Below are 72,089 nucleotides of genomic sequence, written 5' to 3'. Positions count from 1 at the left end.
GGGAGCACTATAGAACTATGGTCAAGGAATGTTCCAACAATAATATAACGAAAAAAACATGATTCAACAAACCTTCTATCGTGGGATTAACACGACCAACCAATGTGTAGTGAATCAACTAGCCGGTGGGAACTTTATGACTACGCCTTATGCAGAGGCATGTGAAATTTTGGATGAGATGGCAGAAACGTCGTCGGCTTGACAATCCCGGGCCAGTGCTCCACAAGGTGACCCGAATATGATCCACATTCATAAAGAATTGCAAGAACATGGGCAAGCCATTGCCGAATTGACAACTACCATGACTCAACTAGAAAAGGCCCAACTAAATCAAGTGAAAACTCCTAAGCAAGTCAATGTTATGAAAGGAGTGAACATGATGGTGAACAAGAGGAGAAGGGTCCACAAGTACAAAATCGAGTGGAGAACTATATGCAAGAAGATGGTAGTTTTGAGTAAGATGATTTCTATAATGAACAAGAAGAGGAAGTGCAATATGTGAATAATTTTCAAGGGCAGAGAAACAACTTTCAAGGCCTAAGCCAACAATAATGGAGACCACAAAACAATCAAGGCAATTGGAATTCTAGCAATCAAGGAAATTGGAAGGGAGACAACAATAAAGGGAATTGGCATAACATTAACAATCAAGGAAATTAGAGTGAAAACAACCAAGAAAATTGGGGAGATAACAATCAAGGCAACCGGGGTTCGGGTTTTCAAAGGTCCCCAATATACCAACAACCAAGCAACCCACCTCCTTATCCTTCCAATAGTTCGAGTTCTTCAAACAATTAGATGGGGCGTATTGAAAATATGTTCAAGAAAATGATGGAAAAGAATGCTGATTCGGATGCCCAACTTGCCTTATACAACACATCAATCCGCAACCTCAAAGTTCAAATGGGGAAAATCTCTCAAGCTTTAAATTCTCATCCTAAGGGGGCACAACCAAGTGACACGGTGGTAAACCTAAAGTGTGGTAACAACACGGGGCATGCAATGATGGTTATCAGAAGAAGTGGAAGAGGCAGGAATGCACCTACCTCAAGTGGAAGGCAACTTGTTGATGATGATCAAGTGATGCAATAATAAGAGATTCCGAACAATGTGGTGCAACCTAATGATGAAGTTCAGATTGATATTGATGATAGTGTGGAAGAGACTCAAGAGGAGGTGAACCCGTCTAGGGAACACATTATTGACATACCGGAGCCAGTAGTGCAAAAGGATAAGGCACCATTGCCTAAGCCTCCACCTCCATACCTTTAAAGACTTTCCAAGTTAAATGGTGAGAATCATTCAATAAGTTCATTCAAATAATGAAAAGTCTCTCAATCAATGTGCCATTAGTTAAAGCCTTGGAACAAATGCCCGGCTATGCAAAATCTATGAAGGATCTTGTAACAAAGAAGCGGTCAATGAATTTTGAAACCATCAAAGTCACTCATCAAGTGAGTGCAATTGTGCATTCAATGGCTCCTAAGTTGGAGGATCCCGGTGCTTTCACGATTCCTTGTACAATTGGAAGTGTCGAGTTTGCTAAAGTTCTTTGTGATCTTAGGGCAATATCAATTTGATGCCCTATTCGGTTTTCAGGACTTTGGGAATGGGGAAGCCAAGACCCACCTCTGTGAGATTGCAAATAGCCGATCGTACTATGACGAGGCCTTTGGGAGTGATTGAAGATGTTTTAGTTCGTGTTGATAAATTCATTCTTCTTGCGGATTTTGTCATTCTAGATTGTGAGGTTGATTATGAAGTGCCGATTCAGGGTTGGATCCAAAAAATTCCTCAGGTTCATGGTGTCCAACCGGGGGATCGAGATCAATCCCGATAAACTCAGAGCTATAGAAGATATCATTGTGGTAGACAGTGTTAAGGCCATTCAGAGGCTAACCGGGCGTATAGCCACTATGGGTAAGTTCATATCGAGGTCCTCATACAAAAGTCATCGATTCTTCTCACTATTAAAGAAGAAGAATAACTTTTCTTGGACCAAGGAGTGCCAACAAGCTTTGGAAGAACTCAAACGGTACCTTTTGAGTCCACCCTTGCTCCATACTCTGAAGCAGGATGAGCAGTTGTACCTTTACTTGGCGGTATCTGAGGTGGCGGTAAGTGGAGTCCTAGTCCAGGAAGAGAAAGGTACACAATTTCCTATTTACTATATTAGTCGAACTCTAGGCAAGGCCGAAACAAGGTATCCTCACCTGGAAAAATTAGCGCTCGCTTTGCTAAGCACCTCCAGAAAGTTAAAACCATACTTTCAATGCCACCCCATATGTGTTGTGACATCTTACCCACTGATTAACATTATGCACAAGCCTGAGATCTCGAGCAGGTTGGCCAAATAGACAGTTGAAATTAGCGGGTACGATATCGAGTATCGGCCTCGAACCGCCATCAAATCATAAATTTTGGCAGACTTCGCAACTGACTTTACGCCGGCCTTAATACACGAAATTGAAAGGGAATTATTGTTGACCTCAGGGGTTACCTCAAGAGTTTGGACACTCTTTACGGATGGTGCTTCAAACGCAAAGGGGTCTGGGCTCGACATCATGCTGAAACCACCTATGGGTAACATAGTTAGGCAATCTATTAGAACTATGAAATTGACTAACAACGAGTTCGAGTATGAGGCCATGATTGCAGGTATCGAATTGGCTAAAAGCCTTGGGGCCGTTGCGATCGAAGCTAGGTGTGATTCCCTCCTTATGGTAAATCAAGTCAATGGGACGTTCAAAGTAAAAGAGGAACGGATGCGAAGGTACCTAGATAAGTTGCAAGTAACATTGCATCAATTCAATGAATGGACCTTGCAACATGTGCCCCGAGATCAAAATAGTGAGGCAGATGCCCTGGCTAACTTGGGATCATCGGTTGATGAGGATGAATTCAGTTCAGGAACAATCGTACAGCTCATGAAGTCGGTGGTGGAAAAAGGCCACGCCGAAGTAAACTTGATAAGTTTGAGTTGGGATTGGAGGAACAAATACATAAATTATTTAAAGACCGGGAAGTTGCCCTCAGATCCTAAAGAATCGAGAGCTCTGCGCACGAAGGCGACCAAGGTTAGCCTGTCCGAAAGGACTCTATTTAGAATAACATTTGACGGCGTGCTCGCCATATGCTTAGGGCCAGGAGATACCAAATATGTCTTAAGAGAAGTTCACGAAGGCACCTATGGAAACCATTCGTGGGAAGAATCTTTGGTTCAGAAATTAATCAGAGCCGGCTATTACTGGATCGATAATGAGAAAGATGCAAAGGACTTTGTACGAAGATCCGACGGATGTTAGAGACATGCACTGATGTCCTATCAACTCGGAGAGCTACTCCATTCGGTCTTGTCCCCATGGTCGTTCATGAAATAGGGAATGGACATTGTCGGTCCCCTGCCGTGGGCACCTGGTAAGGCTCAATTCATACTATTTATGATTGATTATTTTTATAAATGGGTCGAAGCTCAAGCGTTCGAGAAAGTCCAGAAAAAAGAAGTCATTGACTTCATTTGGGACCACATAATATGTTGTTTTGGGATACCGGCCGAGATCGTGTGTGATAATGGGAAGCAATTCATCGTCAACAAGGTAAGCAAGTTTTTTGAAGACCACAAGATTAAAAAGATAATATCAACACCCTATCACCCTAGTGGGAATGGATAAGCAGAATCTACGACCAAAATCATACTCCAGAACCTGAAAAAGAGGTTGACCGATGCCAAAGGGAAATGGAAGGAAATTCTTCCCGAAGTCTTGTGGGCATACCGTACAACTTCGTAGTCTAGTACCGGGGCTATCCCATTTTCATTGGTCTACGATGTCGAAGCATTAATATTGGTCGAAGTGGGAGAACCGACCTCAGGTTCCGATATGCGACTGAAGAATATAGTGAGGCCATGAGCACGAGCCTGGAACTATTGGATGAAAGGCGTGAGGCCGCCCTAGTCCGGTCGGCCATCCAGAAACAGCGGATAGAAAGATATTACAACCGAAGAGCCAACCTCCGACACTTCAAGATCAGGGACTTGGTGTTAATAAAAGTAACATTGCGTACCCGAAATCCGAATGAGGGGAAGGTGGGACCAAATTGGAAAGGACCATATCGAGTCGTCGAAATTACCAACAAAGACTCATACAAACTCGAAGCAGGAAACGGTGCACAGCTACCGAACAATTGGAATGTGATGCACTTAAAGCGGTACTACTGCTAAGGTATGATCTCATTTGGTTTTTTATAATATTATGGAGCGGACTAACACTTGCAGGCAACGGCCAAGGGAAAATGTGACTATTAGGTCTAAAAACAGGCATTGCACTCTTTTTCCCTTGAACCAATTTTGTCCCAAATGGATTTTTCGGCAAGGTTTTTAATGAGGCAACGGTAAATCGTACTAACTTAGATTTGAATCCAGTCTTAAATCGGCGTCAAGGGGCACATCAACAGTATCCGAGCCCTCTCAAGATCAACCTCGAATAATGGGGGACATCACCCTCAGGTTAAGGGTTTTAGCAAGGAAATAAGGAAACTTTGTACTTGAAAAGCTTAGGCTCGGTGGTTAGGATTTATTGTAAGGGCCAAACAGTCAAGTGAATCGTGCCCACATAGACCACCTTAGCCATGATACAAGCGTTTACACGCTTTCGATCATGTACTTTGCACACAGAAATGAAAGAAAGTTTCCACCTTGCTATTACGCATTCTTACGTCTTAAAACATAGATCTTAAGGGCGCATGGGCTACCCTTATTCAGGGACTAGCGAGCCCAAGGGAGCTACCCCTACTCGGGGACTATCGTCCGAAAAAAGTTCAGGCAACTCGGGCTACCAAATCCTGGAGGCACAAAACCTATTAGGTAGTGCCTAAACACAAAAGGCTACGGCCACCCTAAAATAACGGCTCGAAGACGTCCAACGCTTGTAATCAGAATATAATGACCTTCATAAAAATTCAAAATATGCTAAAAGGTTTACCCTCGTCAAAAGCATCATTTGAAATCAGTTAATCATCTCGGGAAAACTTTCGGTCACACCGAGTTTTCAAAGCCTCGAGCAAATAAAGTTGCATCGAAGTCAGGCTCTGTTTGGACATCAAAAAAATGAATGACTTATTACTATATTTGATTCTATGCTAAGGCATTAAAAATATTTACATGAATAGAAATTATGAAAAGATGCTAAAAGAGTAGAGACTCGAAATTTCTAGAAAGGGAAATTTTATATATTTCGAAATATATTTACAAAGGCCCAAAAAAACGGCCTCAAAATAAACAAAAAACATACACAAGACAAAAACGAAAAAAGTACTAAGGCATTCATGCCTGATCTTCAGCGGGGCCTGACTCGTCGCTAGAACCGTCGGAGCCTTTGGACCCCTCAGAACCCTCGGATCCTTCGGCACCTTCAGGCTTGGAAAGTTTCTTCGCCTCGCCCTCAAGCTTTATTGCTTCCTCGATCTTGGCCGACATGTCGAAGCCTTAGGCGTGAATCTCTTCGAGGGTCTCCCTTCAAGACAGTCGCCTCATATATTCGGCATTGGTCTTCAGGCGGGCCTTGGCTTCTTCGACATCGGCCTTATATTGGGCTACCATCTCCTCGGAATCGCCATAGGTTGTCTCCAACTTGGACTTCATTACCTCATACTCCCTACCGAGGATGTCCCGCTCTCTAACATACGAGCTCAGCTATGCTCGGAGTTCATCATTTAGCTGGACTATTTGTCAGCTTTCTCCTTCATCACCCGAAGTTAAACCTCTATCGATGCCAGCTTTGCTTGGGCGATTTCCTTCTCCGAAGCCAGCAGATCCATTTTGCTCTTCCACCTGTCGGCCATGGCTTGGATATCATTCACCTCAGTTCGGAGTTGGCCAATCTGGACGATCTTCTGTTGGACCTGCGAGGTTTTGTTGTTAGCCACTACAACTAGTTCCTCGTTTCTAACTTCAAAGACCTTTACCTTTTCGACCAGGTCATCATGTTTCCGCCTCAGGGTTAAAGCTTCCTTCTGAGCCCTATCCAGATCGGCCTAAATGTCCATGACGGCCCTGTCTTGTTGCTCGCTGAGGAGCTTGTATATGTCCTTCTTTCGAACCTGCTTTTTGAGCTCGAGCTTGAGCTGATTGACCTCGACACGGTACCGGAAGAAGCTCTTGTGGTGAATTACTGAGGCCTGCAAGAAAACAAAAGTCGTGAGAAATATCAAAATCTAAGTAAAATACCTGAAGACGTAATAATGCCTCACCCAGTTTAGCGCCGCATTGAAAAGACACGGCACATTCACTTCGTTCATTTTTGCCTGGTCCTCCTCGGTCACCAGGCATAGGAGGTAGCTGGATGCGCCTACGGGAGCAGATAGAACTCGGGCATCCTCTGAGACAGTAAGAATAACCGCTCTCTTGCGCCAGAGTACACACTCAGAGCGGGAAACGAATTAATCAATTTTGGGCTCGAACTCCGCCTGTCAGCTTCCGAAGATATATCCTTCTTCGGGACTTCCAGGTCGCCCAGCCCGGAAATATCTTCCAAAGTGGATGAGTCCACACCCTCGAAGAAAGAATGAAGAGGGCAATTCGCGCCATGAACCACTTCATTAGACTTTGCTTTTCCTGATTAGGCCTCCTAAAACATGGACTCGGAGTAGGAGGGAATCTCCATAACGTCTATTACATTGGGCGCTTCCTTCGGAGTAGAGCCGATATCTCGGGGGGTCCCACTCTCCATCTCCATATAGGCCTCTCAAATCTGAGGGAGGTCGGCCTCATAAATCTCCCCCTCGGTTGTCGCCTGCTCCCCGGGTGGGGTCGACCCATGGGTGACAAAAATGTCATATTTTTCCAAATCATCCCTGAGCCGGAGACGTGAGCTGAAATATGGCACACAGGAGCTGGTACTCTTCTAGGGCTTAGAGCCACCCTCTTCTTTGGCTTCACCTCGGGACTTGGGGAGCCTAAAGATTTTCTTTTCCTCTTCTTCCTTTCCACCGCGGCAATGGAGAAGGATACGTCCCCGTCCCCTTCCAAAGGCCTAAGCTCAGTGGTCTTAGGCAAACCTATAAAAGAAAGAAGAAAGGTCAGTATGATGTGAGAATACGGTAATAGCTATTCGAAGGAGAACCTTACCATGAGAACGGGCCTCCCATCGACCCTTCGAAAGCTTGCGCCATGAGTGCTCGAAGTACGACATCTGCTTGAAGATGCTTTCAATCCACTCCTTGAGCCAGGGGACTGAATTTGGAACCCGAGCCACAGTTGCACAACCACAAATACGAATGATGAGAGAGGAAATAAAGAAAAGTTGACATTTAAGGAAAGGTTACACTTACGAGATGCATTCCGCTTCACGGGGAATGGCATGAACTCAGAGGGGATCAGGTCTTCAGTCTTCACCCGAATGAAGCGCCCATGTCAGCCTCGATCTCGATCTTCATCAATACTCGAAAAGGGGGCCTTGTTAGCCCGACGAGTAAGCTTGATTAATCCCTCTCGAAAAATTCGAGGATTGTATAGACGGAGCATGTGATCGAGGGTAAACCGACGAGACTCAGTGTTATTCACAAAATAGAGGAGGAGGATAACGATCCTCCAGAGAGACGGGTAGATTTGCCCGAGGCACACTTCATACCTCTTACAAAAGGCCAAAATCATCGGGTCCATAGGGCCCAGTGTGAACGGGTAAGTGTAAACACTTAGGTATCCCTCCACGTGGGTAGTAATATTTCTTTGGGCCCAAGGACTACTACGTCCTTGCCTTCCCATTTGCCGTCCTCTCGGACCACGGGAAAGACATCTTCGGTAATGGAGCATGTATATCTACATGCTCATTCGCCCTGGTCCTGTTTGATGAGGGCTTCTCGACTTTGAAGTCGTCCGTGATTGAGTAACCCCCGGGTACAAAGCTCTTCAGGGGAGGCTCAGCGGCAGCCTCGGGGGCAGATGTCTTAGTGACAGACACATCGGGAGCTGTCACCTGGGGAATAGCCGCCGAGGAAGCAGCCACCTCGGCATTTGTGGTCGGGTGGGAAGATAAGGAGGCAGCCTGTTGGGGAACTGATTGGAAGTTTTAGCCATTGATATCTGATAAAATTTGAAAATTGGAAGAAAGAATATGAAGGTTTGGAAGAACAAGTTTGAAGGTTGAACAGCAGGGTATGAAGATTTGAAGGAAATCTGGGTAAGAACGTGAGAACAATTATGAAGATTTGAAGGTCAAAGATGAAGGTATGAAGGTTTGAAATAAGATTGATGATAACTAGAAAATTCGAAGGTGGAAGCTTGATCGAAAAGTGGAAAAAGAACAAAGGGTGGAAGCTTTTATATGGGAGGTATGCGACGCTTCACATTAGGAGGCAACCAGCCGATGGTTGACACGCGTCCGAAGTCAGAACGACATGACTGATGGGACGTTTTAACTTCTTCGTCGTTTCGGTTGTAACGTACGAAAGAAGGAACCGGAGAACATATGTCGTTTCTCATCGTTTCGGCAAACCTACTCTCTAAGAAACGAGGGGACTATCTATATACTAGTGAGCACCCTGATTTCCCAGTGGGGGGCAAACGAAGTAAGGACATAACTACATGAAATCGGGATCGAAGCTAAGAACCTCTCGTACTAAGGTCCGAACGAAGCACTTACCACTGGGGACATCGAGATCACCCCCTCCCTCGAATCCGATTCGGGCTCCAAGACCTCGGAAGGCATAACCAAATGGTTGTACACGACTAACGAAGGGCCGTGATACTCGCGCCCAACCGAATATCATGGCGTGGATCTCGCCTCGTATCGTAGCGGATCAGTGATTAACGAACAAGAAGATTTTTACCTTTTTTAGATGAGAGAGAGAGAGAGAGAGAGAGAGAGAGAGAGAGAGAGAGAGAGAGAGAGAGGGGGAGGGGGATTGTTTGGTTGGGCTCCAGTAGAGCTTCGCCGGAGAAGATGACCAGTTGGACGGCGGCCTTACCGAGGGAGAAGAGAGAGGGGGAAATGAGAGAGAGTTGAGGAAGAAGGTTCAGGGATTAGTTGTATAGTGTACTTTGCTATAAAATATAAAAGTGATTATAAATAATAATATTTTTAAATTATTTTGCCTTTATAATAAATAAGGTGCATTATTTAGCTATAGCATGTAAAATTTATAAGAAAAAAAGGTCATTTCCACTTGTCAAATGGGCCAAATTTATAAAGAGAAGACTGTCAAAGTCTAGTTAAAATAGCACGGGTTAGCCAGTTTTCGGACCGGTCATTCAAAAGTATCTGCTTTACAAGTTATGTACATCTTCATGAAGGAATGTAATTGAACAAAATAACCGATTGAGTTGTTTAAGTGGGTGAGTTAAATGAGCGACAAGGGTAGGATGGGTAACTATAGGTGTATTGGTTATTACCAAATAAATACCCTATTATTAAAGGTAAATTTGTATATGAAATGTAAATAAGTGATAATCTCTATAGTATGAGTAAATAAGTTTATAATATAACAGCTAAGTAAGAATTCTTTCTGCAATTTGGTGAAGATAAATAACTAATCTGTCCAAAATTAAACCCGATATGATCAAAATTTTAGCCTGTTTGGATAAACAATTAAAATTTGATTATTTTGATAAGTACATTTTGTGAGACATACTTTTTAAAAAAGTACTTTTAGAGAATAGTAGTTTCTTTTTGGTTAAACAATTTTAAAAGTTTTTTTGCTAATATTAGAGTTGTAATTTATAGTCTTTTTTCCCCTGCTTTTTTTTTTAGGCAAAAGGTATTTTTTAAGTTCTTTTTTTCTAATGTTAAGTTGTTTGACCAAAGTTTTTAGAAGAAAAAAAGTGGTTTTAATTAGAAGCAAAAGCAGTTTTTGAGAAGCAGAAGTTTCTCCCGGAAAATATTTTTTTTAAAAGTAATTTTGATAAAATACATTTAAAAGTATTTTTTAATAGTTTAGCTAAATATTAATTATTATTCAAAAAGTATTTTTCAAATTAATTAGTCAAATAAAACTGTTTCTCACTAAAACTACTATTTTGAATGGCACTTTTAAGAAAAGTACTTTTTAAAAAATTTAGAAGTTTGACCAAATATACTATTATACTAGGCTAAAATTAAGTACTTTTGGAGAAAACCTTTTTGTTTTTTTTGTTTCATACGCGTTTGAGTTGTGTAAATCATATGCTCGAAGAACGTCTTATACATACTTTAAAGTTTAAACATTAATTTATTTACTATATATATGTCCTACGACATCTTCTTTTAATTATTGCACTATTACAATATATTGTTCTTCCATGACTTATAACACTATATACATATTAACTTACCTTAATGATCAAATAAACTTTAAACAATTTTTTCTTTAGAATTTAAATATATTTTATAATTTATTATTTTAAAAATATTTCAAAATTGATTTTTATTTAAATCATATATAATAATATTATATTTTAAAAAAAATTACTTATATATATATATATATATATATATATATATATATATATATATATATATATATATATATATATATATATATGTGTGTGTGTGTGTGAGAGAGAGAGAGAGAGAGAGAGAGAGAGAGAGAGAGAATCAATAAAATTACAAAAGGAATAATTTTGAACTTATAATTTGTGTGTGTGTGTGTGAGAGAATCAATAAAATTACAAAAGGAATAATTTTGAACTTATAATTTGTGTGTGTGTGTGTGTGAATCAATAAAATTACAAAAGGAATAATTTTGAACTTATAATTTTAAAAGCGCATTGGGCTTATGGTAAGAAACTAAAGTTAAACACGTTAAACGTAGCTCCCGTTTGGCCATAGGTTTTGCCAAAATATTTTTGGCAAATACTTGTTTGGTTATAGATTTTATCCATATTTTGGCAAATTTCCAAATCCCAAAACCAACTTAAGATTTGTGTTTGGCCCAAAATATTACCGTTTGGTTTTTAAAAAAAAATAAAAATTATCCCAAACTTTTATATTTTATAAAAAAAAAAAATCACTTTATGTTGTTATGACCCAACTAATTCATATCTACCGACTTTTCCGTCATTAAACTCACGCGCGTTTACCCTTCTCTATAAACAAAAGAAAACCTTCGCCAAAGTTGTTGTGCCAATCTGTGGCAATGCACCCGCAAAGATAAAATTTGAATATAATTTGCTAAAATCTGCTAATGTTTGTATAAATTTTCTTCAGATTTGTTTCGCTTGTTTTGTATGAATTTTCTTCCGATTTATTTCACTTGTTTTGTATGAATTTTCTTCAGAGTTGTTGGGTATTTTTGATAGTTTTTAAAACTTATAGGTATAAGTCACATTTCATGTTTTTTCAAAAAGAAAGTGAAGTATGTTTTGAAAAATTATGTCCAAACAGATTTTCATCCTTAAACCAAATTTCATCCAAATCAGATTTTTTAAAACAAATTTGGGAATCTATAGTCAAACACTAGTATAAACTCTAGATTCATCTCTTCATAATAGTGCACCAATTATCTTGAAATTCTGGATCCGCGTCTGAATGATCACGCCACTCTGCCTTTTATATCGTCTGATTGGAGGCCAATTCCTTGTTAATTGTCAAGCATATTGGTGTTTATACCTTCTTTTAAAATCGATAGAAAGCAAAGGTACGTTACCAAACCACCACATATAGAAAAGAGGCGCCAAAGCTTCTCCTCATTTAATCTAAAATTAAGTATTGCAAATAAAATGAGGTTTCCTTTAAAATCAAACAGATGTCTCAAATACAGGTTAAGTACTAAATTTAGAGCCAAGAAAAAGTAAATTATAGTTTAAAAGCACTGGGCCTGGGTCCTCTAAAACAACTCATTTTCTATAGAATAATATGTGGTGCCAAAGTTGATGGCATAAATGAAATATCTAGGTTTCTTTGACTTGAAAGATCAGTAAGGGAAACATAGGCCCAACTTCAAATATTTAGGGGTTGTTTGGTTCACTTATTAGTTATGCGGAAAATATAATGCAAGATTGTTTATGCGGAGATTAATGATAAATGGATTTGCATAGGGTGATTAACAATGAAAGACTTGTTATACATGAATTAGTTATATTAAAATAATATTTTTATCTTTAAATATTTAATTTTCCCGTTGCTAATACGCGTATTTTTATTCCATATTCTATCCCCCATAAAATAATATAGTAGTATAAATTATTGCATAACTTAGTCTGACTATTATTTAATATACCAACCAAATATTGCATTAATTATGCAGTGATTATGTTTTTCTTATGTATTAAACGAAATATTATATTATTTTATGCGAGATTTTATTCTGAGATTAATTAGTTCAATATCACAAGCAAACCACCCTAATATATAAACTTTTGTTATAAAATAAAAGCAACTTAGTAAAACATGAACAAGACATGTTGTTATGAAATAAAAGCAATTTAGTAAAACATGAACAAGAAATGGAGATAGAGAGAAGGAAGAGATTTTCTTCTTCAATTGTGTGTATTTTCCTATCTATTATAAGGCCTTTATATAGGCATGAAAAGTGAAGAAAAATATGTCATTGAATATGTCATTAAGCATAGAAATATGTCATTGAATATGTCATTAAGCATTTGAGATGATCATGGAGGAAGAGTAGACATCCACTATAATTTGATTTTTCTTATAACACTCCCCCTTGGATGTCCAAAGATAATGTACCTCGTTAAAATCTTATTAGAAAAAAAAATCCTATGGGAAAAAAAATCCTAGTGAGGGAAAAAGAGTACACATATTTAGAAATACGCCTTTTGGTTGCCTCGTTAAAAACCTTGCAAGGAAAACCCAATGGGACAAAACCTTGTAAGGAAAAAAGAGTACAACGCGTATTAACTCCCCCTGATGAGAGCATCAATTCACATTTTTGAGCCTTCGCATCCCAATCTTGTACACTAGTTTCTTGAAGGTTGACGTCGGTAGAGATTTGGTGAACAAATCAGCCATATTATCACCTGAACGGATCTGTTGCACATTGATATCACCATTCTTTTGAAGATCATGTGTAAAAAATAATTTTGATAAAATGTACTTTGTCCTATCCCATTTTATGAATCCTCCCTTTAACTGGGATATGCATGCTGCATTGTCTTCATACAAAATTATGGGTGGTTTGTCACACTTCAAACCATATTTATTTCGAATAAGGTGTATTATAGACCTCAACCATACACATTCTCGACTTGCTTTATGAATAGCAATTATCTCATCATGATTAGATGAAGTAGTCACGATTGATTGCTTAGTCGATCTCCAAGATATGGCAGTGCTTCCATATGTAAACACATAGCCTATTTGAGATCGAACCTTTTGTGGGTCATATAAATACCCAGCATCGGCATAACCAACAAGATCGGGACTGCAATCATTTCTATAAAATAATCTCATACCGATAATCCCTTTTAGATACCGCAATATGTGTTTGATTCCATTCCAATGTCTCCTTGTAGGAGCAGAGCTATATCTTGTTAAGACATTAACTGAAAAAGTTATGTCAGACCTTGTAATGTTAGAAAGATACATTAGTGCACCAATTGCACTAATATATGGTACGTCGGGACCAAGAAGCTCTTCATTATTTTCATGAGGTCGGAATGGATGTACTTTATCCATATAAAATTGCTTTAAAGTCATTTTAGTGTATGTTGATTGATGGACAAAAATTCTATCTTTCATATACTCAATTTGTAGACCAAGACAAAATTTTGTCTTTCCAAGATTTTATTACAAATTCTTTCTTTAGATAGTCTACTACTTTAGGAAGCTCTACTGCTTTAGGAAGCTCTCTAGGAGTTCCAATGATATTTAAATCATCAACATACTCGGTGATTATAACAAATTTAGATCCAGATCCTTTTATAAAGATACAAGGACAAATTGAATCATTCTTGTACCCTTCTTTCAACAGGTACTCACTCAGGCGATTATACCACATGTGCCCTAATTGTTTCAATCCGTATAAGAATTTTTGAAGCTTTATTTAATAAATTACTTGGAAATCTTAATATGCTTCAGAACAATTTAAATCCTTCAATGATTTCCATTATACGCATATCACGTTTTTCTTGTATTGCTAGATTAAAACCTGAAATGGCGACATCCACCACAGGAGAACATGTCTCTATATAATCAATGCCAGGATATTTGCAAATCTTCTTGTGACACAAGTCGTCTTTATGTCTATCGACTTGACCTTCTTCTTTTTTTCGCACAAGAACACATTTATACCTCAACTGGCTTTATACTTTCAGGTGTTGGGACTATCCGTCCAACTTCATATTTTTCATGTGAAATCAATTTTCACTGCGTATTTTTCATTTGGCCAATTATTTATCTGTCCAAATTTCATGACAGATTTGAGCTCAAGATCCTCATCAATATTAATAATATTGAGCGCTACATTATATTAACAATATCGTCGACGATCATTTTATATCGGTTCTACTATTATTCAATAAAGACATAACTTATTGAGATCTCTTTATCTTATTATTTTCAGGTACCTGAGCCTCTCCCATGAGGTCTTATGAAGTGTTATGTCGTGGTGCTCTTCTAGAGCACTTGCCTCCTTATTATGACCATCTTGAACATTTGCTCCTCTCCTTCTTCAAGGAGTTTTATCTTTGGAACCGATTAGTCTATTATGCTTTATGCATACCATGGACTCTATTCATTATGGACTTTATTTTATTTGGAGCATTAGCAGCTGAATATGACATTTAGCTTTGGGTCAGCAAATACGCCCGGCAATATTTTGCAAATGAATTATCACTTGAACTTCAAGTTCACATTTTCTCGTACGAGGATCTCGATGTACTCATAATAATTCATTACATGCATTACTTTTTCAGCTGCCCATTTTCTCCCCCTATTGTTGGGATCACCAACACATATCCCTAGCCTTATTTGGGGATCCATCTTTGTGCACTGTGGTGGAACAATTAAATCATATAGCACATTCATATTTCTAGATGAAAATTATTTGGTTCCTGACCCTGAACCGATTGTGATAGGGAGAACTTATCATAACTTGGCTAGATGCTTACAAGTGCTGTTGTATATTAAATAATACATCAAATACCAAATTTTATTTTGGCAATTTTGTTCTCATAACCAATGGTTTAGATATAATTGGAGGCATACAATTTCTACTAAACCAACTTGGATTTAAACCAGTATTATCAAGATAAATCATCATAATTTATATTCTGGAATTGTGCTCTAATAATTTGAGCAATCAATCTTGCAAAAGCCAAACTACAAGTTGATAAAAAATGCGCATGTGACCATAAAATAGATGTATCTATGAAAATCATATAATAGTAAACGGTCCACATGGAAGGTGACTGGGCCTATATATTTATCACCTTTTATTCGTTCCAGAAATCAAGGGATTCAATCCCTAACCTTAACTGGTATATCATGAGAATAAGCAGCACAAGAGAATTCTTGAAGAATCTTATATTTTTTCAATATATGCCAATGTAATTCTCAATTAATTTTTTTCGCATCATAATTGAACCGAGATGGTCAACCGGTCATGCCAACTAATATTTATTTCAGTAAACCTCTAGTTTACTTGTGGCTTGTGATTGCATCATCATGCTTATACTTGTGTAGTACAAATAAAAGAAAAGTCAGGTAACCTTTCATATTTACCCGGTATGATTATAGTAATATAAAGATATTCAATCTTCTTTTCATTTATAGTCTCAATATGCCAACCACTTTGGCTAATATATTTGTAAATCAAAATATTTCTTTTGAGACTTACTACAATATTAATGTTATGAACAATTTCATTCATCCGGGTAGTAACAAATTAGTTCTTTCAGAACTCTTAACTATTTTTGTACTACAAGATCTTTTGCCATACCATCCATATAATAAATGTCTCCTTCACAAAGAGAATCATATCATAATAATTGTAATGTTCAAAATCATCACAAGCAAAATAATTTTTTTTTATTTTAATTTTGCTTTTAATAACTTTCATAAGGCATGACAAAATATATTTTGGCGTATCATATGCATGCGACCAATGATATATTTATGTAACTACACAATAATATTCATTATCTTTCTTTGTCTCAAACCTCCCTTAGAGGTGAGTTGTAGTATTTATCCAACTATGCACAAGTACATTATTATGCATAATCTTTATCATATATATATTTTCACATTCACTTTCAGGAATGAGTATGCAATCTCAATATTTATCACAAGTCACATTCTCTTCAAAGAATTTCTCCCTTTTTATAATTACCATAGTGATAACTATTATTATTTTGGCCTTTCGCACGACCACATTCATTGGTCAACTACTTGTCTTTATTTAGACTTATCATGCACTGCTATCACATTCACTTCAAGAATGGAGCAAATCAAGTGGGACAAGCTTTATGCTTTTTCATGAAAATTACATTATTTTTTCTTTAGTTATTATTATTATCAATATGGTGCATTAGGATTCAAACCCAATGCCTTACCCATATAAAGGCATGCTAGGCCATAATGCGTTGGAACTTGAATCCATCATCTTTTCATCAACATAGTGCGTTGGGACATGAACCCATTGTCTTACCCTCAAACTTTGGCATAATGGGCCAAAATTCACTAGGACTCGCACTCGAGCCTTTAAAATATTATTACTTCATAATTATAAGCATAAGTAAATTAACTTTCAAGAAGACATATATAACTATTTCAATCTTGAAACAATTCCTCTACAACAAAAATGCTAGTTAGGATATATGCCATTTTGTTTTCAAATGATACAATCACTTTTACATTTTAATAAATTAATTAGGGGAAAGGTGCAGATAACCTATAACCACTTATATTTCAAAGACTATAAGAACTTCACCAAAAAAATCCAATACGGAGAAATGAGCCTTATGTTTCCAGCAAAAATATTTAAGGCTTAATGCATAACTGTGACTATTATAAATTATAACTATATTGAGTTTATATTGATTGTATATTCGAATGCTAAATTTGCAAGGTACTGTAAAATTGCCTACATATTTGATAATTTTGCTTTCAATGAAATACATCATGTGATGGTAAAAATATTATTACTAAATTACCTTAATAATTATCTATCATAGTATGTAAAAGGTCAGAACATATATATACGTTAGAATATTATCTTTGTCCTATAAGAGATGTAGCAAATAAAGACATACCTTTCCAGTTCTTTATTTCACTGGATACAATTGAAAAAAATATTTTTACTAAACACTGTACATAAAGTTAATGCAAAAATATGAAAATATGAATGGGTTTAGATGGATGTAAAACTTATCTTTGTATTATCATCCAAGACATTTTTCATTGTACTTGATCTCATTGCCTGCTTATAACTTACATAGTCTTGACATAGAAGATTATGAAATGAGCAATTCGTGCTGATAACGTGTTATAAAATAAAAGCAACTTAGTAAAACATGAACAAGACATGTTGTTATGAAATAAAAGCAATTTAGTAAAACATGAACAAGAAATGGAGATAGAGAGAAGGAAGAGATTTCCTTCTTCAATTGTGTGTATTTTCCTATCTATTATAAGGCCTTTATATAGGCATGAAAAGTGAAGAAAAATATGTCATTGAATATGTCATTAAGCATAGAAATATGTCATTGAATATGTCATTAAGCATTTGAGATGATCATGGAGAAAGAGTAGACATCCACCATAATTTGATTTTTCTTATAACAACTTTATTATTATTGTGACATATATCTACCACATTGTCAGCACATATATATGTCTGCCTCTCTTTGGTTGATACCTAGAAACTGAAAATGAATATTAGAAAAAGGCACCAAAAAGGAAGAAGAAAAAGAAAACTTTATCCTCAAATTTCCACCTTTTTGGCATCTGTAAGGAATTAAGGATAGATCCTTTTTCCTCTGAAAGAGAAAGGTACCTTGGCTCTTTTCTTCCAAATAATTCTAGTCTATCTGCACAAAATATGAGGGACCTACCATGTCCTATGTTATTCTTCCTATAATATTATTAATATCTAATTTATAGTCATTTTTCTCTTTTTTCCTAGTAGCTGTTTTTGCATTTGTTGGCCCCTCATACTCTACCTAACATAATGTTTATCCTAACAAGTATCATAATTTGTGGCTGAAGTTCAAATACTTGGTAGTGGTGATTTTGAAAACGGATTTTGTTTTGGCGAGTCTTGTACACTTGTGTCAACAGCAGCCAATAAATATTTACACTCGTTTATACCAAATTAAGAAATTAAACTAACAGCTACAAATTAAAGTGAGAACACATATTACTTAACTATAGTTAAATAAAATGTCTGTATAAAAAATACGAGTTTTGTATTAATTTGATATAAACGCTAGGTAGCAGGGGCGAAGCTACACTCTTGTGAGGGTGGTTTTCGTCGGAAAATTACATTGTACATGTTTTCGTCGGAATATAGATAAATTATTAGGTTTTAGAGGTATATAATATATATTGAGCACATGTGTTTATCAAAGTTTTTTAACTTTTTTCAAGTTTAAATGCCCTTGAAAAACTTTCTGGTTTCGTGCTGCCAAGTGGGAATAAGTTTTTTGATGCAGCTTGTCATGGAATGGAGGGGAAGTCTTGTAATTTGTAATTTTTGTGGAAACCCTTTATTGAGAATGATAATCTATCATTCACTTACCTTGAGCCGAGAGTTTGTTGGAAACAATCTCTCTACCTTCACAAGGTAGGGGTAAGATTTGCGTACATTCTACCCTTCCCAGACCCCACTTTGCACTCGGTTTGACTTTGCACTCGGTTTGTCGTTGTTGTTGGTAATATGTTATTAACCTACCATTAAGAAACTGCAGTGAAATTTGTATAATGGGATGTCAAAGACTGAAAACATTTCCTTTTGACCTTTGATGCTCTTTACTGTCAGTTTTAAGTACTGAAACAGACCATAATATTAAAGGAGTCTGTAATAGGTTCATAAATAGTTTATTTCCTTAGCCAAAAAAAAGTTAATCTTCACATGAACTACAAAGTCCATAATGATAGGATAAACCTATCACAAAAGTAATGCAAAAACCACAATAAAACTATCAATATCAGAAGTCAGTAAAAACTTCATATATAATATCTCAAAGCAAAAAATATTCCAGATTTACGACTGCAGAATCTTCAGCTGCATCTTATTTTCTCTATCTATTAAAACTCTACAGGTTTATGTACAAAGTACACATACTGCAAAACTATAAATGCTTATATTTTGAACAACTAACTTATGCTGCTACCAAAAACTAGCTGCTGCACTAACATCAGTAATACTGCTTCTGCTTCCTTGGGAACGAGTTAACGCAAATTTGAGTCTCATTGTGTGCTCTCACGGAAATTAAGCGATCTAGATAAGGCTGCTGGATTAGCTTGCAGTACGAAAGAAGCATCAGATTCACGGTTTCTATGATCAGCTTTTGTATTAAAGGCTTTGAAGAGCCTAGCCCCACGAACCGAATCAATCTTCTCATTCTTGATACCTAGTGTTGACCATATAGAGCTTTTCGCCGCTTCATTTGGATCATCAATCCTTAATGTCTTAGGAATCAGTACACATCTCTCTCCTTCTCTCCCTGATTGTGATGTACTAAGCTTGCTTCCATCCCGAGAATGTTTCCCTAATGTCGGTGAAGTAGGACCGGTGTTATGGACCGATTGATCAGAAGATAGCCACGGTACGTTCCAAGGGCTTGCTACGGTGCAGCCCCAGTAAGGTTGTGCTGGATAGAATGATACTGGAAATCCAGAATAAGGCCACGGAGCGCCTAGAAAGTAGGGTACTTGAGGATGAAATGCCTGAAAATTTTTCCAGGTTAAATCATGTGTACTAGAATTTTTTTCTTTCTCAGTTATAACTGAGGATGTACTACAAACTCCATTTGACTGATCATTTCCAATTTCTTTCTCAGCTATGTTTAATACAGAAACCATGGAATCACAAAGAGGTTTATCTGATCCAAATGTTAGGACAGTCTCGTTCGCGCTTAAAGCAGGAAGATGCATTCCATAATTTGAAGTGGAAGAACTTTTGTTCTTGCGACGGCCAGAACCAACAGGCACATTCCTCATTGTTCCACCAGCAGTCCAATATCTCTGGCAATTCTTGCAAAAATAACGGGGCTGGTTTACGTTGTAATTGTTATAATAACAGAACTTTGTTTCCATGCTATTACATCGCGGACATGGAACTAATTTATCAGGCTTCTTGAGTGTCTTTTCCTCACTCGAATCTTCTTCCTCAATAGATTTTGGCGATAGTGTTTCTTTATCCGCATCCTGTATCTTAAGTTCATCACTTATACCGGATGATGTTTCTGGTTCAACCAACGAGTCTGCAGTTGGATCGACAAGTTCATTATCTTGTTTGCTTTGTGTAAATTCTCCTTTTGAAATGATCTGGTCGGATGAAAAGAAAAAAAAAGGTTAATTTTGAGCTCTCTCACAACAATCAAAACTATTCGTTACCGATAAGATGATAAATTATTGTCTTAGCATAAGTAATAAGGATTTGGCATGATATAGATGTATTGGAATTAATCAAAATCCAATAACAGGCCATTAAAACTCTCAATATGTTACTGTAGAAATTTCTTTAAACTAACCTTCATTTTATTTTTCCCTTTTGGTAAAGAAGATCTAAAAGTGAAATACTAGAAATTTTGCAGAAGCAATCTAAAGGCAATTAAACAAAATTGACTGGATTACCCCAGCAAGGGAAAATATATCACAACAACTAGGTGTCTACGTCTTGACCTCAAACAAGTTGAGGTCGACTATATAAACTCTTTGCGACCATGTTTCTCAGTTTAAATTCATCTCAGACCAGCAGGAGAAAATATAAGAAAAATAAAATAAGAGCTTTTTTTTTATTATTAAGATGACTAAATAGAACAAGAGACTCACAGAAAACAGATCAAACAGCAAGAAACTGACCAAAAGTTCAGTCTCTTGGTCAGATTGAAAAGACACAGCTTTATGGTATCTAAATTGAAAAAACAAAAAACAAAACCCAAAAAAACGAGAGCACCAAATGAGATTTCCCTGAAGCTCAAAACCTCAGTCTGACTCCCAAATAGTACCAAACTAATTCCCAAAACATAAAATTCCAATAGACAAAATGATGACAAAGCTAGTTTTTACATTTCCATTTTAGGCTATGATATCAAGAAAGATCGATAACTAACAACAAATACAATAGTGTGTACGCAGAACTTACGCCTATCTTGGGAAAGCTAGAAACAGACCATTTCTGATAAACCCTCGCCATAAGGAAAGATGTTATATCAAGAAAGATTGAAAATTTTCAAAAGAAAAAACACCAACATACTAAAAAAAGTGACCCCAATTCCATTTTCATTAAACTCATCATATATTTGGAAACAATATGGTGAAAGCATACTCAAATATAGACTTTGTGACATATAGAAAAACTCAAAATCTTTTTACCTTATCTTCATTTGAAGCAGTTGAAGTTGAATACGACGAGCTTTTTCGATTCCATAGACCTCTTTCCTGTGTCAAACCAATCGTTTGACCAAACAGCTTAATCTCAGGGTCTCGAACTTCTGACATTCCAATTACTTAGAATTCTTCTGTTCTGTTCTGCTTTTACACAAAAGGAAATTACACTCCTTTTCCGTTTCCTGTTCTTGGTTTTTCTGTACTATGGTTAATTTTTTCTAAAATTTGGAGGTTGAAAGATGGTAAGATGGGAACAAATATTTATCTTCTTGTTTTGTTTCTGTGATGGTTTGTGTCTTATAGTTTGGACTTTGGACTACATACAGAGGAAGAAGAGAAGAAGAAGGGGTTTTAGAGTTGGGGGGTGGGGGTGACACGTCAGTAAAGGGAAAGGATTTAGAGCCACAAGTTTTTGTGGCAACGGGGAAATCTTGATTTGCTTTGTTTGAGGGGGGAGAGCGGTTTTGTTCTTTCCAAGTGTGTGGTTTGTTTGCTGTTTTTTTGATTCCGTACCCAACCAAAACAATAAAGTTGCCTTAAAAGAAAAAGAAAAGAAAAAAAAAAAAAGGTGAGTGCTTTTTGTACTATATTTTCCATTTCCTTTTTGTCCATGTCAGCAGCACTTTCCCAATTTGACTATGCTTTTCTTCTCAATAGATATGCCCTAACCCTATTTCTGTTTTATTTAGAGCCCGTTTGGACGTAAGAATTTTTTCACTTTTTTTCGAGGCTATAAAATTTTTAATTTTCACTTAAAAATAAATTTTGGATTTTTTCAAAAATTTAAAAATTTTTAAAAAGCTGATTTTCAAAATTTTCACTCAAATCACTCACAGAAATTCAAAAAATAATCCAAAATTATATTCATGTCCAAACACAACTCTAATTTTTAAATACCATTTTTACTTGAAAAAAAAATTCACCTTTTGTTGGAATTTTACAATTCTTATGTCCAAACGCCCACTTAGTCCTTCCCCACTCTATAAATACAATTTGAGGCGGATTCGAAATTGAATATTATGAATTTTAGTTCGGGATTCTACAAAAATAAATATTTATAGTTAGTTAGTGAATTGAGAATGTGACTAGATAAGTGCAAATTTGAGGATTGGTGGAGTAGTACAAGGAGGGGAAGGGGGACTTACACATGGTGTTTATTGACCTAGAAAAAACATACGACAAAGTTCCTGGGGAGGTTTTAAGGAGATGCTTAGAGGCTAGAGATATACCTATGGTATACATTAGACAATTAAGGACATGTAGATGGAGACAAGACCCGGGTTAGGACAGTGGGTGGAGAGTCAGAGCACTCCCTAGTATTGATGGGTTACATCAGGGATCATCCCTTAGCCCGTTTTTATTTGCTTTAGTGATGGATGTATTGACGCGACATATCCAAGGGTAGGTGCCATGATGTATGTTATTTGTTGATGATATAATATTGATTGACGAGATATGTGGTCGGGTTAACGGTAGATTAGATGTTTGGAGACAGACACTGAAGTTTAAAGGGTTCGGGCTGAGCAGGACTAAGATGGAATACATGGAGTGCAAGTTCAGTGAAGTAACTCAGGAGGAAAATGTAGAAGTGAGGATTGATACACAAGTCATTCCTAAGAAAGGTAGTTTTAAATATTTTAGGTGCATAATCCAATAAAATGAAGAGATTGATGATGATGTCTCACACCGTATTGGAATGGCGTGGATGAAATAAAATCTCGCATCGATATTTTGTGTGATAAGAATGTGCCACAAATACTTAAAGGTAAGTTTTATAGAATGGTTTTTCGACCATTCATGTTGTACGGGGCAAAATATTGGCCAGTTAAAAACTCTCATGCTCAAAAGATGCAAGTTGCAGAGATGAGGATGCTGAGATGGATGTGTGGGCATATAGGAAGGACATGATTAAGAAAGAAGTTATTCGAGATAAGGTGGGGGTGGCTCCCATAGTTGACAAGATGAGAGAAGCAAGACTAAGGTAGTTCGGGCATATGAAGAGGGGATGCACAGATGCCTAGTGAACAAGTGTGAGAAGCTGGCGATTGTGGGTCTAAGGAGGGGTAGGGGAAGACCGAAGAAGTATTCGGGAGAAGTGATTAGACAGGACATGTATCTTCAGCTTACTGAGGACATGACCATAGATAGGAGGATCTAGAGGCCGAGGATTGGGGTAGAAGGTTAGTAGTTTGCCGAGTTTGTGACACTATCTCTGCAACATCATTTTATTTCCGTAGTATTGTATCTATTGAGTGAAGGGTAGTTTAGTGTACTAAGTGAGGGGTAATTTTGTAATTTTACACTGCTCCTCCACTAACTAACGTGAAATAGTTATATTAGTTAAGTACTGTGTATTCCAAAAAGACAGTTAACACATAAATGATATTTCTCTTCATTCTCTCTACTTTCTCTCTCTACGTCCTTCTTCAATCTGTTGATTCTTCAGTTGCATGTGTAAGAATCTAAGCTCGTATGGATAGATATCAGATTCTATCATGATATCAGAGCGATCGATCGAGATTTAGGACCAAAATTCCAGTGTTTCAATAGAAAGCCATTGCTGAAGCTGAGCGGCCATGGGATAAGCAGAAATTCCTCGAATTGATCATAATCATCCTTTGTACTTGAGAGAATCAGACACACCCGGTGTGACATTGATCAACATAAAACTTACAGGTCCAGAAAATTATGGTCTGTGGAGTCGAGCTATGCGAACGACACTGTTGGTAAAAAAAACAAATTAGGGTTCATAAAAGGAACTTGTGTAAAAGGTTCATTTAAAAGCGAATTAGCAAATCAATGGGAAAGATGCAATGCTATGGTGCTGTCGTGTATAGGAAAAATAGTGGCGGTGGAACTGCAACCTAGCATCATTTATGCATCAAATGGAGCAAAAGTTTGGAGCGAGTTTAAGGAATGATTTGACAAATCAAATTTAACTCAAACATATCAGCGGTGGAAAATGATAGGATCATTAAATCAAGGTACAGATTCAGTCATTGGTTACTACTCCAAAATGAAGGATCTTTGGGATGAAATGGACTTGTTAGTGGCAGGACCTGCGTGTGATTGTGAGGAAACAAGGCCTTTCATTGAACAGTTCAAAAATCTGAGACTTTTACAGTTTCTGGTTGGCCTAAATGAAAGTTATAGCCATGTGAGGAGCCGGGTGTTACTCAAAACACATATGTTGACAGTCAATCAGTCATATGCCTTGGTCATACAAGAAGAGAGCCAAAGAACTCTTGGAACATGAGAATCTAACAGTGAGGCTTTGACCATGGTAACTGGATAAAATCAGACATTCACTTAGGGATTCAAGGCAATAAAACCAGGGTTGATTTTTGAATTTTGCGGCTACAAAGGTCACTTAAAGGAAAAATTTTATAAGATCATAGGGTACTCCCCGGATTTCAAGAGTAAGAAGAAAGTGAAGATACAAGGTGTCAAATCCTATGCTAATGATGTTGTTGCTGAGACAGGGAATTTATCAGATACTCATCCTACACAGGGGAACTTCTTCACAAAGGATCAATACAAGCAGCTGCTAAACCTTCTGAACAAACAAGGCACAGGTGATTGTCACTCACTTATGGCAGGTATAACTGCATTGTTATCAAATGCCTTTGATTGTGAATGGATATGAGATTCAGGTGCTTCATATCATATTACTTTTTATAAGGAGATTATGCATGATATTAAGGATTGTATCTTACATAATAATAGTGGAGTGCAAGTACCAACAGGGAATAAGTGCAAAGTATCCCATACAGGAAGTGTCTCTATACTGGGCAATCAAGTTTTAAAGGATGTTTTACATATTTCTGACTTTAAGTTCAACTTATTGTCTGTTTCAAAACTGACCAAGGAACTGAGTTGTATTGCAATGTTCTTCCCTAACTTCTGTGTACTGCATGGTCTTTACAATGGGAAGGTGATGGGGATTGGTAAGGAATCATACGGATTGTACCTTCTGTAGAAGAGATCAATACCTGCAGCAGCAATGGTTAACAATAGTTCAAATAACTCAGCTCTATGGAATATGAGACTAGGACACCCTTCAATAAAAGTAATGCAACATATCCACCAGTTGAGAAACTTAATGGACAGTAGAGTACAACATAGTTATGATATATGCCCCTTGGCTAAGCAGAGAAGGCTAAAGTTTCCATCTAGTAGTAATAATGTTGTTAGTATTTTCCAGCTTATTCATGTAGATGTATGGGGACCTCATAGAATACCTACATATGACAGGAAACACTACTTTGTTACAGTGGTAGATGATTACAGTAGATTCACTTGGGTATGTTTGTTGCAATCAAAGAGTGAAGTAATTGTTGTATTGAAGAGCTTCTTTTCAATGGTTAAAAATCAATTTTGTGTGACTATTAAAACACTGGGATCTGACAATGACACTGAATTCTTTAACTCTGGCTGCAATGAACTATTTTCTTCATTAGGAATTATTTACCAGAGTAGTTGTCCCTACACACCTCAACAGAATGGGGTAGTAGAAAGGAAGCATAGATACATTCTGGAAGTAGCTAGAGCTTTGAAGTTCCAAAGTTCAATTCCTAACAGGTTTTGGGGAGAATATGTAAAAACTGATGTGTATTTGCTTAACAAATGACCTACTTCTGTTTTGAAAGGAAAGTCACCTCATGAACTCATATACAATAAACCACCTGATATAAATCACCTTAGGGTATTTGGTTGTCTATGTTATGCTAGTAACCTCCCAAAAGGAGATAAATTTAGTCCAAGAGCAAACAAAAGTGTATTAGTGGGATACTCAACAACTCAGAAGGGCTACATGCTTTATAATCTAGAAAGGAAAGTCTTTCTGGTCAGCAGGGATGTTAGCTTTAGGGAGGATGTATTTCCATTCAAGAATGCTGAACTGGATTCTGCTTAGTTATTTCTCAAACACTCAGAGCTGGTAGTACAATCAGTTCAGCCTAATATTGAAAATGAATCAACAAGTCAACTAGATGATGATAATGATGCTCAGCATCAAGTGACACATGCTGAATTTTTGCCTAAAGCTCATGAGAATCATATTGCTATATCACCTGATGCAGTTTCAAAAGAAACATTGACACCAACAGCAGACACTCCACAAGATACTTTAAATGACACGGCAATGTCACCACAGTCACCAGAAACTTCCATTCAACAACCACCAGTTCAGGAGATAGCCCATGATATCAGAAAAGGGGGAAGAATATCTAAACCTCCCATTTAGCTAAAGGATTATGTGACAACAAAGAGTACTGCTGGTCAGTGCCTTTATCCTTTGTCCAAAAGGGTATACTATGGGAATCTAACAATAAGATACCAGTCCTATTTGAAGGCCTTTTCAGCTTGTATTAAGCCTAGCTCTTTTAAGGAGGCAGTTCAGGATGACAGATGGGTTGAAGCCATGCATCAAGAGATACAAGCACTTGAAGATAATGGCACTTGGGAACTGGTTGATTTACCTATAGGCAAGCAATCCATTGGATCTAAATGGGTCTACAAAGTCAAATACAAAGCAAATGGAGAAGTAGAAAGATTCAAGGCTCGTTTGGTTGCCAAAGGATATAATCAAAAGGAAGGGCTTGATTATCATGATACTTTCTCACTTGTGGCCAAAATGGTCACAGTGAGACTTGTTATCACTATAGCCGCTTCCAAAGGTTGGCCTTTGTATCAAATGGATGTCAATAATGCCTTTCTACAAAGTAATTTATATGAAGAAGTTTATATGAGTTTGCCCCAAGGGTTTACCAAACAGGGGGAGAACAAAGTGTGTATACTTCTGAAGTCTTTATATGGGCTCAAACAAGCCTCCAGACAATAGAATATTAAGCTTACTAAAGCTTTGATAGAGAGTGGATACAATCAAAGTGTATTTGATCACTCTTTATTTACTAAAAAACAAGGAGATGGTTTAGTTGTCATCATCATCTATGTGGATGATTTGCTGATTACAGGCAGTCATCCAACACTAATAGAAGATGCAAAAATAACCCTGCACAATTGATTTAAGGTTAAGGACCTTGGAGAGTTGAGATACTTTCTTGGAATTGAAGTGTTGAGATCCAAAAGAGGGACATTGCTTAACCAAAGAAAGTATGCCTTGGAGATTATTTCTCAAATTGGCTTGAGTGGATGTAAACCTGCTAAGACACCTTTGGAACTCAATCAAAAATTGACCATTGTTTATTATGATGCTCATGTAGGAAAAACTGATGATTTAGAGCTTGAAGATGTCACAGCATACCAGCAATTAATTAGGAAGCTCCTGTATCTCACCATCACTAGACCAGACATTAGCTTTGCAGTTCAGAGTTTAAGCTAGTTCATGCAGAGACCTAAACAATCACACTTGGAGGCAGCCTTTAGAGTGGTTAAATACCTCAAAGGTTCTCCTGGTTTAGGTGTGTTATTGCCTGCTGGTCCTATCACCAATTTGTCTGCCTATTGTGACTCAGATTGGGCCTCCTGCCCTAATACAAAGAGGTCAATCGTTGGATATGTTGTCAAATTAGGGGAGGCACTCATTTCATGGAAGTCTAAGAAACAACATATTGTAAGTAGAAGCTCCGCAGAAGCTGAATATAATAGCATGGCAGCAGCAATAACTGAAGTTACTTGGGTTGTTGGTCTATTACAGGAGTTGGGACTCACTATATCCCAACCTATGTCCATGTTCTGCGATAATAAAGCAGCAATCCAAATTGCTAGCAATCCCATTTTTCATGAGCGCACCAAACACATTGAGCTTGATTGTCACTTTGTGCGCGAAAAAATCAAGTCTGGGCTTATTCTTCCTCATCATGTTTCCTCCACTCAACAGCTTGCAAACCTACTGACCAAAGGCTTACCTACTGCTCAGCATCAACTTCTCTTATCCAAGCTTGGCGTGTTTCATGTCTTTCACCCATTAGCTTGAGGGGGAGCATTGAGTGAAGGGTAGTTTAGTGTACTAAGTGAGGGGTAATTTTGTAATTTCACACTGCTCCTCCACTAACTAACGTGAAGTGGTTATATTAGTTAAGTATTGTGTATTCCAAAAGACACTTAACACATAAATGATATTTCTCTTCCTTCTCTCTACTTTCTCTCTCTACGACCTTCTTCAATCTGTTGATTCTTCAGTTACATGTGTAAGAATCTGAGCTCCTGTGGATAGATCTCAGATTTTATCAGTATCATCTGACATCTACTAATACCTGTTGTTACCCTTGCTTGGTTGGCTTATTGCTTTATTTTTATTTTTAATTTTTATTATTGTTATTGTTCTTATTTTTAGTAGTCTTAACATGGCTCATTCACTTTTATTTTTCTTTCTCTAACCTATTGATATATGCTTTTCTTGAGCCGAGGGTCTTCCAAAAATATTCTCTTTACCTCCATAAGGTAGGGTTAAGGTCAACGTACACACTACCTTTCACAGATCCTATACTGTGAGAATATACTGGGTATATTGTTGTTGTTGTTGTTGTAAGTGTAAATTGGAGGATTGAGCGAGAATTCAAATTCAAAGTAGACTTTGTAGAAAAGCGGATAAAAAAGTATTCCTCCAGTCCCTTTTTACTTTTGACATATCCATTGAAAAAACTATTGTATTCGAGAGTGCTAATCTAACTAAATTACTCTTATACAACAATAACATACCAAGAGTAATCTCACATAGTGGGATCTAGAAAGAGTAATGTGTATGCAGACCTTAATCTTACCCTTGTGGATGTAGAGAAGTTGTTTCCAATAGAGTATTAAAAGGTGAGGGCGTAACGTAGGGAAGTTTACTTAATACGGGGCGAGGTGAAAGCCGTACGCCCCACAGATCTTATTTTTTTAATTTATGATTTAATAATATAGCATTATAACACAAACAATATAAAAAAAAAATACATTAAACTTCAATAAAACTAAAAAGAATTAAAGAAAGTCATATAAAATAAAATATCTAGCATGTTTTACTAGTATAATAATGCAATACTGTTAGTTATTACGAAATATAAATTAACTACAACGTCTAATCTTTCAAACGATTAAAAATCATAATTTCATAAAAAATATTATCAACATATTTTACCTCATTAAAAGTAAATACTCAATAAATTTTACTAACACTATAATTTAAAATAGTACTCCTCATGGGTAAATATAAAATTATTTTTAAATATTAAAATAATAAATGTATGATAATTTTGAGAGACATAGAACTAAGACATGAAGATCTATCAAGTAAAGATATAAATTTTTGTTATCTATTTTCAGATGACATATTCAAATGATAGTCACTCTCGCGATGCTCTCAATTAGTAAGTACTCCTTCTGTTTCAATTTAGATGACACACTTTCTTTATTAGTCTGTTTCAAAAAGAAGGACACATTTATACAGTTGGAAATAATTCAACTTTAAGCTCTTGATTTTACCCTTAATGAGAAGCTTTTATAACCACACAAATGTCATGGTCCCATAAAGCTTTTACCCCTTAAGCTTTTAAGATCACAAGTTTTAAAAGTATTCTTTTTTTTTCTTCTTAAACTCAGTGCCGAGTCAAACTACCTCATCTAAATTGAAATGGAGGGAGTATAGAATATTATGGTTAGTATTTGCGTTATTCACAATTTTCATAATTTTAAAGATAAAATGAACTTTAATCATTTATTTGTTAAAGATTTTGAGAGCGAACAGTGCTAATTAGTGAATTCAACACATATTTGCATAAGAAATATTGGGCGAGTCTCGAGCGTTGAGCATTAAGTGTGTTTAGGGCGCACAATCAGGTGCTTGAGGCATATAAACCTCACATAACTAAGCCCCACACATGATGCGCGTTTTAATAGTGCCTCGCCCTGGGGCGAGCCCCGGGGCGAGTTCCAAAAAAGCTTATTAAAACACTAATTTTTAATAGACTCTCGGCTCAAGAAAAACATAATCACAAGCAATCACAAAAAAGTAATATGATAAGGTAGAAGCCATGAAAAGAAGTAAATTACTCCTATATCTTCCTTAAATTAACGACTGTATGCCTTTCTAGAATAGTAAGAGTTGATTTCTTTCTTTATTTTATCAAATGACTGAAATTTTAGAATTAATTTTTCAGATAAAGTGCCAAATAAAAATAATCAAAATAAAAAAGTTGTTGAAGCGATCAAGTCGATACTAAAAATTAACTTCATATTCCATGTGAACCGGCAATTTCTATTGAATAAACCAGAAAACAAAAAGACAAACTTTCTGGAAAATGTAGTTGAGTATATAATGGAACTACTATATACTGTATATGATTTAATAGGATACTTGATAAAGAGCTTAGACAAGTTGCTTTATATGTTTAGACACTTTGTCTGACTAAAAATGTCGTACTATCTTTGCGTTTTAAGTCATGAAGAAAAAACATTTGACAGTAACTCTTCAAGTTCGTCCAAACTTTGATAGGTTGAAATTGAATTACTGGAATACAAAAAAGAAATTAGACTACAGAAATAATTAAAATTAGTAATGATAATAGATGTTTGGATAATATTTGATTAAACAAAAAAAAAATATTTGAATTTTGAAATTAAAAAAGACTCCGTGTTGTATTGGGACATAAGCTTTACTAGATTTTTTAGGCCTTTTTTTATTGTAAAAATTGAAAAAGTATGAATGAAAATTATTGTTTCTCTTGAAAGAAATACTTCTCAATTCAATATTTCAATATTCTACCAGTAATTCATTTCATATACAAAAGTTACCTATTCGTGAAAGAAATTTTACCTCCTATAACAAATGTATACACTCTATTTATTATAAATTAAAATTATTTTAAAATATTATTTTCTATATCTACCTTTTATATTTTATAGCAAAATAAGTATTTATGGTATATACTATCATTGATGCATGAAATAGGCTATTTATGTTTTTCCACTCTCTTTCTTTCAATTAACACAAGATTCTCTCTCAGATTTTTTCTCTCCCTTTCAATTGACAAGAGGGGTTGCTCAGATGGTAAGCAACCTCCACTTCCAACTAAGAGGTTGTGAGTTCGAGTCACCCCAAGAGCAAGGTGTGGAGTTCTTGGAGGGAAGGATGTCGAGGGTCTATTGGAAACAGCATCTCTACCTCATGGTAGGGGTAAGGTCTGCATATACACTACCCTCCCCAGACCCCAAGCCTCTCTACCTCATGGTAGGGGTAAGGTCTCCGTACACACTACCCTCCCCATACCTCACTAGTGGGATTATACTGGGTTGTTGTTGTTGTTCCCTCTCTTCCTTCTCTCTCTTTCTTTCAATTAACACACGATTCTCTCTCAAAATCCCAACAAAATTTTCTTCTTTCTCTCTCTCTCTCTTCGAGCAAAATACCTGCTTAGTTTATACGTCGGATATTGTAATGGATTTGTACTGCTTAGTTTCTACGCCAGATATTTACAATGGATTTGTACTGCAATATTAGAAGGAAAGAGACTGCGGCTTTCTTCTATGCCGGATATTGCAATGGATTCCTGTACACGAAAACTGTAATATTTTTTACGCCGGAGAAGATTTGAGGGCCGGATTTTTTGTTCGTCTCCATTTTTAGTTTTAATACAATGTTTACAATATTTTGCTTGGCCAGAAAACACTATCTCCAGCGAACTTTCTTCTCTTTTTTGCTATTTAATCACATATAATGATACAAAACACATTGTATTCTGTACAAATTCACTCAAATACATTGTATTTTTGTATAAATACATTATCTTTTGTCTGTATTATATATTTCAAAGGTTTGTATTTTTTTAATACAATACACTTCTATTCATGCATGAATACAAGATATAAATATTGAAATACACTGAATACAAACATTAAAATAGAACAGAATATAAAGAGTGAATACATTTAATTTTAAAATATAATGAAATACAGTAAAATATACTAAATACAAATAGAAATACAGTGAATACAACCAATAAAATATAGTGAATACAGCAGTAATAACATATATTAGGAATAACTAAAATACTGTTAATACAAATTTATTTGAATACACTAAATATAAAATAACGAATACAGTAAATACAAACATTGAATCTAATGAATGCAACAGTAAAAATATATATTGAAACACACTAAATACAAAAGTTATATACAAGTGAAAAATCATTCTAATTAATTGGGTTGACAATGAGGCATGTTAGAATTGATTTTGTTGAGTTATATTAGGAGTGTATCACACTAATTGATATTATTTCTGTTATTAGACAGCTGGACATACCTATTTTTAAGGTGATTGTCGTTACTGTATTCATGAATACATGGCACGAATACACGTGAATACATACGCGTACAGCTGGACTGCCCTGATTTTAGGCGCTTTTTGCTGTTGTATTCATGAATACATCAGCGCGAATATACTACCATAACAATTAAATAGTAACTATAGAAAGTAATTATGTATATGGTAGTTATAGAAAATTAATAGTAACTAAACAATAGTGATTTCTGAAAATTCCTCATTTTTGAATACTGATGTTCGTTTCTAAAAAAAGAATTTTTAAATATCATGAGCAGATAAATATTCACAATTACTACTACATTTCAGTATTTATAATACTGAAAAGTTATTTAATTAGGTGAAATATGTAAACTTTTCAACACGAGGGGCAAGCCAATCAGAAAATTATAGCACGTGATAGTAGATTCACGTGGAGAAAAGCCAGCCAACAGATAGAATGTTGTGGGACCCATTTATCTTAAAAGTAAAGTGCAAATCCAGCTCACAGTGACTGACACGTGTAGCACAGACAACCATCTATCTTGTAGTCCCCGTTCTCCGGAAGAATCTAATGTTTTCGTGGTTGTCGTTTGCCGATTAGACAGCTGTTTAGATTTTCTTTTTCGTTTAACGATAAGAATTGGAATCCTCGTATCTTTTTCTTTTATCCAGTGCTCGCTTTTCATTTTCTTAACTATTCTTTTTCCCCTTTTTTTTTTATATTATTCCTAATGATAAATTTTATATCCGTATAAATATTATTGCATGTTTTAAAATATTATAAATTTTATAAGTCTTATAGCTATAAATATATTATAATATGTTTAAGACTATTAATTTTTTTAATTCCGTACCCAAATATCAAATAGGTTCACAATATATAGAATGAAACGGAAGGAGAAATAGTTAACTGGGAAGTTGAGAGGCAAAACTAATTAATATATTGTTAGGATTTTTTTTTAAATTAAAAGAAGTGATAATACAATTTGAGACTTGATGAGGCCTTCAAGTTTTGACATTATACCTATAAATGCATTTTCCTTTCAATTTTATATGTACTATGTCCAATATTAGTCGTAATATGTCTATTTGTGATGTTTGCTCAAATTAGTAGGTTATATTTAACTTTTAGGTTCACACCTTGGTTTCGGAATACTCTTTTTAGCTACTCGTATTTTCTTTGAGACATCTGCAGAAATTGTGCAAACATTTGCTTATAGTAAAATGAATTGCGTTCAATCGGCTAAAGCACCAAAGCAAATGAAAATAACCCTTAAAATTGTGAGAATTGATATGGAAATTTTAGTCTAAAATTTTAAGAGCTAAACGGATAGCAGCCGAGATGGAACATTTAGTGTTAAAGAAGAAATTGAAGTGCTAAATTTGATGGTAACAGAGATTCGTTTTGGAACATTTACCGTTGTTTTGTTATATATCCAGATTAGTACTACAAGCTTGAAGGTAGTGAATTCGATCAATTAATATAAAACAACGGAACTAATTAATAACTAGGTAACAAGAGGGAAAGAGAAGTTGAGTTAGTGCATATACATAGATGCCCTAAAATGTGGATCACAAATTAAAGTTCAGAAAGTGGGGTAAAGTCAAAAGAAAACTTTGCAAGCAAAGAGTTGAATGGAGAAAGAAATTAAAAAAACTAGGTTGATGATTTGTGGACAACACGTTAGAGATAAACCTTTTTGGCCTACAAGTACAGTAGCCCATCATCCATCATGTCTAATGAAATGAGTAACAGATAACACAAAACTTATAAGCAAACTTTATTTGCTTGCAGGGAACTACTGCTCATAGCAAGAAGCGACGAATCTAGAATTTGAGTTTTATATGTTACTACAACGACCTCAAGTTCATATTACAATAATATATGAATTTATAGTCAATTATCTAAAAATATCTAGTAAATTTCTTACAGTAATATATATGCAAGATCTGAATATAAGCTACTGAATTTACGTGAGCACGTAAGTAATATCGTGAATCCCCCCTGAGCTAGAGCAATGGGATGGGATAACTGATTAATCCAGTCACATTATTTTCTTGTTTTCTTCTTTTACTTGTGTTCCGTTTGCTTCCGACTGAAAGCTTAGAGCTATCATACATGTTATGCTCTCTTTTCTATCCTGACGAAATTATTATTGGTACGATTGTATGGGGTAAAATATGTTCATATTTAATAATCACATGAGAAAACGACACGTGGAATCGAAGACAGAAGATAGCCAAACCTGAATGCAATGATTTCGCTTGTCATCGGAGAGAATGATACTCATAAAGACAAAATAAATATCAATGTCCGGTAGCATTAAATGAAGAATATTCTATAGCATTAATTGCATGATCCGTTACAGAGAATATGACATTCATTGTCCACCGTTACACTTTCTTCAATGGCCCTCATAATTGTCATTAAAAATGAGCTTAATCCTAGGATCTTGTTCCCTATGTGCAACTATAAATAGTGAGTTCTATCAGCATTGTAAGAGGACAAATTTTCTGACAAGCATATACTATACTTTATCAAAAACTCAAATAACATTTTACTTTCTTGCTTACTTGCACTGTTCTTATTGCTCCCGGTAGCTCTATGCCCGAACTAAGATAGTTCACGTGCATTTTAAAGCTAAGTCTTATATTTTTGTCTAGTTCATCTATTATTTTTTGATCAAATTAATTCACTTGTCTATAAACCACGTATAAATTTAATTGTACCGTTCTACGGGTAAACAGTTTGGCACCCACCGTGGGGCATAGACAGTCGTGTAATTGAATTGATCCCTGCATCTATTACTAACTTGTTTGATTCTTTGTCCTTAGCAAAAATTATTAAAAATGACAGACAATGGTATTAACAACACACACAACGTTGAGGCCCAAGGAAATCAGCCTCAGCACAAAGATTCTATCAGCGATACCCGCAACGAGGGGAACGAGGCCACGCCGATCCACGACAGCCGATATCCGCGATATGTTCGGGAGGCGACTCCTGATGATGCTAAAGAAGAGCACGTCGTCGAAGTAGTCAGGGTCTTGCAGGAGCAACATGAAGCCATTATAGGCAATCTCACATGAAAGGATAAGATCATGATGGAGCTGAAGCAGGCATTGTCGGGTGCTTCCAACAACGCGAATGGACGAGGTCCAGTTCTTCACGGTGCTCCCGCAAATCAAACAACAAAGAGGGTCGACAACAATACCCCGAGGGAAGAGGTCGGCTCCAATAGGGCCGGGGGGAGCGAATCCGATCACAACGAGAGTGATCCCTTTAAAATCGAACTCATGCGGTTTATGAGGGAAGTAAACCCCTGAATGGATCAAATTCTGGGTGCGCCACCAGTGCTGAAAGGGTCGGACTCCAAAAAGTATACGCAATTGCTATACAAACCAAGCGCGATACCAAAATTGATCCTGAAGCGGTTTAAAATGCCAGACGTACCGAAGTACGATGTGACTTCAGATCCTCAAGAGCATATCACCACCTATATAATGGCGGTGAAGGGGCTCGATTTAGCTCCCCACGAGATTGAGTCTGTTTTGTTGAAGAAATTCGGGGAGACTCTTATGAAGGGAGCCTTGACGTGGTATTTGCTTTTGCCCAAGCATTCCATAGACTCCTTTGAGATGATCGCAGACTCTTTCATCAAGGCCCATGCCGGGGCCAGAAAGGTACAGGCCCGAAAGGCCGATATATGCAGGATTGCGCAAGGAGAGTCTGAGTTGCTGCGGGAGTTTGTAACCAGATTTTAGAAGGAAATGTTGTTGCTACCGAGCATACCGGATAAATGGGCGGGTAAGCATTCACCAAAGGTTTGAATCCGAGAAGCTCCGACACTTCCCGGAAGTTGAAAGAAAGTTTGTTCGAGTTCCAAGCATTAACTTGGATGGATGTTCACAATCGGTACGAATCGAAGATAAGAATTGAAGATGACCAACTTGGTTTTCCGGCGTCGGTCAAGGGTCAGGACCGGGAGAAGAATAAGGAGAAATCGAAAGATGATTTTAACATAGATCGACGATCGTTAAGGAGTCAATTTTTGCCCTTTGAACTGGCCGAAGGACGTGGCAGAGGTTTTCGATTGGCGGATAGATTCGCTACAGATAAGAGAACTGATCGCAACTGAAATAACAGGTCGTTACAAGACAAGGAAACACCAAGCTCTCGAGATTCTTCCTACCCCAGGCTTTCCGAATACAACTTCAACGTTAGTGTAGTGGAGCTGGTTTCGGCCATGTGATGGTAGGCTATAATTGCGTATTTTAGTTTCTTATCTCACTCTAATTTACTTCACTTTAATTGAGTTTGAGCATTAATCGCTAGTGTTTTACACTAATTGTGTGTTTTATGCCGTGTAGGAGTGATCCCGAGCTATGTAGATGTTATAAAATGAATTCAAGCTATTCTGGAGCTTTGAAGTCTGAGTAAAAGATCAAGGATTAAGTTGGGATCGTGTTTGGGGATCAACGGACAATCATGCACTTAATGAAAGAAATGGAGAATCGAGCAGGACGCCACCCAGGTGCGCGAGCGTGCACTGGGCGCGCAAGTGAGGCGGAATACCTTCCAAAGTGCGCGGCCATATGCGCGAGCACACTCCCAGGTGCGCGGCCGCGCACGTCCTATTCCGGAAAGAGTCCTATTTCGCGTATGAGAAGGTGTGTTCGTTTGGGCCCGATCCTACTTGGTATATATACATGAAAAAATGGTATATTTGGGACTTTTGACACATCTAAGACCTAAGGAAGCTATGGAGAAGTGGTAGAAGCAAGAGCACAAGGATTTCGTCATTCAATCCTCACTCAAGACAAAAGTTTGGATCATTGTATGTTTTCCTTTAACTTAAACTTATTTGTGATGAATTACTCGTTATCTATAGACTAGTTCTCTTTAGGGATTGATGGATTTGGTATATTGGGAATTGTTTGCGGATATTAACTCTAGTTTTTATGTATTGGTTCGCTTTGGGTGTTTTAATTATTGCATATACTTTTACATGTTCATGTAATCGAAAGAGGCATAACTTGTGATATTTTTGCACTATCTTGTTGGTTAAATTCATTAATTCTTGATAGTAATCGAAAGAGGCTAGTTGAATTATTGTTTAGACCTAGTTAGGAGGATAATCGGAAAAGGTTCTCCTAAAGACCAATCCAATACGAATTCTTGCATATCTCCACCGAGCATAAATTGGTTCATATTGTGAGGTTGAGACTTAATCGAGAGAGGAGTTTCTACTGAACGTTTAAACTAATAATTGAGTGAATTCGAGAGACTCACTTGAGCAATATGAGTGAATTAACTAGATTTAATCCCAGACAATTATCTTTCACCTATCCAATCAACCCCTATTTTCTCCCATTGATATCTTCTTTGCTTACTCTTGTTGTGATTGTCATTATCCAATAGTTTAGACTTTTAGTTAATTTTAGTTTTAAATCACACAAATCTAAATTGTCGATCATCTTAGATAGCAATTAAACTAGAAGTTACGAAAATACTGTTTAAATCCAATCCTTGTGGATACGATATTTTTTCTATACTATATTCGACTAGCGAGCATATTTAAGTATATTTTGCGCTCGTCACCATGGGGAACATTAAAGAAACATGGTTCCCAAAGCCGATGAGATCCGATCCCAGCAAAAGGATCCTAACTTATGGTGCGAATACCACGAGACGAACGGTCATCGGACTGGGGACTGCCGACATCTGCGTAAAAAGGTGGCAACATTGCTGAAAAATGGCCATCTCAGGGAATTTCTGAGTGAGCGGGATAAAATTAACTACGGTGGAAATATTGCTGAAATTCCCAACTCCTAAGGGAATTAAACAAATAGGAGGTGACCAACCAACAACAAGGGAGTTGAATGCAATCTCAGTCTCTAGTAGCAAAGGAAAGGAGCATGCAGCAAAACAATTACAGGAACTGGCGCCTGTTCCTGAGCCGAGCAAAGTCAACCAGGGGGAAGAGTCATCGGAATCCTGTCAGGTGCCAAGGTATTTCCAGGTACCAAAAGAGACTGACACAACAAAGTCCACAGCGGAAGAATTTGAGCAAGTCGCATTATTCGAAAAGTTCTTGGAGAGGAAGTTCCACTTGGGGACAAGATTGCACCCCAAACTCAGGTATGTATTTATTGAATTCCTTAATTTTAATGTCGATTATTTTGCGTGGGCGCATGCGGATATGACAGGTATCCTGCCAGAAGTGGCCGCGCACAAGCTAAACTTGGATCCCAGCATCCCTCCGGCAAGATAGAAAAAATGTCCTATTACCGAGGTCAGGAACAAATTTGTCAAAGAAGAGGTAACTCGCTTGCTTGATATCGGTTCAATCCAAGAGGTAAAGTATCCTGATTGGCTAGCTAATGTAGTAGTAGTTCCAAATAAGAATAATAAATTTTGCATGTGCGTAGACTATAAGAACTTAAATAAGGCGTGCCCAAAAGACTCATTCCCATTGCCAAACATTGATCAAATGATTGATGCAACGGTCAGGCACGAGTTAATGAGTTTCCTCGATGCCTACTACGGGTAAAACCAAATCAAAATGAACCTGGAGGATCAGGAAAAAACTTTGTTTATCACAAATTTTGGCACATATTGTTACAATGTGATGCCCTTCATGCTAAAGAACGTCAGAGCCACTTATCAACGGCTCGTGAACAAGATGTTTGAAAAGCAAATAGGGAAAACCATGGAAGTTTATATAGATGATATGATTGCTAAGTCTTTGAATGCAGGTGATCATCTTAAACACTTGCAAGAAACTTTTGACATCCTAAGGAAACATAACATGAAGCTTAACCCCGAGAAGTGTGCGTTCAGGGTCAGCTCCGGTAAGTTCCTGGGATTCCTTGTGTCACAAAGGGGGATCGAGGTTAAACCCGATAAAATCAAAGCCATCAAAGACATCCCAGACCAGCTATCAAGCGTAAAATAGGTTCAAAGGCTAACAGGGAGATTGGCCACTTTGAGCAGATTAATTTCCCATTCTTCGGAGAAATGCCATTATTTCTTCTCGCTGCTAAAAAAGAAGAACAACTTTTAAAGGACCCCGGAATGTCAACAATCTTAAAGGCATTTGAAAAGGTATTTGTAAAGTCCTCCGTTACTATCAAAACCAGAGGAAGGAGAAAAACTGTTGATCTACTTAGCAGTCTCGGAGGTAGCGGTAAGTGTCATTTTAGTCCGTACGGATGAAGGTATGCAATCTCCTATTTATTACATTAGTAAAATTTTAACGGGAGCAAAAAGTCGCTACCCATATCTGGAAAAGTTGGCCTTAGTCCTCGTAGTAGCCGCTCGAAAACTAAGGCCTTATTTTCAATTTCACCCGATAACTATGGTGACCACTTTTCCCCCGCGGAATATTCTTCATAAACCTGAACTCTCAGGTAGGCTGACCAAGTGGGCCGTTGAAATGAGCGAATTTGACATATAATATAAACCTAGGACTGCAATTAAGCTACAGGTTTTGGCAAACTTTGTGGCCGATTTAAGTCGAGGACTTTTATCTCTGGCTACCAAAGAAGCAGTAATGGTGTCGGAATCGAAATCAGGAGTTTGGACCTTGTTCACGGATGGAACTTCCAATGTGAAAGGGGCCGGGCTCAGCATAGTATTAACTACGCCTTCGGGAGAAACCCTAAGGTAGCCCATAAGAACTATTCCATTGTTTAACAATGAAGCGGAGTATGAAGCTTTAATTGCAGGGCTCGAATTGACTCGGGGACTGAACTCCGAGGTCAGAGAAATCAAGTACGACTCCCAATTAGTTGTAAATCTAGTCTATGAGATCTTCAAAGCCAAGGAGGAATGCATGCAACAATATGTAATGAAGGTTCAGGCTGTGCTCGTTCGGTTCCGGGAATGGTCAATGATAAGTGTAGATTTTGTCCACTTATTAGTACCTTTTTGCTTTTATTTTACTCTAAAAGTATTGATTTATGTTCTCAAAACAATGAAAGTGTGCAAATTGCAGGAATATTGGAAGTTTGGGCTCCCATGATGAAATCCGACTCAAAAAGGAGTGTTCTGACACACAAGGCAACAAGGGGTGCAGGACATAAGAAGTGCGATCCGCAGAAGGATTTCTACGACCGCAGAAAAAAGTGCGGACCGCAGAACAAGTAAAGAAGCCACGCAGATCTTTAGATGATGTGAGCACCTAATTTTTGACTATATTTGAATTTTTACCACCTTATTTTTAGAAATTTAATATATATTTTTTAGATTTGTTACATTTTTTTTATATAGGTAGAATTAAAAATAATTTAAAAGGTCAAATTATTACTATTAGTATTATTTTTATTTTTTATCTTTATTTTAAAATAAAATAAATTAAAAAAACAAAAAATTAATTATTTTTTAATTTTTGGATGGGAAAAAAATAATAGGAAAATTAAAAGTATGGAATAAAAAATTAAAAGTAAAAGTAGGTGGAAATTAGTTTTTTTAAAAAGTAAAATAAAGTGAAAAATTTAAAAAATAAAAGTAAAAGAATGTGAAAATTTAAAAAAAAATAAAAAGTAAAAGAAAGTTAGAATTAAAAAATAAAAGTAAATGTAGATCTTTTTGGTGGATTAGTTTTATAGAATATTTAGTTCCATGAATTAGTAAGGCATGAAACTTTCACTATCATTATTTGTTTAATATAATTTTTGAGAAGTAAAAATTCATGTTAGAGTAAATCAAGGTGAAAAAGGCAGTAATGTATAAAAGAAATTGGGCCATATGAACGCTGATGTGCCATGAAATAATTTTGATGTTAAGGAAGAATGGGCCATGGAATTTTCTGACTTTAAAATTAGAAAGATCGGGCCTTTAAAAATTTTTGGGTCGGATGGTTTAAGTACTATGGCCCATGGTAATAAAATTCATAAGTTAGCTCATATTTCTTCCATAATGAATAATTGTAAATACTTTTCATAACTTAGTAAAGTAATTCATTTTGTAAATAATTCTAGTAATTAAATTCCATACTTCTAGTTCTACACAAATACATTTCATAACTTTTGACTTTACAGCAATTTTTAAATTAGTTTAGGAAAAATAATTCATGAACACAGTAGTATATTTCAAGTGCGCTCTATATTAATCAAATCATCGTAGTTATGTACATGTTCACGTGACATAATAATGATTTTCACAAACAAATCAAAGTATGCGTTTGCGCGACTTTGGCCAAAACCAATCTTCATAATTAATAAAACGTGATAAATTTTGTACACGTATGCGTGACATGATTTTAGCGCCCCAAATAAAACGGATTCACGCACATGTAATCCGTCTCAAAGATAAAGCCATAAAATGCCATAATTAAAAGTGGTAAAAGGTAAACATACATAGGTTCTAAAAATAGGTAATTAAATAATTAATTAAGCTAGGTATGATTAAAGCGACCGTGCTAAAACCACAAAATCCGAAAATGCCTAACACCTTCTCCCGGGTTAACAAAATTTTTTACCCGGTCCTCTGTGTTCGCAGACCATAAATAAGAGTCAATTTCCTCGATTTGGGATTTTAAAATAAACCGGTGACTTGGGACACCATAGATTATCCTAAGTGGAGACTCTAAATTAAATAAATAATCTCATTTCAATTAATGTCACTTTAATTGGAAAAACTCCCCTATCCCTCGGGTAAAAATGAGGTGTGACAGCTCTGGCGACTCTTCTGGGAAAAAGAACCCAGAACTTCTGGTTCAGGGTTCAGAATTCGAGCTTGTAATGTGATCTATACTTGGCTTTTTTGATTGTTAATATTACTGTGTTTGTGGGCCTAATGTGCTAATTGTCGCTCATTTACCGCTTTGATATTATTTGAACTATAACTGCCTTGTTACGCCTCCCTTCTGAGTCTTCTGAATTTATGGTGCACACGTGCGCGTGGCCCACTTTTCTGTTAGAGGTCATACCAAATAGAATGAGGCTGGATCAGTAACTAGGCCGGGTAGACTTTCGTGCTCCCGCTACATTGCCACCACCTCGGCTCGAGCTATCCGCTTATGTAAGCTAGGTCTAAAACATCCCCCCCCTATGATTTTAAACCTAGAATAACATAGCCTCATGTCAGATCCCTAGTAGGAACGTTTGTTTGCATCATGTGCATTTGACTTTGGGGACTCAACACAGGGGTTGAGTTCGTCTAGGACAAGTGTACCCGATAATTACAAGACCATCCTGATGCATCTTATGTGCTACATGTATATTATGTTTGATTCAGTTTGTGCATGTTAACCGGCTTCTAAAACATAAAAATAAGAATTGAGAGAAAATCAGAAGGAAGAAAATAGGAGAGAGAAAATTTATCCGATTTTTAAAAAATCTCAGTATTTGACCCGCTATCTCCTTCCCTGTTCATTATTGGAGCTGAGGTACTGTCCAGGTCCTTAAACAATATTACTACTCACAACAACTTTACCCCATTCTCCATGGACCATAGAGGGCCTATCATTATTCACCTTGCTTATGTCGATGATATAATGATATTCACTGGAGGTGATAAGCACTCGATAAAACTCATTAAGAGTCAGATAAAAAGGTATAAAAAACCATCAGGTCAAAAAATGAACAACGACAAGAGTTTCTTTGTTACTGCTCCGAACACCTCTGGTAGCAGAATTAATAGAATCATAAGAAATTCTGGTTATATGGACAAGCCCTTCCCCTTCAATTATCTCGGATGTCCAATCTACAATGGCAGGAAGAAAATTAGCATCTTTGATGGCATGCTAGCCAAAATTGTGAAAAGACTCAATGGTTAGCAGGGGAAGATTCTTTCCTACGGAGGGAAGATAACCTTAATCAAACATGTCCTCCAATCCTTGACTACCTACATTTTATCTATTATGAACCCTCCCAAAGGCATCATCAAGCTTATGGAAAAATACTTTAACAATTTCTTCTGGGGGTCTTCTGAAGGAAAAAACAACTATCACTGGTCCTCATGGAACAATCTCTGCCTACATAAAGATGGGGGGTGTGTGGGGGTGTGGGGGTCAGGAGAATGGAAGATATCACTGAACCGCTCTCTGTGAAAAGATGGTGGAGATTCAGGACTCAACCATCCCTCTTGGCCACTTTCCTTAATGCTAAATATTGCAAAAGAGCTCACTTGGTTACCAAAGTTCCTACCCCATCTGACTCTCACATTTGGAGAGATTTGACGAAGGCAAGGACCAAAGCTGAGCCAAATATCATTTGGAAAATTCAAGCAGGCAACTCTAGTTTCTGGTGGGATAACTGGACGGACAAAGTTGCTTTGGCCAAGGTAGTTCAGGGCCCGGCTAAATCTCCCAAGCTACTCGTTAAAAATTTCATCCATGAAGGTACCTGGGACACCAACAAATTTGCAGCCACTATCCCTCCTCACTTGTTGGATACTGTTACTAAGGTGGATATTGGCAACAGAAATCTTAAGGACTTTCCAATATGGAATTTAGCTGAAGATGGTCAGTTCAATAATAAATCGGCTTGGCACTTAGTGCGAATGAAAAAGCAGAAGAATAACTTCATTTGTAAGATTTGGCAAAAGTCTATACCTTTTAAAATCTCCTTCCTATCCTGGAGGTTACTCAAAAGGCGACTACCATTTGATGATATTATTGGTAAATTTGGCACTAACATTGTTTCTAGATGTTCTTGTTGTTGTTTGCCGCAAGTGGAGACTATGGAACATGTATTCAATGGAAGCGAGGCATCAAAAATAACATGGAATATAATTGGCAATCCACTGGGAATAAGGTATCAAATAGAGCTGGTGGTGGGCACCTTTAAGAGATGGTGGGAAACAAGCTCAAAGAATAGGGTCCATAACTTAATCCTTCAAATAGCTCCTTTAACAATATGCTTGGAACTATGGAAATAATAGACATCGTGCAAATATGGTAATTAGAAGAAGTTCCAACCCAACATGATGGTGCATCAAGCTATCTGGAATATCAAAGGTGCCATTTCAAAGATTATACTAAGCTGGGACAACCACCTCACTTGGCCAGGTTTCTGCCAAAGAATTGAAAAGTTGAAACCAATGCAAAGATGAAGTCAAGTGTTGTGGTCGATACCAAATCAGGGATGTATCAAAGTTAATAACGATGGTAGTTACATCAGAGAAAACAACAAAGCAGGTATAGGAGGCATCGTAAGGAATAGCAACAATGATCTTATTATGGCCTTCTCGAAGGCTATCCGGTGTGATAACAATAATACTGCGGAGGCTCTAGCTGCTGAGTTTGGAATGAAATGGTGCAAGCTACAAGGCTACACTAATTTTTATCCTCAAACTCGATTCTATGGTGATTGCAAACATGTTGATAAATAGGGACACCAACAATCTGAAAAATCAAACAAACGATTGATAGAATGCTGCAGACTATTCAACGGGACAATGTAATAGTTAGGCATTGTTACAGAGAAGGCAACCAAGTTGCAGACTGTCTTGCAAAACTTGCCTCTACCTCGGGTAATAGCATGACTATCAACTCATATCAACAACTTCCTATATGTGCTAAAGGCTATTTCCTCTTGGATAAGTGGCAAATACCAAGTATCAGAACCAAATTCGACAAAGCTAATTTTTTTGTCAGCTAGAGTTGTATCCTTCGATCTTCCCAGAGGGAGAACCCCCTTCTGTATATTTCTCCTCTAGTTCCTTTTTTTTTTTTTTTTCTGTTGTTTGTTTTGGGTGATGGAATCACCAAGTTGTATTTGATGAGGTTAGGCCTAGCCCCCCTCACTGATCCTTATTGAATACAATTGTGCCCAGTAAAAAACAAAATTGTCAGATGGGAGTTTCGGTAGCCGGTCTTGCTATCTTTTCTGCGTCCATATTATTCAGGGTGTAATCCGGACGTTTTACTTTTATTATCTTACTTTCTATTGTAAACCCTTCTATCTTTTTTTTTTAAAAAAAAAATCAAATCAAATGAAATTAATATTTCATTGAATAACTCTTTTCTTAATCTTGTCACCTTTCTTATTCTCTTTTCAGTTCTGTTAATGTAGATTTTAATGACATGACATGCTTGCGGACTTCATGCCTAGGTCCTAAAATATTGTCAGACCTCGAAATAATGAATCAAGAAGCATAATGTATTGAAGATAAGGCTTGTGAGAAAATAAATAAAGAATTGGAACAGTAGGCCTAGGCCAAGTCTGAATGAAATCAGAAGAAGTTGAAATTTCCTCTTTTCGGATCATTATTGAAGCCGAGATTGAGGATAAAGATTGGGTCAAGAATCGATTGGAACAATTGACACTGATTGATAAAAAGCGATTGGCCGCAGTTTGTCACGGGTAGTGTTTTAAAAGGCGTGGGCGTAAGGCGGGGCATTATACATATGCCCCAGCGGGGCGTAAGCCCCGAGGCGCGGGGCGTAAGCCCCATAGGTATTTAATTTTTAATATTTTATAAAATAATATAATGATAATTAATATTTATAAACAGGTAAAATTACATAAAAATTGAAGAAAACTATATATGTGTGCTCCATCCCCAAAAAAATTAATCAGAACAATCTATTATACGTTACTTACAAGCACAAATAATTTGAGTCTAAAAGAATAAAGTTTTCTATATGGAGGAACAAAAAGGATGATTAACCTGCAATTTGAACTTTGAATTTGCTGCTATGAAGAAAAATGTAGTTCTCTTTGTATTTGTAAAAAAAATTAAATATTCGTTGCGTTTGGTAGATATTAGCAGACTAGCGGATAAGATAAAAAATTAGAAAAACCATGAATTAGGGTTTAAATCAATAAAAAAGGTCTTTACTTTTAAATTTAATACTTTTGAGTTCCTTTTTAAACCTTTTGAGTAATTACCACACTGACTTTTGAGAATTTGGGTATTATATGAAGGACTAATTCAACAAATTTTATTTTAATTTGAAAAAGTCTCTGGGGCTTACTCCTTACTAAAAGAATGCGCCCCGAACACCCGGGCGTATGCCCCGAATGCCCGGGCGTACGCCCCAAATTGCGGGGCGTACGCCTCTTGAGACTTTTGCCCCACACTATCGCCCCGGGGCATTTTTGGTATGCCTCGCCCCGGGGCTCGCCCCAGAAATGCCTTTTAAAATAGAGGTCATGGGCAGCTGTACCAACAAAGAATGGCTAGTGCCTACAACAAAAAGTACGGCCCAGAAAATTTGAAGTGGGGTAACTCGTTATGAGATGTATCCTCCCGCATCATGAAGAAGCTAAAGGAAATTGGCTCCAAATTGATGCAACCAAAAAGGTACTATGTTTGACCCTTCACGCACCTTTAATGCTATTTGATTGGGATGACGAAGGCTTTCATTCTCGCTACCCAAACACCATTAACCCTTTTTGCCAACTCTTTGAGCCGGTTACCTTTCTTTGATTACCCTCTTTGGAACCTAAGGATTTATTGAAAAGAAAAAAAACAAGAGAGAAAAAAAAAAGAAGAAAAAAAAGGAAAAGGAAAGAGAAAGAAAACAAAATAAACAGAAAGACAAAAGAAAAAAAAACAGATCATGTTACCTTGAACTACGTTTGACTTGATTCCGAATGGATGCGTAGGAAGCCTCTCTTTAGGGTTCAGTCACACCAAAACAAAAATCCACATTCCCCCAAAAGTTGAAACTGGGGCAGATGTTATAATGGTTCGGCGATGGTTTCGCCTGAAAGGTTCCAAAGTTATAATTCAATCCAAATCTTTTTTTACCAAAATCCTTTTCATGTCTTTCCGATCAATCAACGAGAATGTTCAAAGTTGGAGGATACATTCACTTGGATCTGATGCAACTAAAACGAGAGAAATAAAATGAGAGGGTCTTATTGGTAAAAACTCTCACGGGTACAGTAAGGCGATGGGGAGTAAAGAAGCTAAAATGAGACAGTCATGTTAGTGAAAACTCACAAAGAGCACTATAAGGTGACGGTGAGAAGAGAAATGAGAGAGGTCAGCTGGTGAAAACCCGCAAAGGGCACTAATGATCGAAAAGAGGATCCTCACAGTCACTAGCATCGACACAATCCTGGGCAAGGTTTCTCGGTTTCGAGGCAAAAGTTGTAATGAATTTTTAACGGTCGGACGGTTTACAAGGATCAGGTGTCCAGCCCAAAACATGCCATGTTCATTTAAGTCCGCATGTACTCCAGATAAGTCCTTCTTTCCTTTCCCCGAAAGGGATATCTCTTGTCTAAATTCATTGTCCATTCCATTGTTTGTTGTTCTTTGAATCCTTTTCGGTCTAACTCCATTCCAAAAACTAAGGCAAAGAAAGGATGACAAGACTAATTTACAAGGCTCTCGTTTGATACAAGCTAATATGCAAAACAAGGCACCCAGACTCGACAAGAGCATCAAGTCGACCCCGACTGGCCATGGCAGATGATGCTTAGAAAGCAAAAACTCCTGTAAGGAGGAAATCAAATTGAAAATGCCTACAAGACAAAATGAAGTTGAATAGGTTAAGTCCCAAGTGGCTAACCATTTTGGAAAAGTTTGAAAAGCCAAAGGTTCCCCAATGCTCTGAAATTGAAAGTTTTGGAGGAAAGAAGTCGAAAGTGAAATGCCAAAAAGGCAAAATAAAGTTGAAAAGGTTAAGTCCCACGCGACAAACCGTCATGTAAAAGTTTGAAAAGTCAAAAGTCTCTCCGGGGCCAAAAATGCAAATGGTATTCACGAATATCTAGTGGCAGGTTGAAATCATCATAAAAAGAAGATGGGCACAAAGCCAAGCTGCCAAAGATATCAAAGCCACGAACCGACCACCACTTTTAAAACTCACAATTTTTCTTTGTTTGCAACAGGAACAAAGCATTGCAGAATGGCGATTCCTAAAGGACGAATGTCACCAAAGGTGAGTTTCGCAAAATCTCTATTTTCTTTTATTTTCAGCATCCATCACTATTACAGATTACTTTTGTAGCTTAATCCAGGTAGAACCTTTTTGCCTTGGGGAATTCAGCTCATATTTCCAGGTAGAAGTACTCTTCGCCCAGGCTTGCTTTTCGTAGCTTAACCCAAGTAGAATCTTTTCGCCTAAGGGGATCCAGCTCATAGTTCCGGGTAGAAGTGTTCTTTGCCTAGGCTTGTTTTTCATAGCTTAACCCAGGTAGAACCTTTTCTCCTAGGGGATCCAGCTTATAGTTCCGGATAGAAGTACTCTTCGCCCAAGCTATTTCTCGTAGCTTAACCCAGGTAGAACCTTTTCTCCTAGGGGGATCCAGCTCATAGTTTCCAGGTAGAAGTACTCTTCGCCCAGGCTATTTTTCGTAGCTTAACCCAGGTAGAACCTTTTCGCCTAGGGGGATCCAGCTCATATTTCCGGGTAGAAGTACTCTTCACCCAGGCTTGTTTTACATAGCTTAACCCAGGTAGAACCTTTTTGCCTTGGGGGATCCAGCTCATAGTTCCGGGTAGAAATACTCTTTGCCCAGGCTATTTTTCATAACTTAACCCATGTAGAACCTTTTCGCCTAGGGGGATCCAACTCATAATTTTCGGGTAGAAGTACTCTTCGCCCAGGCTGTTTTTCGTAGCTTAACCCAGGTAGAACTTTTTCACCTAGGGGGATCTAGCTCATAGTTTCTGGGTAGAAGTACTCTTCGCTCAGGATGTTTTATGTAGATTAACCCAGGTAGAACCTTTTCGCCTAGGGGGATCTATCTCATAGTTCTGGGTAGAAGTACTCTTCGCTTAGGCTGTTTTACGTAGCTTAACCCAGGTAGAAACTTTTCACCTAGGGGGATCCAGCTCATATTACGGGTAGAAGTACTCTTCGCCCAGGATCGCTTTTCGCAGTTTAACCCAGGTAGAACCTTTTCGCCCAGGGGATTCATTTTCATTTCAGTAATACAGGGCACCAACCCCTGGTTACATTTCTTTTCTGTAATACAGGGTGCCATCCCCTGGTTACATTTTCTTTCAGTAATACAGGACGCCATCCCATGACTACATTCTTTTCAGTAATACAGGATACCAACCCCTCATTATATTCTTTTTTCATAATATAAGATACCAACCCCTGGTTACATTTTCTTATCAGTATCAGGGTACACCAATCCCTAGCCGGTTTTCCAATATACGGTCTCCACTCCCTAGTTTATTTTGTTTTAGACATAGGGTATCCATTCCCTAGTCTCTATTTGTTTTCGGGGTACACCATTCCCGACCTTTTATTACTTTCAATAAAGAAGTAATTTGGAATTTTGTTACAATAACTAACAAAATTTTCCTAGTGCAAACTGGGGCAGAAAAATTTCGTTCATTTGTTTGTTTTGGTGTCTGAGTAGGTTTAACCCCGAGGCACAGGGTTCGAGATGACCAAAGAAGAAGTCTCAAATCAGAATAAAAGAAAAGAAAAAATAGGTGAATCCAAAATGCAAAAGCAGTTGAAAAGATGTGGAATGCTCAAGACATGACTGAAGCCACGAGTATTGGAGTCATGTTTTGATTAGAAAGAAGCTATAGAACAATGAACTAGCTCCTACAGCTAGCGAGCATCAAGGTTTAGATCAGAGCCTGTATGAAGAACCAGTCAAGACTCAAGATCAAGTTTCAGAAGACTCATAGATAGGAATCTTGTAACTCATAGCTGATAGGCTTATTTAGTTTCTTTTTTTTTTTATAATAGTAGGACCGCAGACCGGAGCCTCGACGGAACCTCACTCGACTCCTCAACTCATCATTCCACCATTCTCCTTGAACTACACGTGTTTTTATTCCCCTATAACCCGGGATATGTAGGCTGTCCAAAATCAGGACTCGGTTGCACCCTATCTTTAATTTCTTTTCTTTTTGAATAACGGTTTGGTCAAAAATTAATCACATGACTCACCTAGCCTTTGCCTGAAAACTCTTCATGTTTCCAAGCAAAGAGGGGCAGCTGCGAGCACCTAATTTTTTACTATATTTCAATTTTTACCACCTTCTACTATATAAATATTTTTAGCTTTGTTGCATTTTTTTATATAGGATAAGAAGTAAAAATAATTTAAAAATTATTACTATTAGTATTATTTTTATTTTTTATCTTTAATTTAAAATAAAATAAATTAAAAAAACCAAGAAAATGAAATATTTTTTTTCTAATTTTTGGACGGGAATAAAATAATTCGAAAATTAAAAGTATGGAATAAAAAATTAAAAGTAAAATTAGGTGGAAATAGATTTTTAAAAAAAGTAAAAGAAAGTGAAAAATTTAAAAAATAAAAGTAAAAGAATGCGGAATTTTTTTAAAAAAAATAAAAAGTAAAATAAAGTTGGAATTAAAAAATAATAGTAAAGGTAGCTGAATTTTTGTTTTAAAAAAAGTAAAAGAAAGTGAAAATTTAAAAAAGAAAAGTAAAATAAGTGGAAAATAAAAAATTAAAAAAAGTACAAAAAGTGAAAAATTAAAAAAATAAAATTAAAGGAAAGCGGGGAATTATTTTTTTTTTTTAAAAAAAGAAGAAAAATGGGAAGTGGGAATTCTTTTTAATTAAAAAATAATAAAAATTAAAAATTAAAAACAAATCTGAAAAAATTCCGATTTTTTTTCTATAAATAGAAGAGAAATTTGAAGAGAAAAGGGGGAGAAAGAGAAGAAACAAAAAGAGGAGGGAATTGAGATAATTTCTTTCTTCTTCTACGCTAAGAGAATGTTTACTCGTGTCATTCTTTCTTCCTCTTTCTTTCGAAAAATTCAGCAATTCATCACCCCGTTTAAAACTTAAAAATGCCCCAAATTCCAGCCTAAAAACACCCTTGAAGTATCCTAATAAATATAACAAAGTTCCGACTTTGTCTCTCCGTCTTCATTGAGGTCTCCGGCGAGCCAGACTCCGATCAGATTTCCTTTCTTTATTTCATTCGATTTCGTGAGAAGCTGTATCGAGATCCATTTCTTACTTTATCCTTGATTAATATATAAGTTTGGATTTTTTTTATTATGATGGATATTTGAGTAAAATTTTATGGTTCATACTTACTCATTAGAGCATGTTTATTTTCCTGTTCATAGTTAGCATAAATTAGTCTATCATCTTTGGTTGGTTTAAAGCTTTAGCAAGAACGTGTTTTTTTCCTTTTAATCCATAAACAATAATAGTTTTCCTGTTCTTGGTTAGTTTTTCTTAAATTTTCTAGCTCTTTTTGGTGGATTAGTTTTATAGAATATTTAGTTCCATGAATTAGTAAGGCATGAAACGTTCACTATCATTATTTATTTAATATAATTTTAAAGAAGTAAAAATTCATGTCAGAGTAAATCAAGGTACAAAAGGCAGTAATGTATAAAAAGAATTGGGCCATACGAACGTTGATGTGCCATAAAATAATTTTGATATTAAGGAAGAATGGGCCATGGAAATTTCTAACTTTAAAATTAGAAAGATCGGGCATATAGGAATTTTTAGGTCGGATGGTTTAAGTACTATGGCCCATGGTAATAAAATTCATAAGTTAGCTAATATTTCTTCCATAATGAATAATTATAAATACTTTTCATAATTTAGTAAAGTAATTCATTTTGTAAATAATTCTAGTAATTAAATTCCATACTTCTAGTTCTACACAAATACATTTCATAACTCTAGACTTTACAACAATTTTAAAATTAGTTTAGGAAAAATAATTCATGAACACGGTAGTATATTTCAAGTGCACTCTAAATTAATTAAATCATCGTAGTTATGTACACGTTCGCGTGACATAATCATGATTTCAACAAATAAATCAAAGTATGCGTTCGCACGACTTTGGCCAAAAAAATCTTCATAATTAATAAAATGTGATAAATTATGTACATATACGCGTGACATGATTTTAGCACCCCAAATAAAATGGATTCACGCACATGTGATCCGTCTCAAAGATAAAGCCATAAAATGCCATAATTCAAAGTGGTAAAAGGTAAACGTACATAGGTTCTAAAAATAGGTAATTAAATAATTAATTAAGCCAGGTATGATTAAAGCGACCGTGCTAAAACTACGGAATCCAGGAATGCCTAACACCTTCTCCCGAGTTAACAGAATTTCTTACCCGGTCCTATGTGTTCGCAGACCATAAATAAGAGTCAATTTCCTTGATTTGGAATTTTAAAATAAACCGGTGACTTGGGACACCATAAATTATCCCAAGTGGCGACTCTGAATTAAATAAATAATCTCATTTTGATTAATATTATTTTAATTGAAAAAACTCCCCTATCTCTCGGGTAAAATGAAGGTGTGACAGATGATATACGGACCACACATGATTTGTGCGGCCGCAAAACAAGGTCTGCACTGACAAAAGATTCAAAGTTCAAAGAGTGTGTAAATGACCAAGACTTGAAGCCTTGCCTGAAGTGCGGACCACACAAGAATTGTGCGGCCGCAGAAGATGCTTTGCAACCGCATACCAATATTGTGCGGCTGCAGAATCCAAGTCCTTGCAAGCTGAAGCAATCTAAGGACCGCACATAGAATTGTGCGGCCGTAGAACGTCTCGAGGGGCATTTTTGTCAGTGAATATTTAACCACTATAAATAGACGAAAATTACATTTTTAGGTTAAGTTTCGAAGTTTGAGCTAATGTAGCCATTGTATTTTGCTATTTTAGGAAGTTTGTGACTATTTTAGGATTTAAACATCATATTTTATCATTTTTAATATTAGATTATGAGTTTAATTAATATTTCTTCTTTGTTTTCTTCATTTCTCACTATGAGTAGCTAGATTCTTACTAGGATTGTGACCCAACCCTAGTGTGTAAACCTTATGGGTATTTAATTTAATGCTTGTTTATGATTGAGTGTTAATTATTTAGCCTAGTTTATGCTTTAATTTTAGAATTAATGGTTGTAAATATTGATCCATGCCTTTTTGACTTGGTCTTTGCTTGAGAAAGAGAGACTTAGTCTAGGAAAGGTTGACTAACAAGAAATTGGACTAATTAAGAGTTTGATTAGCCTAATTAAATGGTTTGAACTAGAGATTGGGATAATTTTAGAATTTGGCTCATATCAATTATTTAGCTTGATACCCATTTGGGCTTGAGAAAGCCAAATTGGGTAAAATTACTCTATGACAGAGAGGTATTGAGTGGGTAACTCAGAGTTGAAAGCTATAATACACCCCGATCAATAAAACAAGTATTAATGTATTTAACCCATTAGGAAAACACCTAGGTTAAGGTCACATCCCTAGGCTTTTTAACTATTTGAAAAAAAAACAAAAACAATCATTCGCTTTCTAGTTTCTTCTCTTAGCTTAATATTGTTAGAGTAAAATTAGAATTAGAAATCAAAATCCTTTTTTTGGAAGTGCAATCTAGTTGTTTAATTTTCTTTCGTCAAGTGTATACCCCTAACACCCATATTAAACTCCAAGTGAAAATCGACCCCAACTCTTGTTGGGTACTATTCTTCCGACGACGGTTTTCACTCACTATTGAGTGCGGATTGGACGTGGATCAATTTTTTGGCACCGTTGCTGGGGAGTTAAAACGGTGTTAGCTATATATTTGAGTTTGTTTTTGGAATATCTTCTTTTCCTTCCGTGTTACTAACTTGTGTGAGAAATTATAGGTACAAACATGGCGAACAATGATCATGAAAATTTTCCCTTGGGGAAATTGGACGCCGAGGAGGAGCAAGTAGAAGAGGTACCTCTTGAGCCTCAAGCCAACCGGAGAGGCCGAGTACCTCATGATAATGTATCGTTCCACCCCCACCTCCACCACGAGCGGCTCCACACCGGATATTGCCCAACAAAGGTTATGCTAGTGCAATAGTCCATCCCTATATTAGGGCGGGCAATTTCTAAATAACCAATGTGATGCTCACTTTGCTTGACCAACATGGTTTCTTTACGGGTGCTCCAACTCAAAACACTTACAAATATTTGAAGGGCTTTGTGGATACATGTTGGGGAGCAAGCAAACTAATGTTTTCGAGGATGCATTGAGGCTAAAGCTTTTTCCCTTCTCTCTACGGGGGAAAGTTTTAGATTGGTTGGAACGATTGCCGAACCATTCAATTCACACTTGGGATGAGTTGGCAAAAAAGTTCATTGCTAATATTTTCTCTCCCGAGCACGTGGCTACACTTCGAGATGAGATCTTGGCATTCAAGCATGAGCCTAATGAACCACTACACGAAATATGGGAGTGCTATAAAACAATGGTTAAGGAATGTCCCAAAAAGGATATGACGGAAAATATGATTCAACAAACCTTCTATCGTGGCATTAACACAACCAACCAATGTATAGTAAATCAACTAGCCGATGGGAACTTTATGACTACACCTTATGCGGAGGCGTGTGAAATCGCTGATGAGATGGCGAAAACGTCATCGGCTCGGCAATCCCGGGTCAATGTTCCACAAGGTGATCCGAATATGATCCACCTTCACAAAGAATTGTAAGACCATGGATAAGCCATTGCCGAATTGACCATTACCATGACTCAACTAGCAAAGGCCCAACTAAATCAAGTGCAAGATCCTAAGCAAGTCAATGTTATGGAGGGAGTGAACATGATGGTGAACAAGAGGAGGACCAAGGGTCCACAAGTGCAAACTCGAGTGGAGAACTATGTAAAAGATGATGGTGATTTTGAACAAGATGATTCCTATAATGAACAAGAAGAGAAAGTGCAATATGTGAATAATTTTCAAGGGCAAAGAAACAACTTCCAAGGCCCAAGACAATAAAAATGGAGACCACAAAACAATCATGGCAATTGGAACTCAAACAATCAAGTAAATTGGAGTAGAAACAACCAAGGAAATTGGGGAGGCAACAATCAAGGAGGATGGAGTAACAATCAAGGCAACTGGGGGTCGGGTTTTAAAAGACTCCCGATGTACCAACAACCGAGCAACCCACTTCCTTATCCTTCCCATGGTTCAAGTTCTTCAAACAATGAGATGGGGCGTATTGAAAGTATGTTCAAGCAAATGATGGAAAAGAATACCGATTCGGATGCCCAACTTGCCTCACACAACACATCAATCCGCAACCTAGAAGTTCAAATGTGGAAAATCTCTCAAGCTCTAAATTCTTGTCCTAAGGGGCACTGCCAAGTGACATGATGGTAAGCCCAAAGGGTGGTAATAATACGGGGTATGCCATAACGGTTATCATAAGAAGTGGAAGAGGTAGGAATGTACCCACCTCAAGTGAAAGACGACTTGTTGATGATGATCAAGTGATGCAAGAAGAAGAAGAGATCCCAAATAATATTGTTCAACCTAATGAGGAAGTTTGGATTGATATTGATGATAGTGTGGAAGAGACTCAAGAGGAGGTGAACCCGTCTAGGGAACACATTATTGACATACCGGAGCCGACAGTGCAAAAGGCTAAGGCACCATTGCCTAAGCCTCCACCTCCATACCCTCAAAGACTTGCTAAGTAAAATGGTGAGAATCAATTAAGAAGTTCATTCAAATGATGAAGAGTCTTTCAATCAATGTGCCATTGGTCGAAGCTTTGGAACAAATGCCCGGTTATGCAAAGTTTATGAAGGATCTTGTGACAAAGAAGCGGTCGATGAATTTGAGACCATCAAAGTCACTCATTAAGTGAGTGCAATTGTTCATTCAATGGCTCCTAAGATGGATGATCCCGGTGCTTTCACGATTCCTTGTACAATTGGAAATGCCGAGTTTGCTAAAGCTCTTTGTGATCTTGGGGGCAAGTATAAATTTGATGCCCTATTCGATTTTCAAGACTTTGGGAATTGGTAAATCAAGACCCACCTCCAAGAGATTGTAAATGACCGATCGTACCATGAAAAAGCTGTTGGGTGTGATTGAATATGTTTTGGTCCGGGTTGATAAATTAATTCTTCCGGCGGATTTTGTCATTCTAGATTGTGAGGTTGATTATGATGTGCCAATTATTCTTGGGAGACCTTTCCTTGCTACGGGTAAGGCTCTTTGTGATGTGGAAGCTGGAGAACTCACTTTCCGGGTTGGTGATGAAAAGTGGTGTTCCATGCGTGTAAATCCATCCTGCAACCAAATAGCAATGAAGTGTGTTCTTTTGTCGATTTGGTGACTGATGTTATTGTTGATGAAACAAGTGCTACAATCAATGTTGGTGATATGTTGCAGGCCGTTTTGCTCAACTTTGATGATGACGAGATGGATGACTTCATGGAATGTTTGAACTCTTTGCAAGGAATGAGGTCATACAACTATGCACCTTGAAAATTGTCCTTGGGTCTTGAAAATATGACCCATCCTCCTACAAAACCTTCTATTGAAGAACCACCTATCTTGGAGTTGAAGTTAATTCTTCCACATCTTCGGTATGAATTTTTGTTCTACTTTACGGTTATTCTTTCCTCTTGTTTGACTAGCGTGCAGGCATATTCCACATTGGCGGTGCTACAAAAGAGGAAGAATGCTATTGGGTGGACCTTGGCGGATATTCGGGGTATAAGCCTAGCATTTTTCATATATAATATCAAGTTGGAGGATGGCGCAAAACCATCTATTGAACATCAAAAGAGACTCAATGAGGCTATGCAAAAAGTTATCAAGAAGGAGATTATCAAGTGGTTGGATGCTGGGGTTGTCTACCCCATCTCCGATAGTTAATGGACTTCTCCGGTTCAATGTGTCCCAAAGAAAGGGGGCATGATGATGGTCACCAATGACAAGAATGAGTTTATTCCTACAAGAACGGTGACCGGTTGGAGGGTGTGTATGGATTATCGCAAGCTCAACAAAGTCATAAGAAATGATCACTTTTCACTTCCTTTCTTAGATCAAATGCTCGATAGATTGACCGGTCGTGCTTTCTATTATTTTATTGATGGTTATTCGGGCCAACCAAATTCTCATTGCTCCGGAATATCAGTAGAAAACAACCTTTATATTTCCCTATGGTACTTTTACCTTCAAGAGGATGCCATTTGGTTTGTGCAATGCACCAACGACTTTTCAAAGGTGTATGATGGCTATTTTCATGGGCATGGTGGAGTACTACTTTGAAACTTTTATGGATGACTTCTCGGTGGTTGGAGATTCTTTTGATGATTGTCTTGCAAATTTGGACAAAGTGTTGGCTAGATGTGAAGAAACCAATTTGGTGCTCAATTGGAAGAAATGCCATTTCATGGTCAAGGAAGGTACTGTCCTTGGCCACAAAATTTCAAGGAATGGAATTGAAGTTGACAAGGCAAAGATTGAGGTGATTTCTAAGCTTCCACCCCCAACTTCGCTGAAGGGTGTGCGGAGTTTCTTAGGCCATGTGGGTTTTTACCAGCGCTTCATCAAATATTTCTCTAAGGTGGTTAATCCATTATGCAAGCTTCTTAAGAAGGATGCCAAATTTAATTTAATGATGATTGCATGAGAGCTTTTGAATTGTTGAAGCTCAAGTTGACAACTAATCCCATCTTCACCGCTCCAAATTGGAGTGTGCCTTTTGAACTCATGTGTGATATAAGTGACGTAGCGGTTGGGGCTATTTTGGGGCAACGCATCAATAAGATTTTTCATCCGTTCCACTATTCTAGTATGACCATGAATAGTGCCCAAGTCAACTATACCATTACGGAGAAAGAGTTCCTTGCTATTGTGTTTGAAATTGAGAAGTTTCACCCGTACTTGATGGGTGCAAAAGTTATTATTCATACGGATCATGCGGTGCTTCGTTATCTTATGAGCAAAAAGACTCCAAAGCTCGGTTGATGAGATGGGTGCTCTTGTTACAAGAATTTGATATTGACATCCAAGATAGAAAAGGGAGTGAAAACCAAGTGGCGGACCACTTGTCTCGTTTAGAGGAGGAGGGGAGGCCGCATGATGGCCTTGAAATCAATGACTCTTCTTCCGATGAGCAACTCTTGGCAATTTCAATAAAAAAAAGGTGCCATGGTTCACGGACTTAGCAAATTTTCTTGTGTGCGGAATCATTCCGGATGAGTTCTCTTCAAGCTAAAGGAAGAAGCTCAAAAGAGATTGTCAAATTTTTTTATTGGGATGAACCATACCTTTTTCAGATTTGTACAGATGGGATAATTAGGAGGTGTATACCGGAAGAAGAGCAAGGTGATATTCTTGGGGCTTGCCATTCTTTGTCATATGGTGATCATCATGGTGGAGCGAGAACAATGGCCTAAGTGCTTAGTTGTGGTTTCTATTTGCCTACTCTTTATAAAGATGCTAGTGAGTTAGTGAAAAAATGTGATGAATGTTAGCGGGCCGGTGAAATCTCAAAGAAAAATGAAATGTATCTCACAACCATTTTCAAAATTGATATTTTTTATGTGTGGGACATTGACTTCATGGGCCCTTTTGTGAGTTCTTGTGGAAATACCTACATCTTGGTCGCGGTGGATTATGTGTCCAAATGGGTTGAGGCCATCATGTTACCCAACAATGAGGCGAGAAGTGTAGTGGCTTTCTTGAACAAGAATATTTTCACAAGGTTTGGTACTCCACATGCAATTATAACCGATGGGGGGTCACATTTTTGCAACAAAACGTTTGACACTTTACTTAGCAAGTATGGTGTTATTCACAAAGTCACGACTCCCTATCACCCACAAGCTAGTGGGCAAGTGGAAGTCTCCAACCGTAAGATAAAGAGTATCTTGTCCAAAATGATGAATATTAATCAGACAGATTGGTCCAAGAAGCTTGATGATGCATTATAGGCTTATCGGACGACTTACAAAACACCTATCGGAATATCGCCATACCGGTTGATGTTCGGAAAAGCTTATCATCTTTCGGTGGAACTAGAGCACAAGGCAATGTGGGCTGTAAAAAAGTTGAATCTTGATTCGGATATAGCCACTAACTTGAGGGTTGCACATTTGAATGAATTGGATGAGTTCCGGTACCATGCTTATGCGAGTTTGTCCTTGTACAAAGAAACGATGAAATATCTACAAATATATTTGGAACAAAGAGTTCAAGGTGGGCAATCTTGTATTGTTGTTCAACCCAAGGTTGAGGATGTTTCCCGGGAAGCTAAAATCCAAGTTGAGTGGTACTTTTGAAATTTTATAAATTCAATTGTACCGTTTTACGGGTAAACAATTATATATATCCACAATATGGCAAAAATGTATGTGCACTGGATATTTACATCAATTCTATTAATTTATCATGATTAAATAATAAATTAAAGTGAAAATGTATATTAATCACTTATGACTTATACGTTTTTTATAATTATGTTAATAAAGATATATATTATTGAACCGTATAAACACATGAGGCTGATAATTTTTCACCCTAGTGGTAAATTGGGGGAGCAACGAAAGAATAGAGGCAACATGCCGGAAAAAATAACACTCTAGCATGTTATATACAGTTAGGGGTATTAAATGGGCGGGTTGAGTCGATTTTGGGCGGGTCAAAATCGGATAAGTTAATAAATGGATGGGTCAATGACCCGCCTAAAAGATATATGGGCTGAGATGGACTAAAATTTGGGTCATAGCTCAACCCGCCCAACTCTTTCCAAGATCTAATTAATATGTATTATTTTCTTATGAATTGTATAAGTACGAAATATAATTTTTTTTCCCTTTTGTTATGGTCATATATAACATATCAAACAAAAAAGAATTATTTCTAAGATATTTTGGCAAAGTTACTCATAGATCAATTTGGGCTAAAAATCAATCCACCTTTAAATGGGTTGAGAAAGATTGGGTCAAGATGGATTGAGCTCAATAAATGAGCGGGTCAATAACCAGCTCAACCTTGGACGGATTGGACGAGTCATTTAGGCTTGGGCCAAATTTCATAATCCTATATACAGTAATTAACCCAAATAGCCGTCCACTTAATCTTTTAAACTAAAAATAGTCGGCGAAGGTATAATATGTGTATAATCTATGTAATATATATGTATAACTGTGTATAATCAATATATAATCTATGTATACCGACTAAAAAAAGTAAACATTAAATCTGGCCGACTATTTGTGTAACAATCCCTATACAGTATATGTCTATACCATATTTGACTGATCACAAGGTTTTGAAAGAGATTTATAATGTCAATGCTACTAATCTCATAGCCTTAAGTTCTAGATTAATTGTTGCTGTTATGGAAACAAAAATATGTCTGACCCAAGAGTTCTTTTGTTTGATATGTTAGAATTGGTTAGATTTGGACGGATTGAGCAATGATCCGATTTCTAACCCATTTTGACTCAATTTATCTCGACCAATAATCTATTGACCCGCTTATTTTAACCTATCTAAATTCAACCATACCCACACATTTGACGCCCATAGATGCACAACATATTATAAACAGAGCTCATATACATTGTATAGGAGGAGATTTACACAAATAGGATCATTTAGTGACACTATTTATGTTTTTCGTTAAGAAATGTTTTAAAAAATAGCTTGCTGTCAAATGTTTAAAGCATGTTGCCATAATTTTAAAGCATAATGCCAGAATTTTAAAGTACGTTGCCAGAAATTTAAAGCACGTTGTCAGAATTTTGAAAGTGTACTACCAGAATTGGAGCATGCTTCAAAATTCTGGCAATAAACTTTAAAATTTTGACGTGGGGCTACTTTTCCAAAATTTTTCTTAATGGGATCAAATATAAGCGATAATTTTATAAAGGTGTATAGGAAAGTTCCACTAGTACTATAAAGAGGGGTGTTCAAATCGAACCGGAAAACTACACCAAACCGAAAAGTTAAACGATTAAGAAACCCCATTTAGGCTTAGTTTGATTTGGTTTGGTATTGGGTAAAAAATTTCGAACTAAATCGATATATAAATATATAATTATATATAGACTTTTAAGACTTTATATAGTATTTTCTTTAAAAAAAAATGTCAAAACTCTCATGGGATGTAGTAATATTTTATAGAACGATAAAGTGCATCCATTTTTATTTACTTTAGATAATCGATTGTATCATCACTTTCTTATCAAGTTTTACTGAAATACGTCAATCTCTTTGTTCTTCCATATTCATATGTCAAAATCTATTAAATCTATATCTTTTTCGAATTTAAAAAGATATTTCGATAATTAAAATTAAATAAAACATATCATTATTTAGGTATCATATTGATTTTTATGTTTTATTATTAAATTTGGTTAACCTTGAAAGCGTACATCAATGAAAAATTATTGTTAGACGATTAAGAAAATAACTGTCATGTATTACTAAAAAAATTCTCCCATAAAAATATTTTAATATATTATATGTTTGTCAGTTTTTTGAATAAACTAAACATATATTGACTTATCAATTTTGGTTAGGAGAAAGAAAGGATAAAATGAACCAAAGTAACTTGCTTGTCATTTGAATTTTCTTCACTTAATTCCTTGACCTTAAAAAAAAAAAAAAAAAAAGAAGAGTAATGAACGATATTATCCTGCAGTGGATACCAATTGAAGTGAAAAAATTTCAGCCTAGAAAAGACATCACGAAATGATGCTTTTAGTTTGTCAATATCAGTGAGTTCATATGAAACTACATCATAGTTTATACACAAACATATATACTTTTTTATTGAGTTATGGCCGACAAATTAAACTTGGATCAATTATTCTTCATAGTGCTTGTTTTTCTCTTGCTAGCTGATATATACTTGGTTTTTAAGCTTTGTGTGATCTGTACGTGGCAAAATCATATTTGTTGAAGACCAAAACAGTTCACAGGAAAGTTGTCCCGAGATATATCTTATTGGCGCGGACAAAGTTTGCACATTAAAAGTTAACAAGGGATAAAGCTACATATAAATTAACTGTAGAAGTATTTTTATTGGTGTTAGAAACTCAAAACGGATTAATATTACATCATATTAAAAAGGGTTTTGGCTGACTTTATGTTATAAGTTAACCGTATAAAGAAACAAGTATGGAGATGATAGAGAGCAGCTCTCAAGTTACGGTTCATGAAAAGCTAAGAAACAAATCCAACAAAGTGATGGTGAGAAACAGATCAGTTTACTGCCTTCAGTCTTTATCCGTACTTTGGTGCCACACACAAGAATCAAGAGGAAGCTTGTGAGCTAGTAACTATAAATACTCGGATCATGTGGATGATGTACAATAAGCTAATAAATTTCCGTGTAATTAGTTATGTGGTACTTAGTTTCGAATGACAGATTATTGGGTATTGCGATATATGGATATCCTTAGTGGTGCGAGATTTTTTGGAGAAAATCATATAAATTTGACCTAAAGTAGACAATATCACAATCATTAGCTAGCCAAATATAACAATGTTCTACCTTGTCATGTGGATATTCGTACTGGCTCATGCAGTGCTCCACTAATAGAATTAAATTTTAAAGATTTCAATGAAAAAAACAAACTGTATCATTGGTGCACTTAACAACCTAGCTATAAAATAAGTCAATCTGATCATGTTTGGAAAAGCAAGGGATCGATATGTTCTTCTCAGGGAGGACAGGAAGTACTAGGGTAGGCATTCCTCCATAACAAGAGTATTTAACTAATATTTATATTTATATAGTTTAGTTTTAGGACAGATTCTTATGGTTTATTAATTAAGACAAGAATAAATAATTTCTCTTTGCTTCTAAAACAATAGAGTACTTCAACTACATGTGTTAAGTATAAATAGGGAAGTGGATTAGGATGAATCTGCAGAGGAGTTTGAGTGTCATATATACAAAAAATGGCAGGGAATAATGCCCTTCTTCTACTTATAGCTTTATTAGCTATCTCTAACATTTTCTCTTTTAATGCTGCTCCAATCTCAAGTACATAATCTTGATCACTTCTCTATCTAATTCTTGAAGTGGCTTAAGTTAATCATATGATCTGATTTTGTTTTTCATTGAACTTCATTCTTCTTGTACTACAGGGAATACGCGTCTGTTTTTGCATGAAAATCAAGAACTTCCACCACCTGCATATACTAACCAGGTACTTCTGCTGTTATATATTACAACAACATACTGTTATATATTAAAACAACATACCCAGTGTAATCTCATAAGTGGAGTTGGGCTTCTGAGAGTAGGGTTACTTCATGGATTTCTTGTTTCTGATCTCATTTTCTTCGTTTTGCGGGGATTTTTTTGAATATGATTGAAAGCAGATGATGAAATTGGAAGCTATGGAGGAAGAGTTCATCAATGGAAGGATGGATTTAGAGAGCCATGATTACCCTGGCTCGGGAGCAAATAATCGTCACACACCTAGGCCACCTATTGAGACTTAATATAATTATTAAGTTATTAAAAGTGTATTTTCTCTAATAGTTTAATTATGCTTTTTAAATAAGATGGTGGTCATGCAGCAACTCCACTTTAAACCATTAATTGCAGGGTCTAAATCCCAACCAAAAAAAGTCCATTCTATCCTCAAAAACTTAAAAAATATAAGGAAAAAAAGGCCATCTTGCACATTTTGATGGTTAAAGAAAAGGCATCTTGCACATTCTGATGTAGTCCCTTTTAAACAATAATCTTGCTAATCTTGAACTTTCTTGAATCCTTTAACATTAATATGTACCTGCAGGTTGATTTAACATACTCTAAATTTCTTTCCAATAACGTAAACCTAAACATAAGACTATTGGGGACTATATGATCTTATCCACACTTTCCCTCTGAAAAAACTGAACTTTAAAATTCAATCATCTCTTTGTCTATCTAACTAAATCTGGTAACTAGAATATCCGATAAAGATTTAGAATACTAATAACTAACATAATATTTCCAATTGCTTTTATCATATCTGTATCGTATATTTCTCGTGTTGATCAACAATAATTACAGTTGGCGTATCTTGTGAGATATTTAATTCTGCCGGTATATGTTTGCACGTGAGATAATTGTCTTTTCGACGTACTTGCATTTCTTTTGGGATGGTTTCCCTTACGCTTGCAAATTTAACACTGTTTCTTTACGTGTCACATGAAAGAAATAGTGAAAACTGGAGTTCGTGTCTGTGTCACATCTAGGATCTTTAAGACCAACGAAATGCATTATTTGATTAAATCAGCTTTTTTCTGTTTTCTCCCGTAAAAAAGAGAAGAAGAAAAGGAAAAAGACAAGCTGGGACAGAGCATCAAATTTGGTGGAATATTTTTGACATAATTCAAAAAGCATAAAAAAGTAAGACTTATTGTGTAAAACCACCTGAACACTCCACAAATTGAAGATGGAAAGTAACAAAACAGATAATAAGCATTAAGTGAAGGAAGTGGATCTGAGGTGTCAGCCACTTATAATGCAATTACTAGCTCTGATATATCATCATCATTTTATTCTTCTTTTTCTTTTTGTGATTTTGATGGGAAAATTAATACTCCACCTCTTCTTTCCTCATGAAACTTGTCATCATGGCAGTTTTTAAGGATGACCTGTAACTTGACAACTAGTGATAGCAAAATGATTAAAATAAAACACTTATTCACGATATTATTCACTAAAAACATAAGTCGAATAATGGGTTTTTTAAAAACGGGTCCAAATATAGATAAGAACTGTATTATCCATTTAGAAAATGGATAACCAATGGATAACTAATGGGTTAACTTTTACATTTTAAAGCCTCAAATTGGGAATTCCTCAAGTTTGTGAGACTAAGAATTCTCTCAAAAGTAATCATATTCAAGAAGTCATGGATAATATGGATATCCATATTATTCGTCACTTAACTTATTTTTTATCTGTAATAAATATGGACCGGGTCTAATAATTTATTTGTTTTTATATTAACGTTTTCGACCCGACTCATATCCGACCCGACCCGTCATTTGCCACCCCTATTGACAACCAATATATTTGAGGGGAAAATGCCAAAATGTCCTACTATGCAAAAAAGATTATTTTTTATAGTGAAAACTACCCTCTATAGCCCCTCAAAATTTTAATAGCCCATGTTTTTGCACATTGACACAAAATTATCCTCCGGCCCAAACATATTACATCTAATAGCTCGAAATGTCTATTTTGTATATTTTTATATAGTGACAGTCTATTTTGTATATTTGTTATATAGTGATAGTCTATTTTGTATATTATTTTGTATAGTGGCAGTCTATTTAGTATATATTTTGTATAGCGACAGTCAATTTTGTATATATTTTGTATAGTGGCAGTCTATTGTATATAAATTGTAGAGTGACAGTCTATTTAGTATATTTTTTGTATAATGACAGTCTATTTTTGTATATATTTTGTATAGTGACAGTCTATTTTGTATAATTTTTGTATAGTGACAGTCTATTTTGTATATATATATTGTGTAATATACCAATATGTATATATATATTTTGTAATATACCAATATTCAAAAGAAATGCTCTCCAGTCTAATACATAATCTAAAATAACTTTTAAATATTAGCCTCATATACAATTTTTTATAAAAAAGTTGATCCAAAAAAGAGATTGATAAAATATTCATGTTTGATATGCATGGGTTGCAATATAGGATAGGGAGAGTACTTGATACTTGATGGCCAAATGGGAGCCAACCCTCTACAATATATTACAAAGAGGAAATGGCAATGATAAAAAAAGAAGCAATAAGCTTCTATGGAGGTAAAAATCACTCCTCAAAACTCTTAAACGCTGGTATTTATAGATAGAGCGGGATTTTAAATTCCAAACGATCAAAGAGCCATTTTAAAATGCAGCAGAGAAATTGGTCGTTTGTATAGGCATATCTCTAGAAAAAGATTAGAGAAGGGGCTTCACGTGATCTGCTTCAAAAAATATCAGAATTATTTGGCTAATTGTGTTGACCAAATCTCGTTGCAGACGAGAGAGTAGAAAAAGTCATGGGTTTTGAAGGGAAAATCGAGAGAGACAACAGGCTTACTCAAAATTGGAGGGGGCAAGCTTCGGCCATAGTCAAAAACAAACTGAACTTTAGCATAGAAGGGGAAAGGGTTGATAAGGGGGGTGGTAAGAAGAGAAATAGATTAAAAATCTAATTTTTGTCTCTAGAGTGAGATATTTAGGATTGCAGGTTTGGTCTTTTGATCGTTTGGGCTTGGACTTGGACTGGTAGCTTGGTCATAATTGATATTAAATGGACTAGCTAGTTAATTGGCTAGCCGTTATAATTGATTTTGGGCTATAAAATACATATTACAATTTGTGGCTAGCGGCTGATATTAGTTTCTAACGGATGACCATAAATAAAGTTTGCTCTTATTTATACCCTCCGTTATACGCCCACTATTACCCATGAAGTTATAAAATTGATGCAAATATACCCCTTCTCCGTTAGGATTCTCTACCTTGGCCACACCATGTTCGTGGCCTTGCATTTTGCTGAGATGGACGTTATGTCGCATATTTCCACATCAGCGTCCCAACCAATATTTTACCCTCTCCTTCTTCCACCGCCACCTCTTCCATTACCCAACCACCGCCACCATCACCTTTTTTTTTTGCTTGAATTGATATTTTGTAAGTTGAAGCTCATGAAGAGTTCCCCAGTTATATTAGTTGGATTCGTTTTACTGGCTCTATTTTCTTCCCTTAAAGTGGGTAAAATTGGATACACAGTTTTGTTTATTTCGTTTTTCGTTTGGATATAATGTGAAATTTTGGTCTTTTTCCACTTTCAGTTTTTTTTTCTCGGTTGGATGTATGTTGTGTTTTCATATGATTTGTTCAAACAAATCTGGATGGCTAGTTATCTTTTCCATTTTCTCAATTTTTGTAAAATTTCTTTAAACTCTTCATTTTTAAAGTGAATTAAGAAACTGAAGAGTGTCAATAATCCAACTATAAAACTTTTAACTTTACGGTGCAGAGATGAGCTTCCTTCCTAGAATTAAAGCTTTAATGGGTTCCTTTGCCTTCCCTCCCTTTCTTAGGAATATACAAGCATATGTGTACTGGAGAATTTTTTATTTTTTTTCGTTTGTACAATATGTCGAGATAACAATATATTATGTGTTCTATTTGCTTAATAGAATTAATTAGTAAACAACTTCCTTTAATTTTTTTTTTTTTTTGGTGTAAACGGATGATCTCTTTTGGGAGACCGAGTGAAGGGGAAGGTGTTGTTGGAAGAAGTGGACGGTGATGTGGTGTGCCACATGGTGTCTATATCAGGGAAACGTTATGCCATGTGAGATGGTGTGGCCACAGTGGAAGGTCCTAAGGGAGAGAAGTATTTTTGTGCTAGTTTTATAATATTGGAGGTTAAGAGGGACATTTGTGACCCTAAAAGTTAAAGAGAAATTTCAATCACAATAGTCAACTTTTTGCTTTAGAATTGAAAACATCAATCTACTATTCAGCTTAAAAATTAGCCTATTTATGTAGCCATTTTTTTTTTACCTATTTCATCACATGGATTGTCGAAACTTCGCTTCTTAGCCCAACGTGAGAAGAGAATATATCTATTTAGCTCTCCTAACTTCAATTTCAAACTCTTACTTTCCGATTTAACTTGAATTAATCCCTTAACATGCAAGAAGTTCGATAGAAAGTTAGTTTCCACCCGTTTCCATTGTCCCAAACCAGAGTCAAGACAAATTTAAACGAATGTCTTGCCTTAGAAATGTCTATAGGGTAAAATTAGTTTATATTAAATGATCGAATGATTGCATGACACGTGGAATCGGAGGTAGACGGAAGATGAATCGAGTGAAAACCAAGACCGAGGACAACAGTTTCGGTTGGTATCGGGTAGATCCCGAAGGGAATGCAGTCAACGGAAGCGAACGAATATTTGTCATCAGATGACATTTAATAAAGAATATTCCTCAATATTAAATAAGCAGCCGTTACAAAGAATTTTGTCATTCATGACCTACCTTTAAATATTCATCAATGACCCCTATTATTATCATTTAAGAGGGACTTGATCCTAGCAACTTGTTTCCTAGGTATAGCTATAAATAGGGGCTTCAACAATCATTAAAACGACACCAAATCTGTGACAAAACTTATGTTATACTTTATTCTCAAGAAAGTAATACAACTTTGCTTTCTGCCTGATATTGCTTTTATTGCGGTTCTCGGAAGCATTGCCCCTGGAGCCAAATTTGCTACTTCCTTTAATTTTAATGCTAAGTCTTATTTTCAATCTAATTTGTTTATAACTGTGGGTCTAATCGGTTCGCTTGTCTATAAACCACGTAACAAATTCAACTATCCCATTTTACGGGTAAACAGTTTGGCGTCCACCGTGATGTTTAAAAAGCTACGTAACTGAGTTGATCCTCTCATCTATCACTAACTTGTTTGATTCTTTGTTTCCTAGCAAAAATTTAAAAAAAAAATGGCAGCTAACGATATTAACATCGCGCACAACGTTGAGGAACACAAAAATCTGCATCAACATGAGGATTCAATTAGTGACACCGGTAACAAGGGGGACGTAGCAACTCCGGTCCATGGCGGACAATATCCCCGACATGTGAGGGAAACGACTCCCGATGACGAGCAAGTTGCGAAAACAATAAGGATCTTGAGAGAGCAACAAAAAATCATCATGGGCCATCTTTCAAGGTAGGACCAGGTTATGACGGAACTGACGCAGGCATTATCAGGCACTTCCAACAACGCAAACGGAAGAGACCCAGCTCCTCCCGGTATTCCTGCAAATCAAGCGGCTCAAAGAGTTGATAATAACACCCTGAGGGGTAAGGTGGGCTTCGACAAAGCCGGGGAGACTGGTAACGAATCCGGTAACGACAATGGCAATGATCCCTTCAAAACCGAACTCATGAGATTCATGAGAGAAATGAAAAAGCGGATGGATTAGAATGCGAAAGAGTTACATACTCGAATGGACCAAATTTCGGGTGCACCACTAGTGTTGAAGGGCCCGGACTCGAAGAAGTACACCCAATTGCCTTTTAAATCGAGCGCAACACCAGAATTGACTTTAAAACGGTTTAAAATACTGGACAAACCGAAGTACGATGGGAATTCTGACTCTTAAGAGCACATCACAACTTATACAACGGTAGTGAAAGGAAATGACTTGGCCCAACATGAGATTGAGTCAATTCTGCTGAAGAAATTCGAAGAGACCCTCACGAAAGGGGCCTTGATATGGTATTCGCTTTTACACGAACATTCAATTGATTAATTTGAAATGCTCATAGATTCTTTCATCGAGGCCCATACTGGGGACAGGAAGGTCCAGGCCCGAAAGGCGGACATATTCAGAATTTTGCAATGAGAGTCTGAATTGCTGCGTGAGTTCGTGATCAGGTTCCAGAAAGAAAGGATGGTGTTACCGACCATGCCAGATGAATGGACAACTGAGGCATTCACTAAGGGTTTGAATCCAAGGAGCTCCGACGCCTCCCAAAAGTTAAAAGAAAGCATGCTCGAGTTCCAAGAAACCACATGGACGTACGTCCATAACCATTATGAATCAAAGATAAGGATAGAAGATGATCAGCTCAGTTTCCTGACATCAACCAAGGGTCGGGACCAAGACAAGAACAGGGATAAATTTAAAGATAATTTTGAGGTAGACCGGCGATCTGCTAAGGTCCGATTCTTATCATACGAGAGAGCCGAAGAACATGACATCAAAGGGTTCTGATCCGCGAATAAGTTCGCCCCTGATAGAAGAACTGACCGCCACCGAAACAACAGGTCATTTTAGGATAAAAAGGTATCGGGTTCCCGGGTTCCACTTATCCCAGGCTATCGGAATATAATTTCAACGTTAGCATCATGGAGTTGGTATCAGCCATGAGGAATATCAAAGAGGCATGATTCGTGAAGCTGATTAGATCTGATCCCAGCCAAAGAGATCCTAACTTGTGGTGCGAATATTATGGGACTCATGGCCACCAAATTGGGTACTGCCAATATCTGCGTGAGGAAGTGGAAACACTGTTGAAGAACGGCCATTTCAGGAAGTTCTTGAGCGACAGGGCCAAGAATAATTACTGCCGCAACCAAGACAACACAGAACCCTCAAACATAGGGGAAGACCCTCATCGACTAACTATCAACATGATTTTCGGAGGGAATGAGATTAACAGTATAACTTTCTCAATATCCAAGAAGATGAAGGTATCAGTGACTCACAACAAAAGACTCCGGGAAGTCGTCGAAGATGACATGATCACCTTCACGAAAGAAGATGCCGATGGACTTCTCCTGCCACACAATGATGCCCTGGTAATTTCTCTTAACATTCTAGATTTCAAGATTAAACGTGTTTTGGTTGACCCAGGAATTTCAGCCAACATCATTCAATAGAGAGTGCTAGAATAATCCAAATTAATCGAAAGCATTATTCCGGCGATAAAGCTCTTCGCTAGGCTCAATCTGGCAAGTGTGATAACCCGAGGGGAGATCTTGCTGCCCACGAACGCCGAATGGGTCATGAAAACCACCTTGTTTGAAGTGGTAGATGGTGACATGGGCTACAACATAATCCTCAGTAGACCATGGTTGCATATGATGAAGGTCGTGCCATCAACTTATCCCCAACTGCTAAAATTCTCGACCCAAGAGGGAATCAAGCAGATAAGTGGAGATCAACCGACAACAAGATATATGAATGCAATATCAATTTTCAGCAGTAAGGGTAAGGAATCCAACAAATAGCAATTATAGGAATCGACGCCTACTCTCGAGCCGAGCGAAAATAATTAAGACGAGGGGTCGTCGGAATCCTACCAGGTACCGAGATACTTTCAGGTACTGGAAGAGACAAATGCAACCAAGTCCACTGTGGAAGAGCTCGAACAAGTAGCTTTGTTCAAGGAATTTCTGGATAGAAAATTTCACTTGGGAACTGGACTCAATCCCGAGCTCAGGTCAGGGCTTATTGATTTCCTTAAAACTAACGTTGATTATTTTGCATGGTCATACTAGGATATGACAGGTATCTCGCTATAGGTGGTCGTGCATAAGCTAAGCCTGGACCCAATCATCCCTCCGGTGAGGCAAAAAAAAAGCCTAATAGCCGAGGTCAAAAATAGGTTTGTTAAAGAAGAGGTAACTCGATTACTTGACATCGATTTAATCCGGGAGGTAAAGTATCCCGACTAGCTAGCTAACGTAGATGTAGTTCCAAAAAAGAATAACAAATTTCTAATGTGCATAGATTATAAAGGCTTGAATAAGGCGTGCCCGAAAGACTCGTTCCCACTGCCAAACATTGATCAAATGATTGATGCAACGGCTAGACACGAGTTGATGACTTTCCTCGATGCTTATTCCGGGTACAATCAAATTAAGATGAACTCGGAGGATCAGGAAAAGACTTCGTTCATAATGTAATTTGGCACATATTATTACAATGTGATGCCCTTCGGGCTTAAAAATGCCGGAGTCACTTATCAGAGGCTCGTGAACAAATGTTCAAGAAACAAATAGGTAAAACAATGAAAGTCTACATAGATGACATGCTGGCCAAGTCTTTGAATGTAGGTGACCATTTAAAATAAATCCAGAAGACTTTCG

The 72,089-nt window shown here is 36.7% G+C and overlaps 3 protein-coding genes across 3 annotated transcripts; 2 read left to right on the top strand and 1 right to left on the bottom strand.

Moving 5' to 3' along the window:
* Positions 1-19,081: 19,081 nt before the first annotated feature.
* Positions 19,082-21,807, bottom strand: LOC107767788 (cyclic dof factor 1-like). Its single transcript, XM_016586878.2, has 2 exons — positions 21,471-21,807; positions 19,082-20,420 (listed from the first exon to the last, which is right to left on the bottom strand). Exons 1-2 carry the CDS (start codon positions 21,594-21,596, stop codon positions 19,341-19,343), a joined length of 1,206 nt encoding a protein of 401 aa, XP_016442364.1. The 5' UTR covers positions 21,597-21,807; the 3' UTR covers positions 19,082-19,340.
* Positions 21,808-43,181: 21,374 nt separating this feature from the next.
* LOC142178057 (uncharacterized) lies at positions 43,182-43,514 on the top strand. Its single transcript, XM_075247379.1, has one exon. It carries the CDS (start codon positions 43,182-43,184, stop codon positions 43,512-43,514), a length of 333 nt encoding a protein of 110 aa, XP_075103480.1.
* Positions 43,515-63,277: 19,763 nt separating this feature from the next.
* Positions 63,278-63,986, top strand: LOC107767789 (uncharacterized). Its single transcript, XM_016586879.2, has 3 exons — positions 63,278-63,429; positions 63,534-63,595; positions 63,771-63,986. The coding sequence occupies exons 1-3, from the start codon at positions 63,345-63,347 to the stop codon at positions 63,891-63,893; spliced, it is 270 nt and encodes an 89-aa protein (XP_016442365.1). The 5' UTR covers positions 63,278-63,344; the 3' UTR covers positions 63,894-63,986.
* The last annotated feature ends 8,103 nt before the right edge of the window (positions 63,987-72,089 follow it).

This window comes from Nicotiana tabacum, chromosome 24 (genome assembly GCF_000715075.1).
Source record: "Nicotiana tabacum cultivar K326 chromosome 24, ASM71507v2, whole genome shotgun sequence".
NCBI lineage: Eukaryota > Viridiplantae > Streptophyta > Magnoliopsida > Solanales > Solanaceae > Nicotiana > Nicotiana tabacum.
Note: the sequence above shows the minus strand (reverse complement) of the source record. Positions and strands in the feature narration are given on the sequence as shown.

What these genes read in the sequence shown, in the direction of transcription:
- LOC142178057 (XM_075247379.1), top strand. Translation starts at nt 43,182, where the DNA reads ATGGACCATAGAGGGCCTATCATTATTCACCTTGCTTATGTCGATGAT.
- LOC107767788 (XM_016586878.2), bottom strand. Translation starts at nt 21,596, where the DNA reads ATGTCAGAAGTTCGAGACCCTGAGATTAAGCTGTTTGGTCAAACGATT. An exon ending in CTGCTTCAAATGAAGATAAG is followed by an intron (nt 20,421 to 21,470) that starts GTAAAAAGATTT and finishes TCATCCGACCAG; the next exon opens with ATCATTTCAAAAGGAGAATT.
- LOC107767789 (XM_016586879.2), top strand. Translation starts at nt 63,345, where the DNA reads ATGGCAGGGAATAATGCCCTTCTTCTACTTATAGCTTTATTAGCTATC. An exon ending in TAATGCTGCTCCAATCTCAA is followed by an intron (nt 63,430 to 63,533) that starts GTACATAATCTT and finishes CTTGTACTACAG; the next exon opens with GGAATACGCGTCTGTTTTTG. An exon ending in CACCTGCATATACTAACCAG is followed by an intron (nt 63,596 to 63,770) that starts GTACTTCTGCTG and finishes GATTGAAAGCAG; the next exon opens with ATGATGAAATTGGAAGCTAT.